At 38.0% G+C, this 72,089-nt stretch overlaps 1 protein-coding gene across 1 annotated transcript; it reads right to left on the bottom strand.

Annotated features, from left to right (window-relative positions):
* Window positions 1-35,815: 35,815 nt before the first annotated feature.
* On the bottom strand, window positions 35,816-63,614 carry LOC149077897 (cationic amino acid transporter 2-like). Its single transcript, XM_089241499.1, has 6 exons — window positions 63,415-63,614; window positions 52,395-52,514; window positions 51,067-51,377; window positions 49,102-49,239; window positions 40,448-41,564; window positions 35,816-36,127 (listed from the first exon to the last, which is right to left on the bottom strand). The coding sequence occupies exons 1-6, from the start codon at window positions 63,524-63,526 to the stop codon at window positions 35,997-35,999; spliced, it is 1,929 nt and encodes a 642-aa protein (XP_089097625.1). The 5' UTR covers window positions 63,527-63,614; the 3' UTR covers window positions 35,816-35,996.
* Between the last annotated feature and the right edge of the window lie 8,475 nt (window positions 63,615-72,089).

Raw genomic sequence — 72,089 nt, 5'->3', positions numbered from 1 at the left:
TGTACCAAAGCCGGGAATCTCTCGTTTAGATATAATGGTTTTTTTTTAGACAGCTATTCTGGATTATATTGTAGTAATGACGAAGAGAAAGTCCCATACATTCTGAAACTTAGATTAGCTCCCAATAGTTATGGCCATATCATCGAAGAGAATACAATAGACTATTCTCTGGAATAGTTACAATGTTGAACACCCCCCAAAAAGACTCCGCCAATTGAGCATCTAAACACTATCATACAGGGGTTAGACAAAATAATATTAAAACTTGTGAAATGAGACAAAATCTTTATTAATAGGCTGTTGTCCCTCCTTTTGCATTAATTACAGTTTGTATCCGTCGTGCGAAGGACAAATACAAGTCATGCACCACAGTCACGGGGATACGTAGCCACTCCTCCTGCAAAAAGGTCACTAATTCAGAATGTGTCTTTGGAGGTGGAAACCTACTGCGCAGTTTGACCTCCAAAATACCCCACAAAGGTTCAATTATATTAAGATTAGGGGGCTGAGCGAGCCACATGAAGTATTGCAGTTCATCACAGTGTTCATCAAACCAGTCTCCGACAATTCCAGCAGTGTGAAAGGGCGAATTACATCTTGGAACACAGGCCGAGAATCCGGGAACAAATATTGCACCATTGGATGAAGATGGTCGGCCAGAATACTGACATAAACCGATGCATTAACCCGCCCATCCAGGACAGCAAGTGGGCCGAGACCACGGTGAGATATCGCGCCCCATAGCATCACTGATCCCGCCCTTGCTTAACAATAGGAAGGAGACAGTCAACATCACAGGCTTGTGCTGGCGTTCGAAACGTAAACACGTCCGTTAATCTAGAATAATGTGAACGAGGATTCGTCTGACCAGATGACATTCTCCCATTGTTGTTGTGTCCAATTCTTATGTTCGTCGTTTAAAGGCATTGCATTATGTCACCAATGATTTTGGAATAGCCGCTCTACCGTGTCTGCTTGCTTCACGCAGTTCACGGCGGATAGTTTTTGTCGATACACCTTTCTGTAGATGTGTGTTCATCTCAGATGTTATCTGGGATGCTGTTGTCTTGTGCTTTCTGGCCACAATCCGCTTCAAAACCCTTCTGTCTCTATCAGTCATCTTCGACTTTCGGCCACTGTTATGCTTGGCAGATGATGTCTTCCTCTGTTTGCTATAGACTGTCATTACCATCGACACGGTACTTCTCCCGACACCAACAAGGGTGGCCGTTTTCATCACTGTGGCCCCGGCGAGACGAGCTCCAACAATCATGCCTCTTTCGAAATCTGTAAGGTCAGCCATAACGAAGTTTTAACGCCCAATATACATCGCACCCGAACGCTATCACTGCTACGACTAGACTGATGTGTGCACATTCTCGCCTGCTAGGTGGCACTCTTCCACACTAGAGGGCGGGAGTATACGACAAGTTCCTTCGAGTGTTGTTTTTTTTTTCACAGGTGTTCACATTATTTTGTCCAACCCCTGCCTGTATGTTTCTGAATAAGTTTCAGAAATAAACTTTATTAAATAATTGATCAAATCAGTAAAATACGGATACATTTTCCCATGTTTTTCTACAAGTAAAAGTAACTGTATAAAAAAAATCGATAAAGTTGAAAATATTCATTCTCAGAAGACACATAACTGTTCTCAATTGTTAACACTATATTTCAAATTATAAAGAAAATTTGTATTTTTTTCATATTTTTCAAGAAATAAGAATGTCCTCAGGATATTCTGTTATTACACATTATTAAATTTTATCTATATTCTGAGATGTCCCCTTAACTTTCAATCAGAAATACGTCAGAAAACATTGTAATTACTAAAAACTCGTAATAACGGCATCGAAGAGTCGTTTTGTTGGGCTAAAGGGCAGACGAGGCTAGAGCATTCAAATTGAAACTTGGAGGACAACAGGAAGTTGGAGGACGGTAGAACATTTGTGAAAGGTTTAATCTTGCAATCACTGTATTTACACGGACTCTGGTAAAAGAAATGACATGTTAAATGGTCACGTTTTTATGTATACTTCTAATTGAAAGTATATTTCTGTCACCAACTGTTCAAAAGACGAAGGGTGTCTAAAGTTAGGACATCGCACCCTGTATGTATATTTAGGCATAATAATACGTGTATGATCGTCCAATCAATACTCAAACGTTATTTTTAGCCACATGTGCATCAATGCTCTTCCAATGCAGAATTAAATAATTTTTGACCCCGAAAACGTCTTCAAAATCGATGCCGAGTGTGGAGGAGGAGGGAAATGGCGACCAAATGAGGATAGTTTTTGTCGAACTTATTTCAAACTACAATAAATAATTCCATCAAAAATAGGCACACAGCGCTGCCATCTTGGTGTTATATTAAGGTGGAAAGATACTTGTTGCAGCCTGACGCCAGGAACTGAGTACGACTAAATTAAACCAATGATTTTTGAGTTTTCGGATTCAACAAGTGTCTGTAAACGGGATTATATCTCGGAAACTACTTATCTAATCCCAGTGACCCAAGTGTTGTTTTGAAGGAAGGCATATGTGCTATATCTCATTCTAAGCTTTGAGTTTGAATCTTAAACACTTCAAAAGACACGATGCTTCAAATTTAAAGTGTAAAAGTGCGTGAGAAGTGTCTCAATTTAAAAATTGTGAACATTCCCGAACCACGCTGTCTATCGGTGGTCGCAAGTTCGTTAGGGGAAATATATTACCGATATCCTCCCTCGGGTTTGAACCTAGGACTGTGGTAGACGAGCATCTTACGCGATATATGAATGCAACGTACAATCAAAATAAGAAAAATCAATAGCGAAAGCGTAGAACGCAAAATGGTAAAAAAAATGTACAGTAAAACTTCGATTAACTGTCACCGTCCGGACCAGGGCTGTGACGGATAACAGAAATCTATGAATATACATGTACATTAACGTGATTTCACTGCGGTCTTCGGACGGAAATCATAATGAAATTATTTAAAAGTGAATAATAGATACATATTGTATTTAATTTCACAGATTATCTCAATACAAACTTCAATATAAGGTGAGCCCAGGCAGTGGCGACATTGAAGATAACGTCCATTATGTTGTATCTCTTCCAAAATTCTTTGACAGTCATGACATCATGAGATGAGAGCAAGCCTTCGATAAAAGCTTTTCTGCAACGTCGCTTCATATTTTCAATTATGCCCTGCTTCCATTGGCTGCATAAGTGGAGTTGTATTCACTAGGAGAAAGATTCGTGTTATTTTGAGGCATCATCAGTTTTGAGTGCACAAGAGGGTTGTATCGCGGCGTTGTCCATTAACAGCAGTGCTTCTTGCGGCAAGTGCTTTTCGGCTATATGAGCTCCAACTTGAGGCACGAAAACGTCGTGGAACCATTCTGAGAAATTATTTAGTAGCACACTTTTGGGCGTAATAGTTGACAGGCAATGCGTTCATATTTAAATTTTTGAAATCACATGGTTTTTTTAGGATCTACCAGGGCAATTTGCACAGACCATAGCAGTGACCCAATGTTTTTGGACCTTGAAACATGAGGGTATTTTTTCCGTCTTTTTTTTTAGACGATGACGTATAACAGAAACTGACGGGCAATTGAAGTTTTACTGTAGCTCCAAAAAATGTTGGAGGCCCGAACCCAAAATCAACACGCAGTACTACAGCGAATATAGGCAACGCAAGCATGCTCAGGCAACTCTGACGGCATCTGATATGGCTGGATCAAGTATGGCTGGGGATTTCGTGGCTGATGAAATGAGTAGTGCGACTGCGAAGTCGACCCAGACCCATTGAACCCACTTAGCATTCCAAATGGCCATCAAGTCTAGTTTTATATGGTATTCAACTGCATATATCTTTCAAAGTTTACATATTTAGGCTATACGTGTGAAATGATGCAAGAAATCACATTCCCATTTTTTGCCATCTAAAACTTGGGGAATGGCAACACTGATTTTAACTCTAATTGCAACCGGAGAGAGATTTTCCATTTTTTTTAATTGAAAGAGAAACACAGGCTCTATGTTTATGTACAACCAACCCTTTAGTCAAACAATGGGCTACAGACTTTAGTTCTATTTTTTGTCTAAAGGGCATTAAATAGGAAACGCAAATAAACTACTTGTATCAGCTGCTTTAATCAATTTCCGATAACTTAGATGTTTTTTGAAGGTTAATGAATAAAATTTATCAAGAAGAAAGTCGTTGGGAGAGAACCCCTCCCTATAAAACGTTCGTGACCCCTCTTAAGTCGATCCTACGTACACCCTAGGGGCCGATGGAAAACATTATAAACACTGTGATCGAATACGGCACCCTTTTTGTTTTTCTTCGAACCTGAAAGAAACATTTTTCGAAATTAATTAAGTTAGCAAAACTAAAAGAAGTGGACTATTTGTAGGTCCCCTCAAATAAGAAAACCATCGTGTTATTTTTGTTTTCACATAGAACTCGCTGCATGACAATTATTCACATCTGCAATGAAGTGAGTTTTAAGGGAACCACAAAGAAACAATTGCCAACAGCTTATTGGAGACCTGCTCATTTCGTACAAAAATCTTGTATATTGAATATGACGCCAGAAATCCATTTCGATATTTTTCTAGAGACCCTGGGAACAGTGAGTGAAGAGCAATCAGACATTCGAACTAATAGAGGAGGCAGGTGGGACTCTTCAGTGATGAGTGATTACTGTTGGTTTTCGCAGAAAGAAGACAACACAACACTTTGAGAGAAAAAAAACGAATTATTTTTCATGAAATACTGGAAAAATTCGTATAAATTTCGTTTTTTATATATACATGTGTACTCTATGGATATTATATGTATGGGTATGAAAAGAAAAACTATTTCATACATAACGATATATGGATGTGATAGAATGTAAATGTCATAATAAATATGTTACAATTCGCTATTAAGAGTATGCCAATTACCTCCATTTTTAAGATGTGTAATTTTTTCATAGTGTATGTATTTAAAAAATTACCATCATGCATATAGAAAACACTGTATGTGATGGATATTTTTTTCAACATTCATATTTGAATTCAGCGAAACAAAATTAGTCTGAGAAAAACTTGTTTCACTAAAGTTATAGAAAAAAAAGTTAAAATATGATGAACAGTGTTAAAATGCAGCATAATTTTTTAAAAAAACAATTAAAAATTACAATCGAAATTTACTATGAACGATTGCCGATTTCATGGAAATAACTGCGGCGGTTTCTGATAACATCTAACCTTTTTTCTCTCAGCATTTGTATCCTGACTCAAAGCTGGGAAAAGTTACTTTTTCTTTGGTTTACTCAGGCTTTTTCTGATTTTTGTCCAAGCACCAAAAAGATTATATCTCCGTCGATGCTTTGCACATCATTTTGGGTGGTCTTAAACCAATTCCTGTAAATATCGATCTCAATTGAAAATTCATTTCCCACGACGAATCCGTTTTCTTACTGGATTTACGCGTTATCACATTCGACCATTCATTCTATGACAAGCAATGCTCCATCACGTGCGCTTATGTGTCTAAGTTAGAGGACACGAGAACCATGAAAAATATTACGTTTTGTGTATCTCAGTACATATACGGACCCTAGTAAAAGAAATGTCATATCTTAAATGGCCACGTTATTCGCATACCTCTTATTGAAACTATATTTTTATCACCACGATTCAGAGGATAAATTCAGATGATTTTAATTCCAGACTATCATATCCCTAGTCAGGATAATAAGTATATGATAGATCCAGAATTAGCTCAAACGTTATTTTTAGCTATACTTGCATCGATAATTTTTCACGAAAGTGTTGAATGATTCTTTCTGATTTCTGTGTAAAAAAGATTTAAAGGAATTCACTCCACCCATGCTGCGATATTTTGCGTTATTTCTGGCGATTTTAAGTCATTTTTGTACATGCCTACCTTTATTACAGATCCGTTTCCCTCTTAGAATCAGTTCCATTATTGAACGCACGTGATATGACATTCGACCACTCATTCTATGACAAGCAATGCTCGATTATAGGTGTGATTTTGCCCCATCTTTTTCAAAACACTCTGCGTGCAACTGAAACTCTCGAATTCATAATTATCAAATTTTATGCTGGAAATGTGTTTTGTGGGAACCCACAAATATAGAGAGAAATAATACAGTATTGTGCATTTGCAATATATCTGCCTGCCATCTATTTATCATAAATTCCGTATTCTCGGCCTTTTGAAAAATAGGTAACGTATTTTGATTTCATTGTATCTACAGATTTGAAGACATGTTGTATCGTGAAGTTTCATCAATATTCAAAATTTTATTGACGAAACTATTTTATGTTCTAAAATAGAATTTTTTCATCTTTTGATGATTAAATAAGGTGCATATTCATAATAAAAAAGCATAAATTATAATTATGTAAACTCCCCTCTGGCATAGAAACTTTTATTGCATGTTTAAAGACTCTTTCCTATGAAGGAGTCTTGGAATCCTCGTGACATCTAATGATCATACTACTGCAGTTGCCTTGAACTAACAAAATGCCCCGTATCTTAACCATTTAGAGACCTTTCACACGGAGCGGATGCGGGGCCGGAAGAAGTTTTAACAATTGGAATATACTGAGCCTTTCAGACGAGCCGAAATATCTCCGCACTTAGGAAATGTTCATGCGGGTCCGGACATCGCCCGCATGTGTCAAAACCTAAGTGCGGGCTCCGCATCCGCACATAGAAATTTTGACAATAGGTTTATTCGGGGCTATTCACACGATGCGGAGCGAATTCGTCCGCATCTTTGGCTACTATTTAACGGAATTTTGCACGGAATTTTTTTAATTATTTGTCATAAATACCCTTAAAAACACCATATGAGGGTCCCTGTTCATCACAATACGATGTACCCACATACGTCTATCCCTTTGTTTCCTTCTGAGATTGAGATATAGCAACTTTAACTGCCTTTTGTCCATACTTTACAATTTCATACAATAAAACTTGTCAACAACGGCCACTGAAGGGACCAAAATTATAAGCCGTTCTGAAATTCATTACGAATATTTAATTGACTACATACTCTTTAATAACTTTCAAATTTAATTTAAAAAAATTAATGTTTTTTCTTTTTAAATATTTAAAATTATTTTAAATATCTTTTAATTTTTTTTAACTTAAAAATATATACTTTTATTAAACAATGTTATTACTCAGTTATTGTTCACTCAGGGCCGGATTAAGACGTTTGAAGACCCTAGCGCTTGAATATTTTTGGTAGTTCCTCCGAAACCTACAAGTTTATTTTACTCGGTATTCAGTCTATAAACTAGAAAAAATGAAATTTTATATTTCAGAAGTGACTAATCTAAGGATGGGATTTCACTCTAAAAGGTTAATGAAAGTTATTTTATAAAACCTGAAAAAAGCAACCAATAAATTTATCGATTGCATTCGAGCAAATGCAACCGATTAGCTTATTGGTTGCATTTTTAAAAGAATTATAATAAAATGTTTATAGTTTAAAATGGGCTTAAGGCCGGAATCACACTATAAAGTTTTATAAAAGATCTTTTAAAAAAGTTTAAAAACTCAACCAATAGGCGCATCGGTTGCATTCAAGCAAATGCAACCGGTGATCTTACGGGTTGAATTTTTCACGTTTTATCAAAGAGCTTTTACAAAACTTTTATAGTGTAATCCCGGCCGAAGGCTGGTATTACCCTATAAAACTTGAAAAATTTAACCAATAAACACATCTGTTACATTCGAGCGAACGTAACTGATCCGCCTATAGGTTGCATTTTTCAAGTTTTATAAATGAACTTTTATCAAACTTCTATAGTGTAATCCCGGCCTAAGACAGAATTGTGATGTGTATATTTCTAAGCACAGACATTTTGAAAGTCTCCACCCCTCCCCTTTTTTTCTACTTGCAAATTCTTTGATATCTCCTGAATTTTTTTTTTTTGGAACATCGAATGTTTTGGATAGGATTTTTCGAACATTGGATGTTTTTGGAATTTTTCTTTCATTTTTTTCAAAAGACAGATTTTTTTTCAAAATGTTTTGAAAATATTTTAAGACATTTTCTCCCATCGACTACTTGTGAGGATCAGAATGAAGACATCTTTATACCCATATTCTATGGGGTAGATTAACATACCGAAGAATGCCTCTAGGCTGCCTATGGGCACTAAATCAGGGGTAAAGGAGAAAAATAATTACAAAACTTGCGAAAAATTGTTTTTATTCATGAATTTCAAATTAAAGATGCTGCCGAAACACCCGCATCTTTAGTGCTCGTGTGAAAGGGTATGCGGACCCGCGTCCGCATCCGCTCCGTGTGAAAGGGGCCTTATTCGACCGCGTTGTGCTTTCAAGTAATACGAGTTTCTTATTATTTTTCAGGTAATCAAATAAAGAGATGCTTTGTGTTTGGTTTCGGCATTAATGTTCCAACCACTTCCTAACCATTCGATTTTTACTTGTGAGCTGTTCATTAAGTTCCAATAATTACGAGCAGAACGGTTCAAAAGTACACGTCTCCCATTTCTTGACGAGCAGATCAAGAGCGATTTTTAACCCCTGCATTTTGGAGGAGACATATTGTTGCGCATTCTTCATCAATTGGTTAAGTTGGCAAACAATAAATTACATTCCTTTTAGTATTCAAATCTGTGCGAATCATACAAACAAAATCTGTTTCTTGAAGTGCAGTATCCCTTTTTTTTTTAAATATCGGCAATATATTATTTTTAAAACATGTTTCGTCATGAAATGTAATTCAGGGTACCTCTTATGCTTAATATAACCCCTGAAAAATTTTCACTTCCGCATATTTTAATGCTTGCAAATTAAAGGGTTGATTTTGCTCATTCCGATAGCTTCCAGAATTGTCCGGTTTTGAAGAGAATTTTTATTTTGCTGTCGTCTATTAGAAATCTCCTACACAAAACAAAGCGCTCCTACAGTGGATATACGCATTTTGCTTGGATCTTCAAATAATATTTGAACACTGTATAGTTGAATGTCATCACGCTATACGATGAAATTATAAAAATGACATGTTAATCAGTAAAAAAAATAACTTTTGTTACTTCAAAAAGGTAAAAATAGTGTTTGAAAGAAAATAATCGCATAAAATGCGGATACATTTTGCGTTAGACTCAACCATAATATACCAACTAATATTGATGAAATTGAGTACAAGAACCATGGAAAACCTACATAAGCATTGCTCGTCGAATGTGTGATGTGATCTGAACAGAGGAGGTGGGTAGAGAAGGCTTTTTGACGCGCGTTTGAGGATCTTGTCTTAATATTTGCACTATTTCTCACCAAATTTGCCGCAGACCATGTCATTACTACAATAACAGGACACGTGTGGTTCTATAAATTTGAACAATGGCATTTGGAATTAAGGAATTACATTTCTGTGCCGAAGAGTAGAAGCGCCAACAGGGCTATCACGTTTGCCTCTAATGTGCTTCGCTTGAGATTAACATCCAAAGTCTTCAAATCATAGGAGAACATTTGTCCTCACCATATTCTTCTGCATATTGTCAAACATTGCTGGACATATAACATGACGCATTGTCGCGCTGGAAAATGCCATACGAAACATCGAAGACAATCAGCATGTGTCAATGAACGCAATGAAGAATTCATGTCCATATTAGTAATTTTCATTATTAGAGGAACAAAAAATAGATATTGCAGATCGATTCTAAATGATGGGGGGAAAAACAACATGAACATGCTTTGGAACATTCGTATGACACCGACTTCAAAATTGTTCTCCTTTCACGTCGACATTGAAAATGATCGAATTGACTTGAACTCAAGTCAGAGCAGGTCACGTCTCGAAAAACGTAGTGAATATGTCCGAGGACTCTTCATTTTTTTTTCTAAGAAAATACTTTTTGTTGGGACGAACTTTTCACAACTCCCATTTTCTTGAAGAAACCAGAAAAAAGAAACGTACTAAGACTTATATAAAACACGAAAAAAAAGGAAAGAATTTTTCGTTCTGTCAGCGAAAATCACGAATTCTTTTCTCAAAGTCTATCGCAAATTCTTATTTCTTCGAAACCATATGCTCCGCACACAATCTATTTCTTGAAGATTTCTTTCACAAAAGGAGGAAATGTCCAGGATGTCCGACTTGAATGTGTTCTGCTCGAATGTTATCGGGGATAGGATAGTGCGGGTTCAATCATTTTTCTATAGCGTCATTCATAGTGACATGGAAATTATTGGTTTCTGAATTAAAAACGAAAACAAACGAATGAAATTCAGAAGCAAATTAAAACTACAAAAACGCCTTTATTCTGTTAAAACAAATGTTTTAAGGATTTAAATAAAAAACCCTGAATACGATTGAGTAATCAAACGTGTGCACATTTTTTACAGTTGCAACCCTTTATAACGAATACCGTTATAGCGAAAATCTCGTTTTAACGAACACTTTTCTAATCTCCCTAATACGTTTACACAGGTACAATGCTAGGGAACTAGAATTCCTTTATAACAAAATTTCGTTTTAACGAAGTGATTTCTCCGGTCTCTTGGCGTTCGTTATTACGGGATTCGACTGTAAATTATTGTTTATGCTTTATTTAGGAAGGTGATAAACTTGCTGATGTCGAGATACCAAACTGGTAGCTTCGGTCAATAAAAGTTCTGATGATTAGTGGGATCTGTTGTTTCAATGCTCTCAAGTCTGCAGAATATTTGAATTAATTGAAACTAAGTATTCTCGAAAATCTTCCATAGCGAGGAGATGAAATCGTTTTCGGGCGGTAGCGAATCGTAAAATCTCATGCACGGAATTTTCAAAATACTGAAAACTAAAAAACCCCTGTTGCTTTGTTAACGCAATATCCGCCATTTACGGCTTCATTACTCGCGTATTTTTACTGGGAAACAAAATCCGTGGTACTCATAATTGTAATACGTCTAGTCCACATCAGATGAAAAATACTGCAACTTTTTAGCAATAAACAAAAAATTGCCCGAATGGCATGTTGCTAAGGTGTTTTTCTACCGCAATAAAGCATGCCGTCAAGGTCCAGGTTAGACCCGGAGAAAGAATACAGAACAAAAGATTTTCACCAATGAGTCTGAGGGCGATAACCAATAGATAGCGCCTCCATTTCTTACCCACAAATGTCAGTAATTTGCGGTATATCGATTGAGCTGAAGTTGGGGGGATTGTATTCACCGACTTGGCTTATATTTAGCTTAACTATACTTTTTAAACTATAGCTATACTTCAATAGGAGATCGACATTAATTGGTTAAATTCAAGATTTTAGCCAATCCGTGTCAATGTCCCATTTCAAAAATTGTGATTATAGTTTGAACCATGTCAATGAATAACACCCTGTGTGTGTGGCGATGAAGTAGTAGTCTACAATAAATCGGATAATTCGGGTCCTTCTATGTATACTTTGATTAGTTATAAAAAATACAAATATAGTTTCCAATGCGAAAAACAAGAAGCAGTCCGTTAATCAGTACAAATCCTGCCAAACCAGCCTTGAACATAATCCCTATATCATAATGATAGATTATAATTCCATGCGTGAATCACGTGTTTGATGTAAGATAAAAGATATTGGTCGGATGGTAAATATTTTCGATATACTAAAAAAAAAAATAATCCGTGAATAAATTATTTTTTAATGCAATTTTTCTTCTTCTTGGAGAAAAAACGTCTTTTTTATGAAAATTAATGATGAAGGAATCGATTAACGCGGGAAAATCTCTAGACGTCACTGATGACACTGTCTCTAATTGCATAACGCTCCAATGACACCGACAGCTGCTGCTGCTCGTCTTGAACGTAAGATAAGAGCCCTGGTATTCAATTAACGTATCCTATTATCTCTCTTCGAAAGACAGTAAGTACAAAAATTACTCCTTACCTGTTTTTGAAGAAAAGTCAAGAAACGATTTTTAAATTTGTCCAAAAAAATAATTTGATATAAAATTGGTTGTTAGGTGTCTTGTACGAGCCCTCCAACATTCACTGAGTGGAATAAATGGATTCTGTTTTGAGTATAAAAACGTTATTGAATAATAATATAAGGTAATATATGAGGTATATTTTTATAATACTAGGGGCTCTGCCCCACTACCGCCTATGGCGGGCGGCCACCCCCTCTTTTCTCTTCACAACATATCTTGTTTATTTCGTCCCACTTCATTAGCGTGCTATGGAAAGGGACGCGAAAGCACCAGCTTACTGAAGACGTGAATTTTACAATGATAAAGCAACAAAAAACAAATGTGATTCATCAAGTACTCACAGAAAACTCTCCCATGGGGGTCCCCAGACTGCAATTTGCTGAATTTTAGTGTGGCCCCTGACAGGATTTATCTCGGGCTACGGATGTGTTGCAAATTTTACAATATTAAACAACAAAAATCAACGATATTCATCCAGGGACAGCCTAAATGAAATCTGCCAACATTTCCATGGGGCCCCGACCTGGAGGCTTGTCGGACATCCTCCTCTCCCCCCCCCCCCCGGTGAGGGACCACGAAAATTTTCAATTTTTATAAATTTTACAACGAATAAAATCCAGGGCCTACATCCAGTAGCGGGGACCCAATACGCTGATTTTTAGTGGGGGACCCAGACTGATTAATATATATACCTCAATATATTGTAATATAATTATATAATATAAGATACTTTTGGTTGTTTCAAATTGTTATTTCGTATATTTTTCTGCGATTATTTTGCTTACGCAGTATAATTTAACGTTGATTTTTTTAGTTTCGGAAACTTCCATAATTCCCCGAATTCCTAAAAAATGGTCATTTTGACTAAATTAATTTTTTGACTATAATTTTTAGGATAATAAAACTGTCAATAATCGAATGGCATTATAGTATAGTATCAAATTCTCACTTCAAGTACAGAGGTAAAAATTGGATTTCCTCTCATATTCATGATTGACTAGAACTAAAAATCGAAAGAATTATATAATTTTACTAAATACATTAAAATTAATTCTGTACATTTGAGTCAATTCTCAATTATTGCATCATCATCTGGGGAGGCGATTACGAGACAAATCTACAACCTATTTGTTCTATTCAAAACAGATGTTTCAAAACTATTTACAGTGCTCGCTCTCAAATCTCAATTCATAGAAATGTAAATCTACTCCCCATAAGACACAACGCCATCTACCGAATCATACTCTACATAATCATATCGTAATAAATCAATATGCACTCAAAGAGAGTCCGTATCACTGAGAAGTCCAAACGAAATTTACTGCATACCCTCATATAGAAAAGAAATATTTCGCAAACATTTTTGCTACCTTGCTCCTAAACTATTTAATGCTTTACCGTTGGTAATACAGAATTTATCTAAGTTTGCATCATTTAAAAAACCACCTTTTGAATTTCTAATAGCAATAGACGTTATTAACGTATATTTTAAATTATAGAAACGAATTGTATTATTATCAATATGCCTGTGGTTGCCTCATACCGTTTTTTATTGTATCAATTGCTACAGTTTTGTGAACAAGTATTTCTAATATTAATTGCTACAAAAATTTATCCAAAATCATTTTATTATTCAACTTTATTTTCTTTATTACAACTTCTGTGTTTTTTTTTCTTTGTTTCTCTCGTCTTTAGTTTTTGATTAGTTGCTCTGTACAGGCTTAGGCCTCTGGACGACAAACATCGAGATTTTACTGTATTTAACTTTGGAAACAAGTAAATAAATTTGAAATTTGAAAAAAAAAAAGATTGCTATCGCAGGCAGTCCCACATGAAGGGGTTACACAACTACCTCTCGATGAGTAGAAAAAAAAGCTGCCGTTCGGAATCGGCAGTAAATTGTACGTTCCGGTCTAATCACCCCTTGCGTGCAGAAAATGACCGTAGTGCGACAGAAATGATGAAATTATTGTATGATCCATTGCTCGCGAAACACTCGTTGTGTTTGTGTGAAATTTTCCATTAAGAGCGTAGAATTTTCCTTTCTGCGTTAAACAGGCTCCGTTTTGTCCGGGTTTTCTAATACGTATTTTGACATTGAAATCAAGGGACCAAGATCTTTTTTCTGTTAAAGACAGGTTTTACTGTATGAGATTTCAAAAATAACAAAAATAGTAAAAATTTGAAATCGTTCGATTACTCAACATTTCTGAAGATGTTATCGATATCCTTTCAAATCGGTATCTAAACAATCAAGACGCCAACTAGCTTGAATGTCTTTCTAAATTGCATTCATGTCTTTTAAATTTTTGTTCTCTTTTATTTGGGAAACAATCATTTCCATGTTACGATGGATGACACAGTAAAAAAACGGTCGCCGGGATCGAAGCCATACGTTCCCTCGCAATGATAAGATCGGCATACAATAGATGCAAGACGGACATTCTCTGGACATTGCTGTTTCGTGAATAAAATCTTGAAAAATAATACATTTTTGTATTAGTGAGGTTCGGAGACGTAAGAAAAAAATTTTGTGATAGACGTTGAAGAAAGAATTCTCGTGACATTCTGTGACTGAACAAGAATTCCATTCTGTCTTGTAGAAAATGGAAGTTATGAAAAGTTCGATCGAACAAAAAAAGAGTTTCCCTAGAACTAACAAAAATCCTCGGAAGTATTCACGAGTTGTTTCGAGACGTGACCTGCTCTGTCTTGAATTCACGCCAATTCAATCATTTCAAATATCCACTTGGAAAAAACCATGTATGAAATCGTCGTCATATAAATGCACGAGATGACATGTTCCTGTTGTGGATCAGAAGTATCATTTTTTACAATGAAATTGATTGACTATATTTATTGCGTGCATAATGTAAATTATGCCATAATATTAAGTCATATATACTTCGCCAAAACATTACTCTGTGCAATAGAGTTGATCAGTAAAATCAATAGTAAGAAAAGAAATATTGTGCGTGGGATAAATGCGAGTATATCGACCAGATTAGAAACACCTAACGTTTTATCTCCTACACACAAGACGGAGTTGGTGCCAACTTTCGTGTTCCTCTTATCGTTTTCATCTTATTATTACTCTTGGGAAAAATGTGTGGGTGTGTATATTGACAATGCTCTGGTTGTCTTAAATATCAAAAGAGGGTTGCCTTAAATTTTCCCCTGCGTTTTTTTTTCACGCATAAGTAATAGAAATATCCCTTTTTATTGAACGGAATGTTGAGTTTTTACAGTGAAGTGTTTGGTCATGGTACCGACCGTGAGTTGTTCCGTCGAGCTGGATCCTATTAAACTTATGGATAGTTGACTAGGGAATCAGCTAAACTCTCTCTCAGTTTTGCATCGTGAGGTCCCGGACTCGAACCGTACTGGGGCAAAAGCGGTGGTCGGCTGGAGTCAGTTCTCTGTGGTTCCGAACTTCGAGGAGCGATTGTGAGCCGATCTCCTCGTTGAAAAGTGTCACCACCGAGAGCAACAGGCCTACAAGTGAAACAAATATTCAATTTACATTTCACTTCTGACATGAAGATGGCAGCACTTAAAAATTAGACACAAAACTAGTTACGCAATCGGGCCGTTAGATACACACACTTACACTCCGGCACAATCCACCAAGTAGTGAATTGCCCATGACTATAGACCTGAGGTTTGAAAGTAAAAGAAAAGCTAAACTTGACCAACTCATATACTGGACTGCAGAAGAACTAGAACACAACGTTTCATACTCCTACCGAGAGATGTCACCACGAACACAATTTTCATTAAATGATGACAATACTACTGCTGCAGTCCACCAACGTTACTTTCGCGCGTGAATTCAATTAAAACATTTCTTTTAAATAATTATATATAATTTCAACTTTTTTGGCATTGTTATTTATTTTTATGTTTCTATGATCTGGCCAGGGACTTCTAGTAAGGAGGGTTTGAACCTCCCGATCGGGAACTGCTTTTATATACTGTTTAAATAATCAAACGCCCTCGAAGGATAATTCAACTTATTGGTCGGCATGGAAGCCATACCAAAAAGCAATCGGAAAACAGATAGAAATGGTCATGTTCACTTTTCCCCATAAAAAGATTTTGAAAATTATTATCTTTTCTACGAATTACATAAAAAAATGTTAAGCTAGTTTTCAGCGTGTATCAAATAAATTTTTCGAACAAAATGTTCAACCTTTTGATCCCGTGAATACAGGAAAGAAGTTGTAGAACGTTTTATTTTCATTTCCGTGCTATTATTTCAACAAATTATATGGCGCTACTTAGAACATGGGACTTACGTGCTACCGTCAACTGGGGTGACTGCCCAGTTTTAATAATGAAATTAAAATTTTTCATTCAACCCGTTGGTTAGGTGTGGAAAATAAAATTTTTATGTTTGGTTCTTGGTAGGATTTATGTAGTTTTTCTTTAAGTGGTTCACCCTTTCTTTCTATGAAAAAGCAAAGTCATCCGGCACGAAGGGGCGACTGCTCACTCTCATTTAAGTAAATAGCAACGATGTGAGTGGATTTGGGGCAATGCGACCAAAAAGGGGTGTCAAGAAATTTCATAAATTTCAAAACATATGGCATTATAACTCTTTAAGGTCTCGACAACTGGTTGATGCGAAGAGATAAATCCGGGGAGGAGAATTCTACAGGTCTTCTGGGATATCGGACACACGCCCTTTCACTCGCCAGGTGAGCGCACTACACCACAAAGCTAACGAATCGTCTTTCCTTAGAGCTCGCGTGCACTGAACGGAGCCGTACATGGACAGTAAGAGCCTATCCAGTTCAGCGCACACGAGCTCTTAGAAAAGAGGATTCGTTGGTTTTCTAGTCTCGTGGTCTAGGGTGATTTTGGAGTGTCCGGCAAGTGAGAAGACGAGGGTTCGATTCCCCGCAAGGTCAGTTGAATTATCTTTCCTGGATTTATCTTCGCATCTACCAGCTGTTGAAACCTTCGTAGTAATAGCTGAGAGTAACAGCATGAATGCAAAGGCCACAACAGATAAAGTGCTCTACCCCTTTGGGCTGTTCGTGAAAATTCTGTTGTGAAATTTTGTCTGTTGTGAAAAAAAAAAGAATTGTGTCCCCATAAAAATGTCTCCGGGTTATAACTGTTACTTAAAGTGAGTCAACGAAAGATTGCGATAAATTATAAAAGTACACGTTATAGTTGAAATTACGTAAATTATATGGATTAAAAACTAATTTGTTATTATAAGCACGTAACGTTTCTAGTAAAAAATGAATTTCGAACTCCAGTTTCGAAGAGAATGAAGAGAAAAATCAACCTACCCACAAGATGGTTTTACTGTAATATAAGTTCATTTACACAAAAAACAACTTAACATAGTTCAAAGCTCCAATCACGTATTATCTTTAGAAAAAAAACGTTAGATCTAATCGTGAAAGGGTTGAAAAAGAAATCAAATCAAAAGTAAAACATAGGAGTTAAGGCAATAAAAGTTAAGGGTTCAATGGTTCCCATAGAAATTCCACGAGTCCACCGTGGAACAAATCTTGAATAATGTCAAGATCTTTTATACTTATTCTTGTAAGAGTGAATCACCTGTTTAAAACAAACTTCGGTTTTTTAAAGCTGTTCAGCGCTTTCAATTCATATTTACGTTATGCGTCCATTTATAACTTTTAAGTTGGTACTCTGAAACAAAATGACAAATATAGAAAGTGGGCAAAAAGTGACCCCAAATTCCCTATGGGAACTGGGGTAGTATAGATTGTCCACTAAATTTATAATCTTCCGGTAAGGCGCAAAACCAACACTCCAATTGCTTTACAAATCTTTATTACATGTACTAATAATAACAATAAATTATAGGACTCACCTGGTTATCAAAAAAGCTGTACAAATGAAAGTTTGAGGTCTTTAGATTTTTATTGGATCTCGTTGAAAAACTTTCTTATTGGGGATATCCCTTATCGGGAAACACCTCCAAACTTCAGGTCGTCTCATTCAGATGCAAAGCAACTTAACATAGTTCAAAGCTCCAATCACGTATTATCTTTAGAAAAAAGATAAAGTCGCCTTGACGACTGCAGCGCACGAAATGAAGTAAGTTTATAACCTAGCCAGATAACATTTCTTTTTCAAAACTGGCCAAAGTCATTCCAGTTGACGGTAAGGCGAATACCGAGCTTAGCTACTGTATGTCAATTCATACATCAAAAGCTATAAAATGGTATCGACCATCGTTGAAATACCACCGGGTTTCACTACACCAGAAGCTGCGAAAGCACGATACAAACCACTGAAATTTTATAACGAAGCCTAATTTTTTGAGATAGAATTCTGACCTGGGAAAAAGGATTGATTTCCATTGTCATCTATCGCTAAAACCTGACCCGTATGAAAAACCACCACCCATTCCCGGAATATACGAAAAGATGGAAATAGTTTAGGGGAAATAATAAATAAAAATGAAGAATAGGAAATTCTACAGTAAAGATATTATGACATTAGTTTTCTGGCTTACAACATATCAAAGAGAAAGTGATTTTCTGGGCATTTGTGCCGCGATGAACTTAGGAAGAAAAGGTATTTGTCTCCACCCGAAACCGAACCCGGGTGTTCGTTTCCATATCGGGCAAGGGCGCTACCTATACATCAGATACATATTTCTAATTTTTGACTAAATGCATTTAGTAGCGCGATGCGCCAAGTATAAATGTTGCAGCCTCCCTTTAATTCAAAACAACACTCACCTAACATGAGAAATTCAAGCATTCGCCAATAGTTTTGAAGGTTAGTTAGTGAAAATCCTCTTGAAGAGATTTGTTGTCCCCTCCCCCCCCCCTCAACCTGTTGTGCTCCCTCTAAAGGTCGATCCTGTGTGCACGCCCCTGGTTTTAATATGCATACTTGGCCGAAATGACATTATTGGACATCAGAGTGATAAACATCTTCCGGTTCATTATTTCTGACGTAGAATTTCACTCATTAATTTCTGTTCCGTTGACGACACAGACTTTACTATATTCCGAACTACGAGGAAAACTAATTGGAAGGCTTCGAATGAATCAATCGAGACAAATTTGGGAGCCAATTCGTTAAAAGAGCCAAAGCCCATTCAATGGTGCAGACTAACTCTTTCTGAGTTTTTATATTCGTTATTCAAATTAGGACACGCTCGTGAATTATGTCGCAGAATACAATGGAGGGTTCATTATTTCGAGGGAGCCACATGTTCAACTTCCTCCACTTAACGATGTTATAGTTTCTCAAATGAAATTTCTTTGTTACAATCGAATCATTGCGCACATGTAGAAAATTTTCAAAAAATTCTTATTTTTATTATTAATTGTTATGGACGACAAATATGAATAGCGTTTGAACATTTCAAATGACATTCCTTTAGGATTCACAGTCTGGATTTTCAGACATGTTTCCATTATTTATCCGGAAAGTTGTTTGTTTATTCTGGGAGTGTTGGTACTCGTCATCAGTTGTGATGTAGGTGCTAAGGGAAGTGTGTGCTCAGTATACAGGGCACATAGCAAACAGGGTGTATGACATTTCACCAGCGAACCATAGATCTTGGACGTATATTTTCTAATTAGAACAAAGTTTCCAAATAACGTGTATTATCAGATATGCCATTCATGTTTTAAAGGGTTGTATAGTTATTGAATTTTTTTAAAAAAAACCCCTATACTGTCCCCGCGTGCCCTAAAACCTAATCAGAAAGTTGTTTCCCCGTATTTCCTAATGCCAACAAAAAATATTCCGTATTTTTAAGTGTAATATTCACTAAGATATTTCAATTCGGAAAGTAGAGTTGGAAAATCAGCTCTAAATGCAGAAAAAAAAAGTTTTACCAACATTTTACGCGATGTTTTTTTCCCCAACTTTCCTCATTTTCCAAATTCGAATATTGCACTTAGAAACATAGATTTTTATTTCAATAACTATACAACCCTTTAAAACATGAATGGCATATCTGAGCAATGCACGTTATTTGAAAACTTTTACTAATTAGAAGTATACCTTTAAGATCAACGGCTCACCAGTAAAATGTCATAACCCCCTGTTAGCTATACACCCTGTATAGGCATCCCGTAGCGGAGGAACCGTGGAAACGAACTACGAGTTTTGGTTAATATCAGCGAAGTCGTAGCCGGTTAACTGTGGATATTCGTCTCTAGCAGTGGCATCAGAGAGGGGAGTTGTGGATGCTCATCATCAGCAGTTGCGTTGGGGTCTGGAAGCTGTAGTTGCTCCTCCCCAGCAGTGACGTGAAGCCAAGGAAGCTGTTAGTGCTCGTCGTCAGCAGGTCAGTGACATAAAATCTGGGGATTCGCAAGAGGTTTGAGGAGGACTGAGGTTTGAGCCTGACACACACCAAATGGCAACCATTAGTATCACTATTTGAATTTGGAACGAAGGAAACACATTTTTCATCCTAAACATTTTGACTTTTCTTAATACATTTTGCTTTTTTGTGTACTTGTTTTACTAATTACTGGCAATTTACCATCTTTTTCAAAGCGGAAGCTTTTTTTGAAACCACTAGCCAGTTTATGTATACATTGAACATTGAAGGACCGGACACACCCCGCTTCCCATCTCAAGGAGATATCAAAGCGTTCCCGAAAGATGGGTGCATCCGGAATTTTATTAAATATGTATATGTATATATATCTATATAAATTTGTATAACAGAATAACAAGTCCAATTACAGGAGTATAAATCAACAAAATAATTGTGATAAATCATGATCTAAGAATCGAAATCTAAATTGATATTATAGCGTCCTTGGGGCACGTCCAGACTCGATAATCAAATTCCGTTGGTGGCGGTCCGTCCGCGTTCGTTGGATGTCACTAGTCATGTAGGCCGTACAACGACGAATCGATGTCATGTTTGCGTCACATGTCCTGGTCCAAGTGTCCAAGTCAGCCAATGTTCGCACACCCAGATGTTTTAGCTCATTCTAGGAACACATTCCTGTTCCATAAGCATCCTACGTCTTAATTCTCCTGGGCAATTAGGAGATTTCATCATTCCCGAAGCTACATCGGCTGGCTAGCTGGATTATGGGGTGCATTGATTCACAACGTTAACATGTTAAGTGTTTATAGTTTCTCCAATAAAGTTCACCGTTCAACGACGTATCAGTTTCGTGAATTTCCGGTACCCCTACGTGGCCGCAAGTTGTAGACTCTCCCTGGTATCAGCTTTACTGGTCTGGAAGGCTGAAATTCATCCTGCTTCTTCCGTAGTCCACCCATCTTGTCGTGCAGCAAATATAGGTTACGGTCCAAAAATTGAATCAAATTTTGAATGCGTGAGAAGTTCATCGGACTTTTTAGTATTCTTCTTTTGAATGCCGTCATCTGACTTTGTGACATCTGACCAAAATGAAACGCTGATGTGTGTGGACATTGGCAGACGTAATGCCATAGCGAGCCCGTAGCACCACACTTACAAGCATTGTGAGATGATCGTCCAAAGCGCTCCAAGTATGTCGGAAATGGACCATGCTCAGTTAAAAGGATTGTTTTTGTTCGCGGCCATACACACTTGCGCAAAGCCACTCGACGTTGTATCTTGTAGACGTCTTTCGTTGAGTTCTTGTTCCATTCAACTTGCCAAAGATGAAGCATTCTGTCTTTCAAGATATTACGGGCATGACTCCTCGGCCAAGGTAGAACAACCAAGTCTTTCAATGTTGTCGCTTCCTTGGCAAGTTGATCCGCTTTTTCATTTCCAGCAATACCAACGTGCGCTTTGACCCAGACTAACTTTATGTTGTCGTGAGCGCGTAGGATAAGACGAATACTTCGTACGTCAGGGATAGGTGAACGAGGATCTTGTATGGCTAGGAGGCCAGATGCGCTATCTGTCAAGATTGTTACTGGACAAAGCATCTCTCCCGCACGTTTAACAGCATTGAGTATCGCAAAAATCTCGGCTTGGAATACGCTATTCTCTTTAGCTAACCTTCGACTCCATTGCTCCTCTATTGAACCATCTTCCGCTAGTACCACATACGCGCAGCCAGTAGCCGTTTCTGTTTTAGAGCCATCAGTGAATATTTTCTTAGAGCCCAAGGAATCTATATTATCAATACCAAATGCCATTATTTGAGACTTGGTGAGATGTCTGCTTGGGTGAAACAGCCATTGCTTATGCCGCTGCTCAAATTGGTTTGACGATATTCTCTGCTCGTCCAATATTATGTCCTTTTCAAGATGTAGCAGTCTGGTCTTAAGAGCCTCGTACTCCATGTAAATACTCAAAGCTGGGTTGCCTGTAGCCACATACAGAACTTCGTTCGCGGTTGTAACGTAGGCTCCAGTAACATATAAAAGAAAGGGACGCTGTGCGATATCCAGAGCTCTCTTTTGTTTTTGAGTTGGGTGCTGATACCAAGTGGCGCATCCATATGAAAGTTGCCTTTGTACAACAATCTTAAAGAAGAGGTTGCGAAAGGCTCGTTGCATTCCCCATTTCGATCCGGCCAATCTGCGCAGTAATTGCAGTGTGCCATTTACTTTGTCGACCTGTTTTTGGATGTGCGCCATAAAGTTCAATTTACTATCAAAGTACACACCAAGGTATCGTATTATCTGAGACGGTCGAATTCGTATACCTTCAATGTAGATCTTAGGTTTCATCTTTTTCTTTGGGTGCGGCCACAAGAAGCGGGTTTTTTCTACTTCCAATTGAAGTTTATTATTAGCCAGCCAATTGCTCAATTTTCCGAACACTGTCTGTGCTTCATCCGTTATTGCTATATGGTCTTCGCCGGATATAACATATACCAGATCGTCGGCAAATGCCTGTATATATACCCGCGGGCCCCAGTTAATCTGTAAAAGCGTGTTGAGGACAAGTGACCACATCAAGGGGCCGCTGCATGAGCCCTGTGGACACCCTTTCATCTGCTTTTTCATGGCTATTCCTCCGTCTGTGGACATCATTATATATCTGTCTGAAAGCATATTCTCAATAACTCGCGTCAGGTTTCCAGGAAGTGGCAGTTGGCGAAGTTGATTGATAATTATTTCATGGCGCAGCGAATCGAAGGCTCCACGAATATCTATCGTGACTATCGCCGTCTGATAGCCTTGTTGATGCATACTGACAATTACTTGCAACAGTGAATCTATAGCTTTCTCAGCTGACCCTCCAGCACGAAATCCAAATTGTAGAGGACTTAGCCAGTTCATGCACTCCAATTGATACATAAGTCTTTGAACTATAACTTTCTCGTAGACCTTACCTAGAGTGGGTAGTAGGCAAATCGGACGATATGACCGTAGCAATTGTGGGTCTTTATCTTTCTTAAGGAATAGCAGGAGCTTCCCCTTTTTAAAATGTTTAGGAAAGAGAGATAATTCCAGGAACCTGTTGAGAATTTCAGTAAACGATTCGGCATTGGCTTCGAATAATGTCTTCAGTATGGGAACACTAATATTATCAAAGCCAGGTGCTTTTCTATTCTTCAATCTTGTGACAATACTCCTGATCTCTTCCACTGTAATTTGCTCGTCATCTGGGATACCAGTTCTAATTGGTTTTACCAAGGATATTGTGTCCGTAGGATCTGGGTAAATCGTATCGAGTTGCTGCTCCGCCGCTTCCAAGATTGTGGAATTGTGACTACCGCTTTGCATCATCAAAACTTGAGGCGGTACTCTCTTGCTTTTGAAAACAGAACGGTATGCGATCCCATAAGGATTATTTTCAGCAGCGCAAAAATTTGTCCAGCAGTCGTTCCTAGTTTTCTTAACCTTCTTTAGATATTCTGCTCTAGCCTTTTTGTAAATCGTATGGGTCTCACCCTTGAACTTACCTTTAGCCTTGAGAAATTTTCTCTCCAAGGCTCGAACCCTCTTTCTATGAATGGCTAAGTCCTGTGTCCACCAGTTGGGAAGTTTTTCGTTATGTTTTTGAGCACGTCCCAGTATATTTACGCAAGCAGACTGCAACACTTCCATAAAGGTGTCTACAGTTGCATTGAGGTCTTCTTTCCGTGTGTGTCATACGCAGCTGATGTGCAAAATCGGTTAACATTGGCCTGGTGTGTGTCTTGAGCCTGATTAATCTCCGTGTGGTCGTCCTATAACGCCATTGCAGTTGAGATTGACATTCTATATGCAGGTCCAAATGAATATACCGATGCGAGCTGTGCGAATCCTCGTTTCCTACTGACCAGGCTGCGTGAGCAAATAATTCTTCAGACGAGGTAAACGTGAGATCCGGCCATCCTTTTGTACCAAAAAGTTCGTAAGTAGGTTTTGTTTGGCCAGCGTTAAATAGGTACATGCCGTGACCGCTGAGAAATTCTTGTAATTTCCAGCCTCTGGCGTCTGTAGTTTTGTAGCCCCACAATGACGAATGACAGTTAATATCGGTAGCAAACATCTTCTCTTTAGCAGTAGATGATAGATGTATTTCTTCTAGTTCTTGTAGTACCCCGTCTAAACCCTCGTAGGGAGAAGCATAGGCACTCACCAAGATTATTTCTCTCTGTCGAAGGCTAAGCTGTATGGCAACAAGTTGTTTACCTATACGATAAGTTGCTGGATGCACCCGCGAAGAAGAAGCTATAATTGTACTTTTAGAATCTTGTGAACTCCATATAGTCCATTGTTGTGGCCAGCCACGGAGAGCACCGCGATTAACCCACGGCTCCTGCACCAACAGTAGATCAATCTTGTGTTCTATTGCATAGGTCACCAAATGAAAAGTACAGTTCCTAGATCTGTCCATGTTAATCTGAATTAGACGCAAGGGCACCTCCCCTTCTAATAGGTTTACGTCAATTTGAGCACTCATCTCTTCTTGGTCTAGTGTATCAAGCTGCGACCCCGTACAAGTAAATGGCTTGTACATTCTTTGCCGGCTGTTCTATGATCTGTTCTCAGTTGTGAACCGTGGGCCAAGTTCATCAGAGTGCAGTCTATGCACCTATTTTTTGCTTTGTTTATTTCTCTCGATGACTGGGTATGTGTTCTTCCAAATCTTGAATAACAGCATGACGTCTTTCTTGCATTATCGCGTCTGTCTTCGCCATCATCACACCTAGCCGTCCCCAGTATGTGATTCCTGTTGATATCTATACTTCCCTTGCATGTGGGATAATCCCCCCTTGCTATTTCCTTGGGAACAGTCCATTTCGCATGTGTATGACGACTCTGTGATGACCATCTTCCTCTCTCTGAGAGTTCGTAGCCTGATCTAATCCCAGCTCTTCCGTCACTATGCCTCTGGAAGCGATTGTCTTGCACTGATGGTATGTTACACCACCATTGTTTATTTGATCCATTGAAGGATGACATTTCTCTGTTGTTTCTTCTACCGCCAAATGGTCTTTTTGCCTGAACCCTGACATGCTTGTAGTTTTTCCCTCCATCATATTGATGCTGACGTTCACTTTTCTGCTTGTAATCGTCTTGCCAATCAATGTTCGTCCGTGTTGGCTGTAGTGACCATTTATCTGCGATGTGGTTGTCTACCGCTCCTATCCTCCGATTTTTCTCTATTCGAGAGTACCATACATCCTTTCGAGTGATGTTTGTAGATTCATTTATGGAATTTTGTGGTCTGTTAGAACCACTCATCACTTTATAACCATATCTCTTCTTTTTTAAGGGCTTATCACCTACCACCTGTGACCACGATTGCTGAGTACCTTGCAGTTCTTGGTCATTACGATTGTAATTTGCCTTGTCATTTTCTACCTTATGTTTTAGCTTTATTGAGGTGTCACTGGACTTTGTTAACGGAGGCCACGTGTCGAGAGTTGTAAAATCCGTCAGCTTTATTGAGATATAACCATTGTCTTTTTTACTACTGCTGTCTTCCGATGTTGATGGATGCCGTTTATTTTTTCTGCATACCTTCTTCCAGTTTTCACCTTCCAGGTTACTATGAGCTGACTGCAAAACGTCTTGTTGCTTTTGCTGATCTTCGTTCCAACTGTCCTCCTCATAGAATGATAGATTTGAAATTTGTGATGATCTTATTGCAGAAATGTTTAAATTAGCATGGCCATCCGGCAATATCACAGAGTGGGCGTTTTCATCCTCACATAGGTTATAACTAGTGATTTCAGAGGACTGTCCATCTTTAGGGTTGTCCATATTGTTTTCATTCTGGAGATTATTCTCAGTTAACGTTTGTCCATCGACTTCGCATGCTTGCCCCATCGTGGAACGTTCATACCAATCCAGCCGCTCATTTTCATCATTTCCGGTTGTGAGGGTGCACTTGTGATTTCCAAGTTGAGTAGCTGTTTTCTGTAGGTTTGGCGATCGATCTTCCACTCGAGATTCCACTTCAGCTGAAACGTCACTTCCTTCGTCAGTGGGTAGATCAGAAAAGTCTAATAGAGATTTACGACCCGATGAAACTATTGGGTTGAAACATATCTTCCGATTCTTTTTGCTCATGTTGACATTTACCGAATTTTGTCTATCCACTGGAGCCTGGAATTTCTTCCTAGATGTCTGAACCTTTGCTATATCCGTTTTTTCCGTTTGTGATCCCCTGTTGACGTAGGTTCTCTTTGTTTCGTTCCGCACCTCTGTTACCTCTCGGTCGGTTGTAGTTTGTGTATCCATGGTAGAAGTTGTAATTAGCGAAGCTTCTCGTGAGCTGTGCTTGTGGCAGTCTATAGATGACAGTCCTTCATCACATTTTGTCAAGCCTTTACCAATCAACGCTTGGCAAGAAGGTAGTTGTTTAACAGCTAATGGCTTCGCTATTTCTTCAAGAAGCAGCTGGAGTTGTTGTAGAACTATTTCTTGTTCATCAAGAGGAACTCTGTAGCGATTCCTCCCTCGTACACTCTTATATTGCCGGATTCGTGATTATATTGCCGGATTCGTGATGCGAGGATCCGGGTTCGAACCCCACAGTGGCGGTCGGTTGAAGTTGGTTTTCTGTGGTTCCCAACTTCAAGGCGCAAATGCGAGCCGATCTCCCCGTTAAAAAGTCTCGCCACAGAGAGCAACAGTCCTACAACGGTAAATCATTCAACCATAACACTTCACTCATAGTTAGAAAAACTGGGGGCAGATGACAGCACTACACATAACAAGCATTACACCGAAACAAACTTTACGTCAGGTTGCACTACACGTACACGCACATTCCCGGATGTACCGATTCGTTGGGGGTTCGTTGGGGGGTTCCGCGGGGGCGGGGTATGCATGTGTGGTGTAGCAGTAGTAGGTAGGGAGTCCAAAAAATGGGTCGGGGATCCATGATGTTCTTAAGTCAACCACCTCGTTGGGCAATTTGCCTGTTGTGGCGTTGTATTTGTATTTGTGTGTCACGCTAATTAACGCCCATAAGTCTCTTATGTCATCGATTGTTCTTGTTAGAAGACCTTGTAGTTTCTTTCTTTCACTCATCGGGATTCGACTACGTGATTTGGCGTTACCGTTTTTCTTCGTATCTGTCAGCATTGTCCATATAGTCTTAGCAGCCTCATACGCGTAGGGTCCACCTTGTTGTTCACTACCGGTTTCCCCTTGTTCTGCGCCTGACACAGAAGATGGTTGCTTCATTACTTCATTCCCTGCTTCAGTACCATCTAAAATCAGATATCCCTTTGATCTTGAATCTGTAGATCTTAATACGGAAAGGAATTCCTCTTTCTCTGCACTGGGCTGGGCTAAATCCATGGTTCGGAGAAAGTTCCTCTTCAGTATGGTCTTGTACAGTGACGCTGAATTTTTGATGTCCTTCTTTGAAAGCGATGTCTGTTGGGGGGAAAAATTTAATTGAGATTGCAGTGATAAATCCAGAGCCTCCATCAAGATCGCTCTAGCCCTGAACCCATCATCTCTTTTTTCGTTCGTTGAGTCAACATTCCTTTTTATTTGACCATCACTCAGCACACGACGCAACCGGCTGAATTTCATTGTAGAGTTGCGTTATCACTCCGGCTTAACCAAGGATTGCTCTGTTTCTTAAACAATTGTCTCTTCATACAAAAGATAAGATTTTAAAATAATATTATTAAATCTGGAATCAAATCGAAATCACAAAATTTATCTATTCTCCCGAAAATTACAATCGGTGGACCAGACAGCATGCTAGAGTTGCTTGGTGCGAGAATCGTGATTATCAACATACGGTCACCGCCATCTTGCCACGCATTCGAACGATTCAGCTGCTGGGCGAAGTCTTCTTAACTTCGGTTCTACTCGCCCGATTTAGACGAAATAAAGACTGGGGCAATCTTTATGACATACTGGACCCTCGGTGATATCAATAAAGTTAAAACAACTCTATATTCGCATAGAAAGAACGCATTGAATCAGAGCGACTCCGGTCAGAGATGTTTACCGATACATGCCTAGTTTATGTATACAGTCAAAACCATCCAAATTATTAAAAAGTCTGACAGCTTCAATTACTAATTTACGGCATATTTCCCCATTCGATGGCTCTACCAGATACTAAACACACACTGAAACTACATCCAATAACTTCACAGTCCTCAACAAAACCATCATTGCCTGCATGATATTGAGCTCCGATCCAGGGAAAGAAATTTCGAGATCTCTCCCTTGGTCATCGTGAGCATTTTCGACAAGCCTGCGAAGTCTTGGCCCTGTCAGTGGGATTGGAATAGATACACAGCAGAGTGGCATGATGCAGTTTAAAAAGTCGAGAACTTACCCCTGACGAGCGACATCTATGGTCAGTGTCAGGGTTTTTACTCTGGGCAAGACCCTGCGATCAAAACAAACCCCGGGCAAATATTTAAGAACAGATCCCGGATAATACAGATTAAGGAATTGATCGGATGATCTGGTGGTTCAAGTTATGCATAAGATACAGTGAAACCTCGATATGCATGTGTGTGTGTGTGTGTGTGTGTGTGTGTGTGTGTATATATATATATATATATATATACTTATATATATATATATATTGATACAAAGCGGTGGTAAAGGTCTGATTAGGAGGAGGTCTAGGAAGAGTGACTAGGCTTTAGATCATCGTTGCTAAAAAAAATCTCGTTTATCGTGCTGCTTGCAAAAAAATGCTTTAACACAAAATATGGCTCCACACCTGTTTTGAAACTATCTCAAGAAACAGTGTTAACAGATAGAACCTCTAACTGTGTGAAATATGCGACGTCATATCACAGATGATGTTTCACACATATGGCACGCTGAAACGCTCTATAATGTGCACGTTCAGTCTCGGATATAAATATGCATTGTGGCCGATGATGGTCTTGCAAGCATATTAAAATTTGTATTTCACATTTTTGATGTTTCGTCACATGACGTCACATATTTCACACAGTTAGAGGTTCTATCTGTTAACACTGCTTTTTTGGATAGCTTCAAAATAGACGTGGAGCCATATTTTGTGCCAAAATATTTTATTGTAAGCAACACGACAAAAGAGATTTTTTTAGCAACGATGATCTCTATAATGTTACAGGATCGCGATCCCAAGAGAGAGGTGCTGTCATTAGCAAATGTTATCATTTTCATATCACCAAGATTGAGATTATAGTATAACACTGTGTCGGCTCAACAAAAATAATTTCCTTTGAACAAAAGACCCCTCAAGTCAAATAATCATTTGCTTTGAATTTTGAACGTTAAATTATAATTTCGAGTCCAAAGTTTGTAACAGTGACTCTATTTTCTGTGTATAGCCAATACCCACTTCAGCTGAAATTTGGTTCCGAATTTCCCTTCATTTTTACTGACTTTTTCGTTTCTAAGTTTTTGAATAAATCGTTCCTTCGCTCGATTCCGACGTCAAATTTATTATTTTAAACAGCGATCACCAAGATCAAACTCGTCCTCCATCGACACTGTATGTCACAGAAAACGTTAGTCATGACGAAAAGATTTAGATAATTAAATTTATATTGAACAAGTTACATAAACTATGCAAGATCAAGTTTGTCTCCTTCTATACCAAAAATATCCAAAAAATGTATTTTGAATTCGAGGAACACTTGCAAAAAATGAGGGAGATAAACTATATACTTGCGAGAATGAAGATAAAACATATACTCGTAAAAATGAAGGAAGAACATGTTACTGATAAAGAGAAAAGAATTCGTGACATTATTTAGGTATAGAAAATAAATTTCATTTTCTCTTTTCTTTCGATAAAATATGCTTTTATTTTTCTCTTCTTATATCTCATCTGATTTCTTCCAGGCGATGGAATTCACGAGCACCTGCGACATAACACAAAGCGTTTTCCAGTAGAAAAAGGGAGCAATTTTCGGAAATATTCACACTTTTCTCTGATGTGTGACCCGGTCTTTGAATTCAGATCGATTCAACCATTTTCGAGTTACTGATAAAGATAGCCATTTTTTAAATCTTTGTCACGTAAATGCTGCTTATTGATCTTTGTTTCGCCGTGAAATTGACTGAACATATTTTTTCGATAGAGCACGAAACGGAAATCACTGATATTTGGTCATGAATCTATCTGTGATATGTGTGTCAATTTTAAATGTTGATCGTCTTTTTGTCTGCTTAATTTCTGCACATCCGCTTTATACCACTAATGTATAGGCGCGATAAACGTGGCACTTCATATGACTTGAGGTATCCGTGAATAGTTATGAGAGGGGCCATGATTGTACCCATTGTATTCTGTTTATTGTGTGGACTGTTTCTCTCTAGCCTTCACCAGTAGTTATTCTTGGGAATTTCTGTCGGTCAATTGCTTTCCCCGGCCGGCAAGTTTTAAATGCAATGACTGCTCCAGAAGACGGAGAGCCTCGACTTATTAGGAATCAAATGACATAAAAAATTTCACGTTTATTATTTCTCATAATGTCACATAAAAATTAAAATTGCGTTCAATTCAAAAGATAGCAGAATTACAAAAAATAGTCACAAAAATGTATCGTTTTATTTTTCATAAAACGTACATAATTTGGGACACTTTGATGTATCTGAGGATTTCACTGTGACATTGTTTATAGTTCAGTAACGCACCATCAGATGACGCTGTGTGTCCTTCTATATAAATTTTTCTTTTATTTTTCTCGTGCGGACTGATTAATTAACACTATTTCACTGACATTAATTTTGGTCCTCGGCGTTGGGTGTGTCCGAGTGGTGTTGTTGTTGTTACCGCCGTTTCAGAAGCATGCCAGCTTTCTCTTTTTTTGATCAATTCCGAGTTCAATAAAGTTTTTGTTTCGTTTTTATACCCGGGGTTCTTTATTTTCGCAGACACGAACAGAACATTTCTTGGGGACTCGGCCGGGATCTCAATCTGAATCAGATTACCTTGCCTGAAAATGCCGACTCGGATGGAAATCTTCAAGCTACGACGACGAGAAGAGGCCGCTCTGACTGGCATTGCTAGTTTCGCTGCGTCGCTGGAGGACTCTACTTCACCGGAAGCAATCCTGGTGAGATTAGAATGGATTGAAGATGCTTTGAAAAGGTTCATGGAGTATTGGCCAAGCCCTTCCAGACGAGTTATCGGAGATAGGAGAAGTCGAAGACCAGTATTTCGACGTCAAATCGAAGATCAACCGATTCATCAATGCCAAGGAGATGGCAGAGGCGTCAGACTCTAACTACCCATTTCAATTAGTAGGCAAATCAGCGTATTCCTCGTTCGTGTAGTCCAGCCATTACGATACACATTGAAATAGACAACTAATTGCTACATGTGCTTACTACCGCAGTAGCGCTGATTTGCGTCGTCCGCAGCGCGTGATCCTACTCCAGCGCATGCTTTTCGCGACGCTGCTTACGTCAGATATGGTGAACGAACCCACGAACGAATTCGGTGATCAACTGACATCCACCTTTCGTCTCCTTTGGACTCAGAGCCTGAATACGTTTTTCGAGATTTTCACCCACTCAACGGGGTTTGCGGTATCATGTTCCAGTGCAGTTTTTGTTCCTTTTGATGCCTACTAACAACCCTCTGAGTCTGTCGGTCTGACCACCCTGTAGAAAAATCTTCTGGTATAAAATTTTTATTACGCGACGGAGAACCGCACGTTTTTATGAATTGAAGAAGAGTCCAGAACCCTGTAGTTGGGACAAGTGGGTTCAAGCTCCCGAAGCTGAACATTCCCGCGTTCAGTGGAGAATACATGGAATGACTCAGCTTCAAGGACGTGTATCTGGGAGTTGTGCATAATAACGGAAGTCGCAGCCCGATACAGAAGTTCCATTATTTGAAAGGATTCCTCCAGAAAAGCTCCAGCCGGTATCATCCGCCACATTCCGATCTCGGAGGCTGGCTATCAAGCAGCTTGGGGAAGGCTGATGGAGCGCTACGACAAGAAGAATCAAAAATAGCCAGCGCTCGCTAGTTTCTACTTTTTTCTCGATTTTAAAATGTTGCATTTTAAAACAGGTTGATTTCAATTCATAAAATCGTGCGGTTCTCCGTCGCGTAATAAAAATTTTATACCAGAAGATTTTTTCTACAGTGTGGTCGGATCGACAGACTCAGAGGGTTGTTAGTAGGCATCAAAAGGAACAAAAACTGCACTGGAACATGATGTCGCAAACCCCGTTGAGTGGGTGAAAATCTCGAAAAACGTATTCAGGCTCTGAGTCCAAAGGAGACGAAAGGTGGATGTCAGTTGATCGCTGAATTCGTTCGTGGGTTCGCTCACCATATCTGACGTAAGCAGCGTCGCGAAACGCATGCGCTGGAGTAGGATCACGCGCTGCGGACGACGTAAATGAGCGCTTTTACGGTAGTCAGCGCGTGTAGCAATTAGTTGTCCGCTTCAATGAGTAACGTGATGGCTGGACTACACGAACGAGGAATACGCTGATATGCATCTGATTTGCGGCCGAGCAGATGGGCGCTTAGCACAGCGGATGTACCGAAGGACCTCATAGCGCGGATTGTCGTCGCTGCGACAGACATTAAAAGCATACCTGGTATCTTCGAGCGCGTTCGGAAATGGTTTTTACGTCGTGGTGGACTGTTCAATAGCGTCAGCGGCCGCCACTTTTCCATCAACTCTTGTAATAATTAATAAAATAAATCTTTTGTAGTTATCACTGTTCTTTTTGTCGTTCCAGCGTGACGTCGAAGCGTTTTTCGCGTTTTTCACCCTCTCAAAGTGGTTCGCGACACCATGTTCCGTTGCAATTTTTGTTCCTCTTGATGCCTACTAATAACCCCCGAATTTGTCGGTTCATTAAAAGAACACCCTGTATAGAAGGTAAGTCAACTGTGATAGGTTTCAATGGCCTGTTTTCCAAATGCTCAATAAATTCAAGTCTCACGTAGTATTCGTTTCTCATGAGAAAAACCAATGATTTTTGACGGTAGCACTTCAACTTGTAGAAAAACAGTTTTAAATGTAATTAAGATTGTTTTTCGTTGTGTGTATGTGTAACAAATTCTATATTTTAAGACATATATAGATGGAGTGTTACATCTGCACTTCTTTTAAAAATTGCGAGAATTATCACAGCACATAATTGAAGTAATTAATCTCGGGGAGGTTGATATACATATATATATATATATATATATATATATATATATATATATATATTCTACAAAATCTTTCAGCGGTCTGTCCAGACTTTTTTTGCAGGGCCCAGTGTTTGTTAAAAGTTTCCTTGTTTTTGTGAAAAGGGTCATTAAATTTGTGAAAAATAACTAATTTTATGGGACGCAAAATGATCTAGTTAATAAATCTCAAAAGAAATGAAATACTAAATTTTTGATTGCATTAATTTGCATTTTGTGGAGAAATTCGCCCGTTTTTCAGATCTGGTATTTTGTGAAGGGTCCGGAAAACGGACCCAAATTTCGGCTGGATAGACCCCTGTGGACTTTGCAAATAAATTTACTGAAAATGATAGAAATTAAGCTCTAGCACCTATATCAGTAGATTCATCCACATGAATTGTTTACGTGTTTTATATCCATTTAGGCGCAATATTACTTGGGATTTTAAATTTTCAGATGGATATTTCATGCTCCGCAAAATTATCTCAGTTTTATCTGCATTGTTGCAGACTTCTTTAGAAAATAATTTAGTTAATTTTTCTTTGGAAAAAAATTTCGCGGCACACCTAAGACTCTCTCACGGTACACCAGTGTGTCGCGGCATATCGGTTAAAAAACTGTTGCTTAGAGCAGTGGTTCTCAACCTGGGGCCATATGGCCCCCTTGCGGTCCTGGGATATTCTAAGGGGGCCACGGGAGAAAATCAGAAGTAAAGCTTTAAAAAATGAAACGTGGTTGAAAAATATTACTACTTTCAGAATCCATCAGATCCGTCCCAGGGGCATCTTAACCCTTGGGTCTGTGTGGGCATGACCCGGGTCTTCATGTCGATAATGGGGGAAGTGGGGAACTCTGCACTATATGGGATTTGGTACTATGATTTTCGTACGTAAGCTGTTATTTCCAGCTAAGTATGGAGAGCCGCCAGAGCAACGGTTGATGTGTTTAGAGGGTCGAGTTATCGTGCAGGTTCGTTAAATCGTCCCGTATTTTACACAGACCGTTTTTTACCATATAATTTGACTCCTGGAACTCACTCTTGGATGAGGGGGGGGGGGCCTGGATAGGACAGGGGGGGCCACGAGAAAAAAATGTGATCCATAGGGGGCCATGAGCTGAAAAAGGTTAAGAAACACTGGCTCTTAGAGTATAGGGTCATGTTTCTCATTTAGCTTTGCAGATCGTTCATGTCATCCTTATACGCTGGAACGGCCGTTCTTCAAAGCGAAAGACAAAATTCATTTTCTTAAGTAATGTTTTTGACACACAAAAGAGCACAAAGACGTTCTTTCATACTTTACGACCGTTTTTTCTGTACCTTCAAGTTTTACTCGTGAATATAATGCATACATATAACGGAACTTATTTTCTCGCCCATGAAACTTGAATCTCTTTGAATAGCATGGAAAAAGTGTCTACAATCTTCGGTTTTCCAGAGCATTTGGGGAGCGATAACCATAAATTTCACGGAGTTCTGAATAAATGGGATATTATTTTGAAGGAGTTTTTTCAGTGGGCATCGAAAAATCGTTCTTTTATACTGATATTTAGACAAAAAAAAAATTATCACTCTCATGATAGATTTTTCATTTGCAGAAAGTATTGTGAATATATCGTGTCCCCAAACGTAATAAAAGAGAATTCTTTATATAAAAAGATTCTTCAATGATCCCCCTTCTCAACTCCTTGTATTTGACACGCTCACTAAAGCTTTTTCATTTAAGATGTTAGCAAAGAACATTTCTATCCGAGCACAGAAGGTATTTTTCTCTCTGGTATTACGTCCGAAACACAATGTTATCTGTCTTATGTCCCAGATTCTTTAAGACTCAGAATTCCCCGGACTATTAACGGCTCTCGTCCTAGTTTTTCCCCTTTAATTTTTTTGTAGCCATTCATCAAGACGTCCACAGACACTGAACTGGACACGATAAATAACACTTTCACTCACAAACTCCGACACGATGGCGTCGGTTGTCTCTCTCGAACAAAAGAACAGCGATGGAACATAAATATCCTTCTTTTTCGATCCGTAAAACCAACCACTAAATAACATCAAGGACATGGCTCTAAATTGGATTTTCACTCCTGACTCCCTATCCTCCTGCCTTCTTTTTATTCAACGATTTCCGAGACATCACTTGGGTCGTCATTCAAATGTGAACGAGGAGTCCACTTTACAGGTGCCTTAAATCACTCTGGTATATTTAAGTGGCTCTACATCATGCTAAGTTGCAAATAAATAAGTGCATAAGTATGTCATGCAATGGAAAATAATAACGAGAATCTCTATCGTTCAAGGCTTAAGCATATAATTGATAAACACAAAAGCTGAAGATTGGTAACACGAGAGGTTTACAAGTTTTATAAAATTTATTTGATGTCAACAATTTCACTTCAATAAATCACAGACAACATCGTTTGAAATTTTCAATTACATCTGAAATATCGAACATCACATTGATTTCCCCAATTATCCATAATCTGGGTTTCATAAACGTCATCGATGCATGATGTAGTTCATGAGAATTTTGTTTTCTATATGCTGTCTGCCAACCCGTCGTCCTCGTCTTGATAATCGTCGTTCAACGAAAGCAGACCGACGTCTGGTTCGCCTTGCTTACGTAGCGTACTGTTCCACAAACCGTACGCCAAATACAGAAGGGAACCTGAAAGAAACACGAAACTGTCTATACCACCGTATTTCTTCGAGAACAACAAACCAAAAATCCACGTGGTGCACTAAAATTAAATGTCAGCACCGTCATAAATTACATTTAATTCGTATGTCAATAAATAAATATTAAGTTCACTTGTCTGAGCTGTATATAAATATTTTATGGAAACTAATGACAATTTTTGATATCTAATAAAGAAGTAGAGGAGAAATCCAGAGGAAAAACTGATCACTTTCAACAGTAGTCGCAAGAGGACGTAGTTACCTAATATCAGAAAACGTGCTAATCAAGTGGATTAGAATAAAAACAATTAAATTATCAAGTTTAAAAATATGACATATAACGGAATTATTAACCCAATAAATTTAATTCAATTACTAACCGAAATTCTTCGTTGGATAATGCTACGGTCAGAAGATTCGACTGGTGAAATTCTTCAAGAAACACGGTGATTCGCATCTTCTATTAAGGCTTGACAAATCAAGAAATGATTCAGGGGCGTGCCAAAAAAAAAACTTTATAAGTACCAAACGTAAATCCTCCTCCTGCAAAAATCGGTCAAAATGGTCTATTCTTTGCTCTTTCTGGGATTTGATGACCCCCTTTCCACGTTAGCAAACACGCTGCCATAATTTCCGACAATTTTGTCCAGTTCTCAGACTTCAATTCATTGATCAGACATGAAAAATCATTTGACACCAATGTCAACTACTTATTCGTCACGAAGACTTGGTGCGCCTGGGACTTTTCAAGATCTGCCTAATACAGGGTGTCCCGTAAATCCTAATGCTGCCTTTATCTCATAAACTGTTCAGCGTAGAGGTATGTTCCTAAATTTAAAAAAATTATCTAAACGTGTTCAAAAAACACTCTGTACCAGTTTAGAAAGTGCTATATTAAAAAAAAAGAATAAATTTCTATACGGTCCCCCCGTCTTCCATATTTTAATTGAAAAGTTGTCGTCCCGTCTCTCTTGAGGCCAACAGCAAAACATTTCGCGTTTCTAACTGTTACAATCGCTGGGACATTTCAATTCCGCACATTATACTTGGAAACGTGAAATTTTTTTCACGTCTAAAACGTCTAATTTGGAAGTTAGAAGACAGGGGACCGTTTGAAAATTTAATTTAATTTTATAACACACTAGGTTTACCCCGTCCCAAAACTGGCACAGTGTTTTTTTTTTTACATATTTTGAGCGCATTTAAAATCCGAATCATAAATTCATGACAAACATTTAACAAACAAACTAACTACGTTAGGATTTACCGGACACCCTGTATATAAGCTTTACTTTGATGTCTCGAAATGCTCCAAATGTCTAAGGTGTTTAGACGTTCCAGGAGTGTTAACGAGTAGACACGGCTATAAAAAGCTCAAAATGTGAACTACACAGTTACTCAGTTCGTAAATAGCGTACAGTTACTTTCATAAATTCGGTATCTGGTATTTCAAGTTCAAGTTACTTTCATGGCCAGGATTTAAATGTGTGCACTGATAGCAATGATCAGCCATTGTGATTGAAATGTTTTGGCGGTTTATAATTGGCTCATTCAGTTACGTTCCTGTTGCGTAACGTTCCGTGTGTAAAGAATTTTTTGATGTGGCGTCAACTCCTTACAATATTATAATGAAGGTGTAACAGTTATCCGATTCCATATTTATCATTTTGCTGTCATTCTGGCATTTACATTTCGTACTATCAACGAAATTTACTGGAAAGTGTTAAAAAAACACATTCATGAGATCGTCCAACTCAATTTACTCAAACACATAAAATCTCTCGTGAAGTTTCGAAATCGTAGGAGAAATTCGAGGATTTCGGAGCATAATTTTGAGAGACATTCGCTGGCAATAATCCAAAATGTTCTTTATTTTGAGCAATAAGAAAAGAGATTCGTTCACGAGAAGGCGGAGGATTGATGAATCTCGACAGAATCGCTTTTAAAGGCGTGGTGGCGGCGGATCTTGTCTTAAAAGACTTCCAGAAAGTTCCGCTTTTACTTTATTATTTCCTCCCGAGAACCTGGAAAAATTGGCAAATTTCCGGAATTTCTTTCTTGTCATTAACGAGTATGGATAGAAAGAGTGAGTACAGAAAAACGTTATATATTATCCGACCAACCGTTAAATTCATAACACGACAATACATAACAAGATAATTGCCGATATTATGGCATTTTTTATCATTATTTTATGGCGCTTACGTTGCTGTCGTGACTACAGTGCATTAATATGCATTAAATGCACTTTTTAATATGCACATTAAAACTATTGCATTCCTCACATGATACGATCAATTTACAGCAATTGAATTAACTCAATTATTATTAACTCAGACAATGGAGAATTATTACCTCTTATGAGAAACGGGAAACCATTTAATTCATTGGAATCCATCACGCATTCGTAAATCTAATTAGTGTTTAATTATACGCAACGTTGATTAATTAATTAATTGTGTGATGGGTGATTACGCATAAGCATATTTGATTCTCTATCATTCGATATGTACGTGCGACTACGCTTCTAGAGGCTTTCTTCCTTGTACGTGGACTATGTCGAATGCTGCGAACAAATATGACTCATTATTTATATAGTATATATATGTATATATAAAAGTGTAATTTTCTACAATCACTAGTTAGCCTTTGAATTTCGGCTAGGCATGAAATAGTCAGTGCATCCCATCACCATGGTAGCGACCAAATCTGATTACCAAAATACGGCATCTCCAGTGCAATACGATTTATTTTCCCGCACCCTATGGATAAGGCGTTATTTTTTGTTTTGAAATAAGTTGCTGTAATTCATTACATTAATTATCCCTTAACTACTTTGTGAATTGTTTTATACATTACTATACGTACATTTTAGTTAATTTTTTGCCCTCGGTTAACAGTTTTATTTCTGACTCTTTTTGAAAACAAATTCAAGAAACTGAAGGGAAATTCATTTCACTTTTTTACATTTTTCGAAAATTTCAGAAAAAATATTCAAAGTTCTTCACTTATTCATTCCTGCCGGAACATTAATATTTTATAGGCTTTTGTAGTGCTCGATGAATATTTTGACGTTTTCCCCGAGTCATATTCAGGAAAGAACAGTATCAAAAATTTAAACGCAGAAATGCTAATTAATAACACGAGGTACGAATGTAAGCAAGCTTCAAACTAAATTGGGCGAAAAGAAAATGTTTTCAACGGGAATTTCGTGTCACACACTTTTTGCGAGGGAAAGCTAAAAAATGCGGTGTCTAAACGTCTGTATGTGGGTTCATTATTCTTTAAAGAGAATTCAAAAAGTATATTCAATTCCTCTCATCGTTTCAAGTTTCCTGAAAAATCGGTCAATATCTTGCAATATTTTTTTCATCTCGCTGCCCCAAAATTCTTTGCCTCCAGGGGTGCGGGCACCCCTGTTAAGAATCATCGGAGCATAACATATATAGAACAAAATATAGACATGCATATTTAGATTGAGCTCTACACAAAGCACACCGGACCTTTTCGCAATATAAATTCACATTCCCACAAATTTCACTGCCAATTGGTAAGATAGGTAACAGTACTTCCAACTCATATAAATGCACCAGGCAATCATTGATTTTTTTAGAACTCACATGCGGCATGCATCGTTCGTTCCCATGGGAAATGTCTACGCGGTATAGGAAGGCATATCAGAGTGCAATGAGATATGAAGGACGCACTAGAACGGTGGTTTTCTATCAGCATTTACTATAGGACCCATTAATCCAACACTATAGAGCCTAAGTACCCTCTTGTATTATTTTATGTAAAATCACTATTCATATATTATTGCCCTAATCTTTCTTTGTTCTAAAGAGAATCCGGTAAACCCCTTGGCTCTATCTCACGGACCCCTGTTTGGAAACAACTACGTGAGATGGAAAGGATCGTCAGAACGTGCTTTTCCTGTCCGGGCCATGAAGGAACACCCGAATCAAGCAGGTTTTTGCATTTAAGCTCTTCCCAAGAGATGGTCAAGATAGACGATAATCATCATTCAAACATATATCTATGTTTATATTAATTTCAGTAATATTAAGGTTTTCTACACATCTTGAACATGTAGTAGTGAGGTTAATTATATTATGTGGGAAAACATCAAAATTCGAGTGCACATGAGTAAAAAGTGTTACGAAATCTCATAATGAGACATTTTTTTACGTAATTGACTGATTTTTAGGTAATTGATAGTATTTGGGACTGAACAAGGAAAGATAATATCCGGAGAAAATGATATATAATTAGATATGAAAGTGGGAACAATCGTTTTACCATCACTTACCAAAGAGTGACCACACCAGAAACAACAGCCACGCAGAGTAAGGAAGACCAACAATCAAATGCGCATCCATCAGAATAGCGCAGAGAGGAAGCAGCGGGACACAAGGCACGTGGTTCCGGTGCCTGGGTCTGTGCGTCGGCTGCCTGCAGACCGTCGCGACGCACACCAACACTATCACGAACAGGCCGCAGGCTAAGGCTTCGGTCCAGAACGTGTTTCTCGGAAGCAGTTTCGAGATGTGGAGCGTAACCACACCCATCATGAGCATGATGATCACTGAAGCTACTACGAGTCCTGCTGCCGTGGCGGCCGATTTTCTATTCGGAGTCCTGCCGATCCAGTGTGGGGAGAAATCAGACAGGCATGTGACGAAGGAGTCGTTCACGTAGTCGACCGAGAGTGATCTACAATGAATGCTCCCGTAGTTATTCACATTTTGGCTATCAAATCCGGTAAACGAATTTTTGCAACCATCTTGATCTTCCATCGAACTCGTATAACTATTTGTTGAGATTTGTTCGTTGGAACATTCCTGGATCGAGTACGTGTCGTCGGTCAATGGGGAGTTTTCTTCTACACCGTACCGTATGCACAGTACAGAAATCGCTACCGCCATCGACGACAATAGGGTTCCCATCCCCAAGCAGTGAACCAGCACGTCTTTGTCAAGTGTCAGTGCAAGAATCGATGATGCTGTGCAGCTAGTGATCATGGCAGTGCAGCTCCTGCCGGTTAGCCCGGGTTTCTTGGTCATCAGGAACTTGAATAGGAGACCGTCGGAGGCGAGGCTCTGTAGCAGTCTGGCGAGGGCGAACAACGACACCACGGCTGCCGACATGAATCCAGCTACTGCCCCAACGACTGCGAAGTACTGGATCCCTATCACGCCACGTAGTACCAATGCCTCGAGTAGCGATCCACGACTCTGCAAGAGAGCAGACGGGATGAACAGAGTCACTGCAGCTGAAGTACCGAAAAGAGTCAGCAATCCTATCAGGAAGACCAAGGTTGTGGCCATGGGAAGGACCTTGGGAGAATGTTTTGCTTGAGCGCATGCCACTGACATGATGTCGTAGCCGATGAATGAGAAGTACGTGATCGAAGCTCCTGCGAATACCTGAAAAGCACACGTGAACGAGTCTTCGGTGAGTAAAGCATCAAACACCTCAAGAGAATTGACAATCATGCTACACGATTACAAATATTTCACTATACCATGTACATAGAGGAAAATTTATCTGATCCAGGGTTTCTCAAATTGTTCGCTGCCAATTACTATCATGGGTGCCGCTGTGAGTTGTCTTTACTGATATGTGTCTTTTCAATATATCATGAGTTTCTTTTTGTTAGACTATTCTGTGGAGTCGCGGATACGTATACACTATGTCGAGGGAGTCACGGAAAACAAATGTTTGAAAACCTGTGAGTTACTAGTGAAAGAAATGAGCAACAGCTATCCAAATATTGGATAATAATGCAGCAAAATGTGTTTAATCAAGTGCAAGAAACAGCAGCGACCTTTTATTAGTAAACTATCTGTTAAATTCGGCTTCAGTCACGTGGATTTGGTAATCACAATACTGACTAAATTGCATATTTATAGCTTCGGTGGTTTTGGGTCTGCCATGATTGCCCCATATAACCTTTGAAACGACTTATGACTCTCTCAGAAGTTGAAATTTGAAAGCCACCTTCTTAGTGAGCTCTTAAATTAAACTACTGAGTAAATAGCTTCAGCGATTTAGGCTCAGTGATTATTGCTCCATATAACGTTTGTAACTGCAGTCACGGCAGCAGATTCCGCTGAAGGTACAAATACGAAATTCGGTTACCATCGAATTTCATTTTGTACCTTCAGCGGAATCTGCTGCCGTGACTGCAGTTTATAACGTTTGAACCCTCTTATGACCCCCTTAGGGGGTTGAATTTCGAAAAACCCGTTCTTAGTGAGTTTTTTCGTCATGAAATGGAACTACTGACCAAACTTGATTTTCACAGCTTCAGCGGTTTCGGCTCGGCGATGATGAATCAATGAATCAGTCAGTCAGGACATGCCATTTTATATACAGGGCGATTACAATTAAAGTTCCCATACTCTGAGTGGAAAAACTACTTGTTTTTCTTAAAAACTGCTTGTCCCAATGCGGTCAATTTTTTTTAGGATATTTTAATCAAACCATGGTAAGAGATTTATGAAATAAAAAGAAAATTGCATTTTCCACCACCAGGTGAAAAAATGACACTTTTTTATTGCATCATGTTCCACATAGCGTAGGCTATATATACCAAGTTCCAATGGAATACGTTTACCAGAACGGGCGCTACACAAGTCTGAGTAGTTTCAGAATACTGACACTGCTCGAACCAATGTAGCACTCCGTCAGTGTACTAACACTACTCTGATCTATGTAGCGCCCGTTCTGGAGGACTTGAACCAACTGGGCATATACGCTATATGATCCATGGAAAAAAAGAAAATTCCACAAAAAGTAACACTTTTTACCTGGTGGTAAAAAATTACACTATATATATATATATATATATATCTTATATATAAATGTGAAAGTATGTATGTTCTTTATACAAATCTACAGTTTTAGACCGATCGTCGCCAGATTTTACATATATACCAAATAGGTCCGGGATTGAACCGTAGGCTACTTTAAAAGTTCGTCAGAGCTGGGCAAATACCCGAAATGGGCAAAAAAACTGTCGGGCAACAATGGTTTTGGGGCCTCAACAATCACTTTCGGAACGTTTACTTTGGTTACCGTGGTTTCCAACAATGCGTTTCAGACGTGAATATATGCCTTTACAATGGTTTGTCACACCTTTAATTCTGTTATTATAACAGTTTGTTCCTTTATAACGGTTTGTCACTTTTCCAATCCTCCCAGTAATTGAAGAAAACCCGGGAAGCGCCGGGTATTTCTGCTAGCCTATATACAGGGTGTCCTCTAAGTGCTAATGCGGCCTTTATCTCATCTTCCGCCCATCGTAGAGGTATAGTTTCATTTAAAAAATGCTTAAAAAGGCGTTTGAATAATATTCGCTGCACAAGCTGGACGTATGACGTCACTAACAACAGAGAACAATAACTACGACAACAAAACTGGGAATAAAAATGTTCAGCGCCAGCTGATTGGCACGCTCAACACTCTGGCACGAAGTTAAAAAATTATCATTATCCACCAACATGCGAGTTTAACTGCAAAATGACTCAGCACTGCTATCATTTTCACATCAGTTGATCAAACTTGGCGATGGATGAATTCCCGTAGACCCAGGCACTGGACTGATTACGTTCCCAAATGGATTTTGCCAGTTCTTATATATATAAACTCAGTTCAAAAACTTGCAAAAAAAGTCTTCCCAAACATTCAACAAAATCACCAAAACCATGAGTGGCTTTGTAAGAAAGCGATTCTGTCATCGAAAAATGACAGTGTGAACAAGATCAACGAAAAAAATCCTAAAACTTATTCCGGGAGACTCCACATCTCATAAATCGGTTGACACTGTAACAGACACACATCGCAGACAGTTCTGTAGAATTTCTGAACTCTTTGGATATTCCGGGTGTGCCACCACACAACTTGACCCTCAAAGTCGGAGCACCTATAATGCTTTTAAGAAATTTGGAGACACCGAAACTTTGCAATGGCAACAGACTCAGCTTGAAGATATTGCACAATTACATCATTGAAGCAACGATTCTAATTTGGATGTGCCAAAGGAGAAGCGGTCTTCATTACACGTACCCCAGTTATCACTAAAGAAATGCCATTCACATTCAAGCGATCACAGTTCCCGATTCGTTTAACTTTTGCCATGACAATCAACAAAGCGCAAGGCCAGTCGTTAGCAGTGGCAGGTATCAACCTACTTGAGACCTGTTTTTCACACGGACAGCTTTTTGTCGCCTGTTCGCGTGTTGGTAATCCTAAGCATTTGTACGTCTACACACCTGATGAAAAAACAAAAATATTGTGCATCCACAAGCGATTGCCTGAAGTTTTTAATTAAACTATTTAAAAATGAAAGTAATTTTTCTTTCTTAAAGCAGAAATATTTTGATTAAGAAATAATTAATATAAGCTATATATATGTAAATTTTCTACAGGGCGGGCTACGTCGCCGGGTATCAGCTAGTGTATATATATATATTTCCCCCATTTTATCATAATTAGATATCCTGAAGAAATTAATGTTTTTCTACAGGCAGTTTTTGAGAAAAACTACCCAGAGTACACGAGGATTTTATTCATAATCAGCCTATATTATAGATTTCAAAAGTTTGCCGTTAGCATTCGAAAACAAATTAATAAAACAAAACTTCCGATTATATACACTGCTGGCCACCCAAATTGCAACACCAAGAAAGACAAGAGATATCGCAACAATATTTATTTTGTAGATAACATGTTGACCAAGCATCAAATGATTAAATTTATAGACTTCTGTGAAGTGTGGTTCCTGCCAAAATCAGTAGCCAGAGTAGCCGCCATTGTTGGAGATCACCGCTGCCACACGCCTCGGCATTGATTCAAAGAGACTCTGGATGTGTTCTTGGGGTACAGCAGACCAAGCAGCTTCCACGCATTGCCAAAGTTGATCTGGTGTGGCAGCTGGGGATGTAATCTGGGTCAATCGTTGAGCAACCATGGACCACATGTTTTCTATCGGCGAAAGATCCGGAGAGCGAGCTGGCCAGGGAAGCAATTCAATCTGGCGATTGACGAAGAACCTTTGGACAATGCGTGCCACGTGTGGTCGCGCATTATCCTTTTGAAATATGGCTGTGGGCAAGCCCTGAAGGTAAGGAAGGACAACTGGCTCCAACACCTCGGAGATGTAGCGCTGGCTTTTTAAATTACCGGCAATGCGCACTAGAGGAGTGCGAGAGTGATATCCAATACCGCCCCATACCATAATACCCGGTGCAGGGCCAGTGTGGCGGTGCATAACGCAGCTGTTCAGCATCCTTTCTCCACGGTGTCTCCAGACTCGAATCCGACCATCGTGGTGTTGCAGACAGAAGCGTGACTCGTCAGTAAAGACAATTTCATTCCATTGTGCCGTCCACATCCTTCTTTCATCGCACCATTGGCGGCGGAGACGTCTGTGGTTCTGCGTCGAGGGTAGACGAAGCAATGGACGTCTTGCGGACAGACCACTCTGCTGTAAACTGCGTCGAATGGTACGCGCAGACACTGGATGATGCGGTACAGACTGAATATGCTGTGCTATGGTTCGTGATGTGGCTGAGCGATCCGTCACTGCCATACGCACAATACGCCTGTCATCACATGAAGTGGTGCACTGAGGTGGATGTGATCGAACACGTCGGTCCCTCCTGCATCCAACGATCACATATCCGCATTACAGTTGTTTGGTTTCGTCCAACACGACTACCGATTTCCCTGAAAGATAATCCACAATCTCGGTAGGCCACTATCCTTGCTCTGTCGAACTCGGATACTTGATCAAAAGATGATCGCTGTTTTCTACGAGGCATAATTGATAGTTTTTTTTGAAAAAAACCACAATAAAAACACAATTGCCGTACTTCAAATCGTCGAAATCTCCAAGCCTTAAATAGCGTTTTGAAGTGGCGCCACAGGCGCGCGTGATGTGCGTCTGCGCTGAAATTCTAATCATTTGCATATCTCACCTCCGCTAATGCATGTTGTAAATTTCATATTATTTGCATGCTTCCTTCAGGGTGTTGCATTTACGGTGGCCAGCAGTGTATATTATATGGAATTATACAGGGTGTCCTGTAAGTGCTAGCATGGATTCGCTTTATCTCATCAACCGTCCTTCGTAGAAGAATGATTACAGTTTAAGAGATACTAACTCTCGGCCCGGCAAACATAGTTCGCCATACGGGATTCCCCGAAGGAAGCATTTATTTTCTTCACAAAAAAAAAACAACTTTACCCCAGGGAGCAACCATTAACAACTCGCGTGCAGCAATTCAGTGCCCCTGGGGTTTATAATAATTAATTCACTTAAGTAATTATTATAATTAAGTAATTATGATTCCAGTTTAACAAAATGCTGAACAGGCGTTCAAGTACCAGTTTCGAGAGTGAAAATACAGTGTGTAACAAAATCAAAATCTGAATTTTTATACGGCTTCCCGCTGTACTGTAACTTCCAATCAGAAAGTTGTTTTCCTCGTCTCTCCTGATGCCAGCAAAAAAAAAAAAGAAAAATACATGATTCTATGAGCAATAATCACGGGGATGTTCGAATTCGAAAACGCAGGAAATTTAGGAAAAAACAGCATTACATGTGGAAAAACCGTTTGTTCCGGTGTTCATTCGCAAATCATCTCCGTTTTTCGAATTCGAATACCTTAACAAATATTACACTCACTTAGAAACATGGGATTTGTTTTGTTGGCATCAGGAGAGACGGGGCAAACAACTTTGTAATTGGAAGTTCGAGCACAGAGGGAAGCTGTATAAAAATTCAGATTTTTACTTTGTTACACACTGTATTTTCACTCTCGAAACTGGTACAGGGTAATTTTCGAACGCATGTTGAGCATTGTTTTAAATTGAAACTGTACCTCTATGACGGTTGGTGAGTTGATGGTCTGTGCTAACACTTACAGGACACCCTGTACATTGCATGAACATTGAATTCCTCATTCTGTTTTTCTGAACATCACATACTAGACAACAAACCCCCCCCCCCCCACAGACTTACTGCTTTCTATAGAAATTTTTATCTTCTCTGCTCATTTCTGGATGTCGCTTCATTCTTTCCCACTTTTTGGATTTCTGTCCGTACTTTCACGCTCTTTTCGTGCTCGAAGCCGCGTACGGAACAGTAAAATAAACCGTAATATAGTATATTACGGTTAATAAACAGTAAAAATAGTATAACAAACAACCATTATAAAAACTGATAGGAGAGTTTCATTGAGTACCGGTCACGAGATGAATGATCACGCTTTTTTATGGAAACGTTCCCGTGAAAAATGATCAGAAAATTCCGGTATATTAATGCTATATCGAGTTAAATGCAATGTATTCTTTTGAATTCAGCCTTTACGAAAGTTATTTATACACACAGAGAGAGAGAGAGAGTCACGATTTTTCCAAAAGGATCGATGAATTTTGTGTCGTTCAAATAGCGAGGAAATTTGTTTTATGGACCCACTCCATCTATTCGGTGGCATTGAAACGACATCAATAAATAACACCGTCTAGAATGGCTTCCATGAAACGAAACGTCGTCCTCAAGTCTGAAAATACATCGCATACATTTCTCGCATCTCTCTCTCTCACACTAAACAAGGAGTCGATATCAATAATAATATCTTTATTATTATCAGAGAGAAGCTCTTAAATTAGGTTTCGATCGAGGGATGCGACAAAGAGGGGAAAAAATGAGATTTTTCCCTTTCCTGGGTACATGGGGAAAATGAGTTTGAAGCATTAAAAAACTAATGGATCGGTTAAAATTATCTTCATGTTTAACTTGATACTTTTTATGTGTTTTCTATTTTTTTTTTCAAATGGTGATTATCACGTATTATCAAGAGATCTTTATGAGCTGTCCAGGGAATTTGTTAGTGTTAGTAGACATCTATGCCCGAGCCGGGATTACATTTTGTTCGATAGATGGCAAAAATTGTTTATGGGTCTCTCATTAAGCGAATATTCTTATTATAACCTAGCACAGTTAAAATAATGTAAATTTTTTAATGGTTTCTCCATAATGAATTTTATTGACATTCATTTCTTCACCAAACATCAACTCCGACCATATCGCTATTATGCAATTTACTGCTGATAACGAGTTGGGGGTGGGAATGAAGGCGCCATCTATCGGTGCTCGTCTCAACCACGCGGGGAGGGAGAAACATCATGATTATATCCTTACCCTGGTTCAAACCACGGATCTGACCGCAATTCTCACGATAATAAACGATCATTTTACCAAAAAAAGTAAGTAGTTCAAAGTGCATAAGGAAACCCCCCCCCCCCTTCTGCCAAAAATTGGGTCCCGAAACTAGGTGGAGTTTCTTAAAAAATGACTTCATCTCTTCTCTGTGTGGTTTACCCCTAGGTCAGGGGGGGTTCTTAACCTGCGGGTCGCGACCCGAACTTGGGTCACAGGGGCTTTCTAGATGGGTCGCATAAACCCCAACGAATCGGTACATGCGGGAGTGTACGTGTAATGAAACCTGACGTGAAGTTTCTTGTTTCTCTGTAATGCTTGTTATGTGTAGTGCTGCCATCTGCCACCAGTTTTTCTAACTATGAGTGAAGTGTTATGATTGAATGATTTATCGTTGTAGGACTGTTGCTCTCTGTGGCGAGACTTTTTAACGGGGAGATCGGCTCGCATTTGCGCCTTGAAGTTGGGAACCACAGAAAACCAACTTCAGCCGATCACCGCTGTGGGGTTCGAACCCGGATCTTCGCATCGCGAGTCCGTCACTATAACCACTCGACCACCACAGCGGCTGTTATATATAATCAATAATATTAAACATTACTGATAATTATTTTCGTGTCAAAATAGCATTATAGATTATTTTATATCGTGAGAGGAATTTATGATTCCGTACGAAACATAGAATTATGAAGCTATAATAGTTGAGAAAAAATATCAATAATTATTATAATTACCCCCGAAGCTCCACGTGGAAAAAACCCCGCACCTGCCGTCCAGTTCTCAACGTCCATGTTGAATGTTGCGATGAATATTATTCCGGAAAGTACAAGGAGGTTCAATATGACCAGGAAATTGTTTACAGTGCAAAGAAACTGTGATAAAAAGATCGAAACATTCGTACGTAAGTCATCACAATTTTCAAAAACTCAGTATTCTGTGACTTCAAAATGTTCAGTTGCAATAATAATATAAGTTTAAAAAATGGATTATATCCCGCCTGGCAGTAGAGTGTTAGACGGTTCGGGTATGGGTTTGAATCCCTGTTCGGGTAGAGATATCTGTTAACACTGAGAAAATTCCCTGGATAGATCATATGGATCTCTTCGAAATACGTTAAACGCATACTATTAAATTAAAATAATTATCTATCATTAGCTACTTGCAGAATTCAGATTTAGCTTGATGGTTTCGAGAAGAATCGCCCATAAAGCATGTACATAAAAACAGTGTCTATAAATGATTGAGTAGTTGTTTTTTCTCTCGCTGGCATCATTACAATATGACCACAAGCAATTTCCATAGAATTACTGAATCACACACATGAACTCAATTTTTTAGCATGATATAGGTAAGTTTTTCTCTATCAACGGCCCGTCAAAATCACCATTATCAACACCAGTGATCCGCCATTTTCAAAGCAAGTAGTAAGTAGAATATTCCCCTGGAGCACTTGCATTTATGCTTCGAATTTTATTACATGAATTTATTATCTGATGACACGCTTCGCTATCCATGCGAAGATATATGTTTTGGAAAGAGAGGGAATTCAACTGTCCCTGTGCGGGGAATCGAACCCACGTCCTTTTATTTTCCGGGTGAATGCTCCAGACCACTAGACTACAAAGGCAACGAACATCTCAAGCTTTCCTTGGAGCTCGTGTGCACTGAACGGGACCGTACATAGACGGTTGGACAAAACTCCGGCTAAAGCTCATTTGAGGACAATACCGCCAGATGGCTATTTATCCGAAGATGATGTCTCCGCTATCATGCATAGCGGAGAGTGACATCCCTGAGGACATCCCAGGGACTTTTTGAAAGAACAAGTTAACTTCATTTTCATTCCGTTCGGGCAAGAAGGAATCAGCCTCTTTATTTTACCTTTCGCTTGCCTGATGCTACGAAGATATTAGCCCTAACTGTTGAGAAACACTAACTAATCACTGGAGCCAGTCTAACACCGAACGAAGGATATTGTTGCGACTTGTTGCTCAACTTTTCTAAGTTGCAGAACACGTCCCCACACTCATATACAAAGTTTGTTTCTCAACTTGTTGCTGAGTGCGAACATACCTTTACGATCGATAAGTAGGCACATGAGCCTTGTGTAGTAAGCTCACCGAAGTTTCGATTCAAAAAATCAGGGTGTCTATTAGAAGATCATTTGTTTCGCGAGCTGGCAAAAGTAATTTTAGGAGCGTGCAACAACTTATTTGAAGGGATGGAGACGCGCCGGAAGAGAAAAATTAAAAATTCAGTCAAAATAATTCCAAAAATTATTACTAGCTAGCATATCCATCAAGTGTGTAATTTTAAATGTCCACCGAACAGGCTTTCGGCTTCCATATACATACCGATGTGTTGTCACGTAGGTATAGCAGATTAATATGTTTCACATGCGGTGAAAAATGCAATAGTATTTCGATAGATAATGTTTTTAAGATAGTCCTGAGGGAGGGGGCGGGGGCTAAAAATCATATGGATAGTGGGAATTGAGCAGGCGAACGTAAATGACAGTTATTTTTAGCAGTTGATGCCTTGTCAATCTGTTCGTTATGTTTAATAATAGGTACCCCGTATTTTACGAATGGGCACTGGAAGGATCCACTGACTTATTCTAACAACAATCTTGTCTGTTTTTGCAGGACATTTCACCTATGCGAAGATAATTCAAAACAAATACATTGCCGTTTCCTCACCTTCATAGACAACAGCATGAGCGAACTAGCGAAGACGACCGTAAAAACCGAAGGAACATCGAAGTATCTGTCCAGACTCGGCGTATCGAGTTTACCTATCAGCTGCTGAAAGGCCGTCGACAAGGTCCCGTTCAGAGTCACGTCGATGTATTGTGTGCATGCTTTAGAGGCCAGAGCGGTCCCGAGAGAATATTCCAGAACCATTCCCCAGCCGATAAGAAACGCGAAGAACTCCCCAGTCGTTGCGTAGGCGTAGACGTACGCTGAGCCACCCGACGGAAATCTCGTGGACACCTCAGAATAACATAGACCTGAGAAAATGAAAAACTTCGGTTATCGATAGAGTAGACATATGCCCTATATTTTGTTAATAAACTCACTGATCCCCAAAATGCTTTAGCTGTTTGTCCCGATTATGAGTTTTCATTACCAGTGGTTAATGGAAATAAAACTTAACTAGGTTTTTATAGGGTTTTTCGGTTGGCAGTATTCATTTCAGGTTCATCAGGCTGTTCAAAACTCAACCAGCAGAATGGTTTATCACGTTATTTCAAACTGTATACAGATTTTAGCTTCGAATCCAGTGGAGTCTCCCGATAACACGACCGAATGTTCTGGTGGAACGCGCATCGTGACGGTACAGAACGGTCAACTTCGTACCCAAATTCAGGACAGCCCTCAATAATTTCTTAGAGTATTTACATATATTATTCGTAAAGTTTTCATTGCTGTGCTGCAGCCACCTTGTTTTGCCATACAGAATCATCTTCAATTGATATTCTCTGTTATAATGAGTTCGGGCCCTCGCATAGCCGCAGCTGTCGCTCCACCTTACAGGTGGCTCTGCTCAAACTTTAATTTACGCTCACGGAAAGTAGTAGTTGCAATAGTATTTTTATTAGATTGTATGCTTGCAACAAACTGCGTATGTGTGTGTGTGTGTGCAATGCATACCGACATTACTCCCCGATTCTCAGTTGCATGATCTGGCCAGACTAATTATGAATTTTTAATTGTGAAAACGGAATAGCGAAATATCTAATATTGTTCAGGATACAAGTATTCCATGATCGAAAATAATAAAATTCATGTGAAAATTCCTTTTGTATTCTGTGTAATATACACACATACATGTCACTATAATCCTTACTCTAGGCATACCTGGCCACAGTGTCGAAAGGATGTTCGAATGGATGAATATCGGAATACTGATATGAAATATTCATGGAAAATCCTCCGACACAAAGCGGTGAGAAATATGTATATACCCATACACATTGCGAATATGTATAAATATTTATGCAATGGACATCCATGTATTTACTTACTTCCGAGGCACGACGTCACTGAAGCCACAATGATCGATATCACAACTGATGGTCCGGCGTACTCTTTGGCCGCTTCAGGCATCAGCACGTAAGCTCCTGTTCCGAGCGTCGTAGCCAAACCTGAAATTATGACATAGCATGTAGCAGAAGGTAATTATGAACATTGAATTATATACATAAGGGGCTTATACGTAAATTATGTAATGTCTTACTTTATATATTACTAGCTCAACCGTCGCGCGTTGCTGCGATCTCAGAAGAAAGTAAATTCAAGGAAATTCGTTATGATAACATTCAATTTCCATTGCGTCATTTTTATTTAAACTTATTCATTTTCATATGGAAAAAACTTCAAAGCATCGTTTTAATTCCATTTATTTATTAGAGTGCTTTTGGATACACGATATTTTTTGTTTTTCTGTCTGGTGCGTACACGAATAAATCAGAAGGTTCTCTGACGCGTGAGCTGGCCACATACAGTTGTCGATGTGAGAAACACGGATTCTCCAAATCTAGCCCACACACTTGCAGCGATTGCCTTTGTGGTTTGTTGATGGTCATTGCAAAAGCGAGTCACACCGGAAACTGTAAACGTTTGAATTCCAATGGCATATCTGTTGGGATCATTGGAATACTTGGCAACAAAAAAAATACATCTTCCCCTTGAATTTCCCATTCAAAATTGTAGCTTCGATGACATTGTTCATCATCTTTTTCACCGAAAGTCTTGTACCGTTGCAAAGTCGTGAAGGATTGATGTTTCGGAGAAGAATGATAGGCACGACAATTTTCAATGTTAAAATGTGCGGGGGCATACCTGGCAAATCGAGTGAATTCAAGAATTCCGTTGGGTAATTGACAACTTTGTCTTGATTCATCACATTATCGATGGACTTGTACGTTGTCGCTTCGCCTGGTATGCCGTTTTGAATGCTGAAATTGATGGCATTGGCATCGTTGTTTGTAGCTGCTAATATAGCACGTGCACTGAGCCACTGATGATTTTTGTAATTTCGCGCCATATTTGGGAAAACCTTTTGAATCAATTCGTCTTTGGTTGATTTCATCTTACAAAAGTCTGTTGGCAATGTGATACATTGTGTAGATCTGTCGATTGCCATCTTCCCATTCCCAATATCCAGCAATTGTTTTGCGAAACGTTCGACGGATGCGCCATTTTGTAGTTAAACACGCATATTGGTTTTCAAAGTGAATTTCTTTACATGTCGCCATAGAACTGATGATTTGAGACATGCATGAGGCAACATCAGCGGATATTGAACGTGGTATGACTTGCAGAGTTTGTCGAAAATCACCAGACAATAAAATGAGTGCTCCACCGAAGGGCTGTCCATTTCCCCTGCAGTGTACGATAAAGCGCTTCCAATGCTTTTTTGTGAGCCATTGTGCATTCGTCTCATATGATAAGTTCACATGTTTGGAATATTTGCCCACTCTGGAATTTTTGGTGACATTGCATGTTGGCGTCTCAGTGATTTGAAAATCAAATTCAACGGCAATTTCAGTGCTGAATGCGCTGTTCGACCACCATCCAAAAGTGTTGCCGCAATTCCAGATGATGCAATTGCCAGTGCAGTTTTATTCCGTGTTCGTATGGTTGCCAAAATGATTGAAATGAGAAAATTTTTGCTTGTACCTCCGGGCGCATCTATGAAGTACAATCCGCCGCTTTGATTCGTAATTGCTTGCATGATTGTGTCATATACAATGCGATGTTCTGGAACCAATTTCGGAAGATTCTTTTCAACAAATGTATCCAAATCATCGACATCGAAGTGTGTTTCATGTTGCAAATCACGATCATAAGCGTCATTTGCAGATCGACTTGGTGCACACATTCCCAACTGCACCAATCCTTTGTTAGCGATTGACAAACATATATCCTCGATCGAAACCAACGCCTCATTATACACGTTTGGTGTGAATTGTACGTCCGGTTCGTTGCTCGCAAACGACGTAGGATGTCTTCACTCATGTAATCTTTGTATTTTTCCCAAAGATCTTTCGGATTGGATGGGAAACACGTTGTCAATATTATCGCTGCTTATTTGCTGTGGTTGAGCAGTATTCGATGCATCAGCGAGTGCTGTGTCCCAATGGGCATCGTTTTCAAGAAGATTTAATTCTTGGCAAGCTTCTCGATAGGTCACACATACTTCATCATTTACTGTTCTCAGTTCTTGGAAGGATTTCGGTCCACGTACGTTAACTAACAGTAACCGCAAGTAAAAACATTCTTGATTGTTTGGATGAACTGTATACAGACGGCCTAACGCGTCGGACGAATATAAATTCGGATGTCCTTCAACTGGTTTGCCCTGTTTATGACGTTGAAATTTTTTCTCTGATGCATTCCATGAGTAGTATTTTGGCACTTCTGAGTAAAGTAGCATTCTCTTGCGAACAAATCATCCGGGCACAATGAGAAGAACGCAGTTACCGTTGTTTGCGGTGGCGAATATGCCTTTGCATGTACATTTTCCGTTGTAAAATGCACTGCTGTGCATGAATAACTGTTGGGTGACGTTCATGAATTGGAAATGAGAAAAGACGCCAAACAGCTTCATTGCTACTAATGTAGCGTCCCAATTGATATCGTTCGATTTCATCAATTGGTGCAGATGCATTGCCCTCTCCAAAAACTCTATATCGCTTCCTTTGTTGACATATTTGCAAATGTATTTGATAGATTTCACTGAATTGCAATACTCGACATTGATGTGTGCGACATTGAGCAGTGCGTACTCGATCGGCTTTCAATATTGATTCTCGTTGCTCGTTCGCTTGAGAAGAACGGGCTTGAGAAGTTTGTATTCGAACAGCTTCTAATCTTGCTTCCCGTTGTTCATCTGTTTCTGAAGCTCGTAATGCCTTTTTCTTTCGTGCTTCAGATGTAGGTCGACCAATCGATTTCCGTTTGGGGGCATAACTGTCAACTATGTTCGCAAATTCGCTGAAAATAAATAATCGCTAAAAAATCGAATAAATAAATTCGCTGAATAAATAAATGGAAAAATTCATGGATATGCCACACAGTTCGTTATAATGATAACGAACATAATGATAGTAACATGATGAATGGATCCTCGGCCCCCAATAATCTTTTTCGGAATGTTTATTTTGGTTACTGTGGTTCTCAAAAAATGCGTTTCAGACATGCATATGCCTTTACGATTGTTTGCCTCTTCTTTAATGCAGCCAGTATAACAGTTTATTCCTTTGTAATGGTTTGTCGCTTTTCCAATCCTTCCAGTAACTGAAGAAAACTTGAGTAGCACGGGGTATTATTGCTAGATGAACATGATAGTCATAATTAATTATTACTACTTTTATGTTTATAAACAAAATATTTATTGACACCTCAACTTGATTTCTTCGGAAGTTATTTTTTTCGTACTGATTATCTTATTGTTGTATCACCAAGCTGGATGATTTTTATTATATTTTAAATATTTCTTTTTTTTTAATAAATCAATATGTATATAATACATAATAATCAATTATAATATATAAATCAATAAAAAAATCATTTAAAACTTAATGAAAACTAAACTTAACTAAATAAAACTTAAATGAAATAAAACATAAATCGCCGTTGTCTAGCACCCGCTACACAACTATGCCAATGAACCTTCGACACGCGCGCCACCTATCGTAGGATAGATATACTATGCCAGAAACCTTCCCGGGAGTGTACTCAACAACTTCCCAAAGTTTCATGGCTTTCGGATGAATAGTGTAGTAATGCATAAAGGACAGACAGACAGACATACATTCGTTTTTATATATATAGATGACACGAGCGTCCATTTCCGTTATTTTTCCGAGGTTTACTTCTGAAATAATCCCATCCATGGGCTTGATCTAATACACAAATTCTTCATCAACACTTCATAAAATTGATACTTATTAGTGTTGTACACCATATTGTTCAACAATAGAGACGTTGATATTACGACATTCTTTGAAAAGATATAGCCTAAACCATATATTTTTTAAAAATATATTCAAGTCCTATCCGGCCTTGGTTATTTGGAAATTGATTAAGTACTTTTTGAAAAAATTAATTTCTTTTCAACATTTTCTAACATGATAATTATCTACAGCATTGTTTGAATAATTTATAAAATGATTAAATGCATGTATCTGCAGAATTGCTTGAACAATTCCTAAAATGATAACTACCTACAGCAAAGTTTGAAAAATTTGCAAAATGACTCAAACGTATAACAGTGTTTGAAAATCAATTGTTATCCATAACATTGTTTGAAAATCTATTGTTATTCATAGCATTTTTTGAAAATTCATTGTTACCTTTAGCATTGTATGAACATTTTCTGTAATGGTTGTTGCCTTTCGACCTGTTTGAACATTTTATCAAATGATTGTTGCCTTCAGCACCGTTCGAATATTTAATCAAATTATTTTTATCAAGAGCATTGTTTAAAAATTTTGTGAAACAATTGTTACCTCTAGCATTCATTGCATATCTGTTGCTAATAATAGCATTGTTTCAGCATTTACTGTTACCCGTAGCATTGTCTGAACATGAGAATTGCTGATTGTATGATTTTTCGAACAGCCAATGTTAAGTATATCATTGTTTGATCATTCATTGTTGAGTACATCATTGTTTGATCATTCATTGTTGAGTATATCATTGTTTGATCATTCATTGTTGAGTACATCATTGTTTGATCATTCATTGTTGAGTATATCATTGTTTGATCATTCATTGTTGAGTATATCTTTGTGTGATCATTCATTGTTGAGTACATCATTGTTTGATCATTCATTGTTGAGTATATCATTGTTTGATCATTCATTGTTGAGTATATCTTTGTGTGATCATTCATTGTTGAGCATATCATTGTTTGATCATTCATTGTTGAGTATATCATTGTTTGATCATTCATCGCATTTATAGCATTGTCTGAACATGAGAATTGCTGATTATGATTTTTCGAACAGCCATTATTGAGTATATCATTGTTTGATCATTCATTGTTGAGTATATCATTGTTTGATCATTCATTGTTGAGTATATCATTGTTGAGTATATCATTGTTTGATCATTCATTGTTGAGTATATCATTGTTTGATCATTCATTGTTGAGTATATCATTGTTTGATCATTCATTGTTGAGTATATCATTGTTTGATCATTCATTGTTGAGTATATCATTGTTAATTAGAGCATAGTTTTTGAATAACATTTGATAGTTATATTATTGTTTGACCATCCTTTGTTACCCATAGTGGTGTTTGAACATCCTTTGTTACCCATAGTGGTGTTTGAACATCCATTGCTTAATTGTAGCATTGTTTCAATAGTCATTGTTAATTTTGTTGAGCATCCATTGTTGACTTGGTGGCAATAATGTAGAAAAATGTAACACGTGAACTGATGAAGAATTTTGTAGTAGCCTTTTTTCTGTAAACAAAATCGTTTGAATGAAAAAACACAGCCATTGTCTTTTTACTTTCCGTTTGAACAACCCTCGTATATCCACTAACCCAGTAATGATTCCCAAAGTATGGGTCGCGCGCGTGTTGGGGGGCAGGGAAGTCGCGAAAGATTCTCCAAATTGAAAACGTCCGAGCAAAAAACAATTATTTTTATTTTTCGCAACGTAAACACAAATATTCTGAAACTAAACTTGCCTCATCTCAGCTGAAAAGCTACTTACCATGCATGTACGAGTGTCGTATCATGTAATTTTTATCGAATTCTACAATAGACCAAGTTAACTGGGGTAGTGGGGGCCATTTTGACTGCACGCAATTTTCTTGTTGCCAACCCTTGAGAAAGAAATGCATCTGGACCATCTTGTTTTTCATATACCATTCAAGCTAGTTTTTTACACGTGGTTGACAAATTTCTGATGTTTACCTACTTTTCCTTCCCTCTATATCATTGATCAAAGTTTCAGTAGGGTAAAATGGCCCCACCATGCCACTTAAGTAAGTCATTTTTTGTCTGACGGCCGGAGTGATCAGATCGAAATGGCGTATCGGAAGAGCGCCAGTTTTCTCGATACCGGTTTCAAATTAATGGTGAAACATCGGATAATCCGAGGTGATCATGAGCGCAGTGTTGTTAGTGAATTGTACGCAAGATCTGTACGATCAGAATGTCAGTGTTGTTTACAAGTACTGTGTTACCGACTTATGCTTGTGAAAATATAGTAAATGTTATTTTAATTTCTACATTTCCTGAGTATATTTCAACCATATCTGTTGTATTCAAAAATTTAATGAATAATTTGAAAATTTTTTCAAAACGTGACGTATCCGTCCATTAGTTTCAAATGTATGTCTTAATAAAAGACAATTTTTCGGGAAATAATTAAATAAATTTAAAAAATCATTAATTCAATTAATTGACAGATGAATTTAAGGCACCCATTGCTTATATGAAGAGTATTTTTGTTGATTTTTAAAATGAATTGATACTTGTCGGGATCAAAATGACTCCATGACCGCACAGAATTTTCACACAACGCCTGTTAAGGGTTAATATTTATACGGGACGGGACAAGGGGTCAGGATGAATCAACTGAATCTAAAATATTTTTTATATATTTTTTAACAATTAAAAACAAAGAACGACGTGTGGTATGCCAATGTATAAGGGAAAATGTTTACATTATGAGCAAATGATAGCGCTGTGTGTTGTTTATGAATTTTTGATGAAATAAAAATATGAAGAGGGCTTAAAACTATCGGGAAAAAGGCGATTAAGGATATTGTGGGGAGTAACAACACGCACTAGCTATAATAGAAAATACTTTTGTAGTTGGAAAATAATTTTGTATAATAAAGCAAGGGTGTCTGCGCCACAAAAAACGTTATGAATATTCACACATTGAAGAAAAAAAAGTATTTCTTCTGTCGTGCCATAATTTCTGTCGTCTTCATTGATCCGTCATCGTCATACATTACGGTTGCGACTCTTATATCCGTGTATAACGCAAAGGCGAAGGAGTATTGATGGCATAAACACGTTCAAGACATCTCAGACGCGCACTTCCCCCTTTAACTACTTATCATTCATTTAATTGGATCATTTATCAGTCGTTTCGAGCGAAATTCTCATTTTAAAGGACAGTATTTCTCAGCCGTAGAGTTTTCCTGCCATAAATTCCATTTTCTCCGCGTCAATTACGTATTTACGCGATTTTACAGCACTTTGTGATTTTGGCGAGAGCAATTTCGGGAACGGATAAAAAAGTTGAAGAAGCGTCACCTCGAAGCTCTCTTAAAAGCTCATAAATAATCCATTGATAAAGAAAAATAATGCCAGAGAAATGGTTCTCTTCAGTATTTCTCGAGGGACGAACTTACTTAAGGATGGATATTATCGTTATAGAAAATATCCTTTCGTAGGATGATTCAAATTTGTATTTTGAATAAGTCGGTAAGGCTGTTATTACGATCAACAGGTATCAGGGCGATTGAAAACAATACTGTATCATTTCTCTTCAGCTTTGTTCGTTTCTACAAAAGAGAAATTTCCAGCATAAAATGTCGCAATTATGAATTCAAAAGCGTCAGTTGCATTCAGAGTGTTTCGTGTTTCGCAAAAGATGGGCGGAACTTAAAATGTACTCGAAAGGAAAAATGATTTTTCCTTTTTTAAAATTACAATTTCCTTCCTTAAAATTTATATATTTCTTATTTTATAACATACACTGTATTTTGTCTCTTTAAACTAGTATGGAGTGTATTTACCATATTTTGGGCATATATAAAATTAGGACCACAACTCTACGACGAATTGTTTATGACATAAATGTCGCATTAGGACTCACAGGACAGACACCCTGTGTATAAGTTTTGCTTTGATGTCTCGAAGTTCCCCAAATCTCTCAGACGTTCGGACGTTCCAGAAGTCCTAGCGTTTCGAGGAATGGCTGTAGAAAGCTCGAAACAAGGAACACGTGGTAAAGATTCTCAGTTCATAAATAGCGTACACTTACTTCCATAGCCAGGATTTAAATGCGAGCGCTGATATCAACTGTGGACCAACGTAGTTGACATTTTTTTAGCAATTGATATATCAGCTCATTCGGTAAAGTGTGTGTGTGTAGATATTTGAGTTAAGGATTCTGATGTGGCGTCAACTTCTAAAAATATTGTATATAAAGAAATGATAGTTATCCAATTCCATATGTATAATTCACAGAAGTTAATACGCACGTGAATTCATATATTAATAATTCAATTTATATAATTTCAACTTTATAATCACATTACACAGTTGTACAATTCCATATCACTTTATCGCTTTTCTGGCATTTATATATTTTCCATTATTAACGGAACTTCCTGGAAAGAGTTAGAAAACACATGCTTGAAGAAATATTCCTGAAAACGTTCAACTCCATTTGCTGAAATACATAAAATCTCATGTGAAGTTTCTAAATCGCGAGAGAAATTCGACGACTTAGTACACAATTTTGAAAGACATTCGCTGGAAATGCGCCAAATTTTTCTTTTTTCGAGCAATAAAAGAACAGATTCATCCATGAGAACAAGAACTGATGAGTCTCGACAGAATCGCTTTTAAAAGCGCGGCAGTTGCTGCGAATTTTCTCCTAAAAGACTTCCAGAAAGTTCCGCCTTAACTTTAAGATTTCCCCACAAGGACTAGGAAACGTTGGCGAATTCCCGGAATTTTTCCTCTGTTACTAATGAGTATGGATAAAAAAAAGCGATACAGAACGTTATGTGTTATCCGACCAACCGTTAAATATATAATATGAGAGTATCTAACAAGAAAAGTGTCGGCATTATGATAATTTTTTTTCATAATTTTATGGCGCTCACGTTGCTGCCGTGACTACATTAAAAACGATTGCATTCCTCACATGTTATCATCAATTCACAGCAATTGAATTAACTCAATTATCATTAAATCAGACAATGGAGTATTATGAACTCTTATGAAAAACGGTAAGCCATTTAATTGCTTTAAATGGAATCCCTCATGCATTCGTAAATCTAATGAATGTCTCATTATATGCAACGTTGATTAATTAATGATGTAGTAGCTGATTATGGATAAGCATATTTAATTCCCCATTTGATGATTTTGTCGTTCGATATGCACCGGCAACTACGCTTCTAAAAGCTCTCTTCCTTGTATGTAGACAGCGTTGAAGGCTGCGAATAAATGTGACTCATTTTGTAAACCCTCTACAGAGAGAGAGATGCATATTTTAATAATCATTCGATTAGTTCAGTGCATGGAAATGGGCTCTTTTGGTTTAAAATACGTTAAAATCACTAAATACATTTTATGTGCGCATTTATAAGATATTTTTTTAGTAGCCCCTTACGAACCCGCCGTGAAGTTAGTGTCCAAATTACTCATAAAACGAATGGAATTTTCCATAGTCGCTCGTTAGCATTTGAATTTCTGCTACGCATTACTAGTCAGTGCATACTAGAACCATGGATGGTAACGATGGAAAAATCAAATGATCCTGATGATCAAAATACGCATCGACCATATGTTTATAACGGTAATTATAAACATTTCCACCACATGACAACCCCAGTGCAATACTATTTACTTTCCCGCACATTTTGAATAAGGCGTTTTCTCTAAGTTATGAAATAAGTTTCTGTAATCGATTACATCAATTATCCATCACCGCTATAACTATAAATACCTTTAATATATTATTCCATATATATATTAGTACCGTTTGTTTTGCATGAGGTTAATGGATATTTCTGGCTGTTTTTGGAAACTAATTCAAAAAACCGAAATAAAATTTATTTACACTTGCCGCTTGAGCTCCGATGTGGAGGCAGACGAAGACCAACAGTTAAAATTGAAGTGAGGGGACTTATTTTGGATTGATTTTAATTTGTCTATGTTGGTTTGGGTATGGGGGTCCCAGGCTCCACTGCATAGAAGAAAGCAAGGAGGATACATGTCTGGTAGCACTGGTGACGGACATGACGGGTGGAGTTTTTCAGGTTACGATGAAGCAAAAAGGGTTTTTGGAGACATTTATTAAAAAAATAACATGAAGATTCCAGTGGAGATCGGAAGATGACAGAGAAATTTTCTCTTCCATTTTTCTCGAGGGACGAACTTACTTTTCTTAATTCTTAAAGATGGATATTATCGTTATCGAAAATATCCTTTCGTAGGATGATTCAAATTTGTATTTTGAATAAGTCGGTAAGGCTGTTATTACGATCAACAGGTACGTAATACTGTATCATTTCTCCTCAGCTTTGATCGTTTCGACAAAAGAAATTTCCGGCATAAATTTTGTCGCAATTATGAATTCAATAGCGCCAGTTGCATTCAGAATGTGCACAAAGCCCGTTCTAGCACTTACAGGGCACCCTGTATACTTTAATGTTAATGTCACAAACATGACGTCATTCATCAATGTTTAGTACTTGCGGAGGAAATATAAATTATTTTATTTTCAAATTAGTTACATTATTTTCAATGGATTTATTTCTATTTTACTTCATTTACATACGAGATAATTACATAATTTTGCGCATTATATGAATTAAACTCGTATTAAGCGGTTCGAAGGTGTTTATGAAAAATCTGATTAAACATTATTTTCGTATTCCTCGAGGGAATTTCATCTTTCCTCTCCCTCTTTCGTGAACTCTCAAGGTAAAGCCTCGCGATGATGAGGAAAGAAAACAGAGAGAACTTGTTTAAATTTATTCCTTGGACGTGATATTACGTCGTTGAACGTAAAGTGGGTAAAAAAACACTGTCGAGCAAAAGAGGGATGAGAAGCTAGACTAGTGTCTTTCTTGCCTGTCCCCGAGACCGTTTTTGACCAATCGCTGACGAGAAAGAAAAACGCATTTAATTAGTGAAGATAAATAAAAAGCAGAAAAAAAGCCGAAAAATCACTGAATCACAGACGTACATTGGAAATTAGTTAATTGCTCCAATCTTATCGATTAGTGATTTTTTTTTAAAAAATAATAAAACGTTTCTCACCGAGACAGACAATGTCCACCACCGTAAGACATCTCGGTAAGCTTCTGTCATCATTGGAGTTCGAAGACGATTTCTTTTTCCATATGATGCTCCAAATGCGGCGCAGCGCCATTTTCGATGTCGAGCTTACCCCTCGTGACGCAATATTGTTATCATGCCGCTGGAATCTCACCGTCACATTAGCGATGGAAATCAATCAGACACTGGCATGAATCGTCTGTTGTGCAACAGAACAGAGTGTGTTTCTTATTTCTGTTGTTCGCTCGCATCATGAAAACTCACTGCAAGCGAAGGGGAAAAAAATATCCCGATGAATACATGGTTATTTAAAAAATCTCTCGTTTGATAAATATAATAATTCAGTAAGAATTTATGTTTCTGTAACATAATATTTGTATGTCCAGGAGAATGAATATAATCAGATGGACAATGTCTCTCTCAAACGATGGTATGCAGAATCCCAATCCTTGAGACACTGCTGGGAGTTCTAGCTCCAAAATTATAGAAAACAAGGGTACTATTTGAAGGGTCTTCTTAGAACGTGGACAATGCTTCAAAGCTTCCCTGGAACATCAATAACACCCTGGTTTTTCTAGGTTCCGCGCGAGGGCACAAAACAGTATTTATTCAATATTGCAATAGACCTCCCAATTCTCTCTTCCTCCGAACACAGCCGGAGAATATTTTCTCAACAACGACATCAATCCTCTGCGACATCAATAGTATTCATCTCAACCAGACCACGAAAATCCATAAAACAAATGACACAGCCTCTGAATTCTTCTCCACTTTCTATCATTGGAGTCAGAGAGCGTTTTCTTCGATTTGACAGTCGGGGTTCTTAAGATGTCATTTCCGATCACATCGATGGCATCGCACGGGAACTAGAAGAAGAAGAGCCCTTTGTCAAATGTCTCATTTGCGAGACATTCATCCACCGTTGCTGATGTAGCTGAAGAGGACATCTCGAACGCTGTGTAAATAACACGCTCCCAAACGAATAATGGAGAGAAAATACTTCTCGGGGAAATCATTTTCCTCCAATCTCAGTTGCGTCTCGTGTCTTCATTCGAACGGATTAGATAGATAGTGAACCAATAAGATGTCAGAAATGTTTGCTTATCTCCTTTGTCGATTTACATGCAAAGGGGTTCCTTTTCTCTTTTATTCAGATAAAAGAACTAACAGTCGTCACGGAATTCCTAAAAATATATGATTTTTCGCCCTCACGAATGCTTATCCGTACTTCACACGCAAAATGGATTCTCTTCTGTTTTCTTAGAAATTGCATTTCGATTCTCTGCATATAGCGAGGAATCAATATAAAGTCCAGGGAAAATAAAATTATTTCCTGTTTCTCTTCCATAAATTCGACGAAAGCTTATCACAGGTCCTGATATTTCATTTCTCGTCCAAAATCTTTTATTATAAAATGGGGAGAAAAGCAAAGTATGAATGAAAATAATATTCCAGCTCCAAGAATAATGTAATCGGATTATTTTCGGTGTAAAAACGTTTTGAAATTTTTTAGATTCCAAATCTAGATTTTTTAAGTATCGAAGAAATTTCCGTAAATTGTATGACAGCTCGGTATAGCATGATTGCATGAATGGCACAGGAATGGAACTTTTCAGGGTTTCAGATCGTGCTACAAACACGCTATTCATAAGTTACTTAATGATGAATTCAGAAAACATATAAGTTACAAAGGTTTTTAACACAGCTGGCTACGAAGATATTTTTTGGAAAGAGAGAAAAATGCAACTTCCCTTGCGAGAAACCGAACCCACGTCCTTTCACTTTCCGGATGAACGGACTAGACTACAGAGGCAACGAACATCTCAATCTTTCCTTGAAGCTCCTTTGTACTGAACGGGACCGTACGTGGACGGTCGGATCTAACTCAGACCACTCACAATTGCTCTCTTTCTCTCTTTAAAAAATATATCTTCGCATTAGAAAGCTGTTAAAAACCTTTCTATGGATAGCGAAGAGTGACATCATCCTCGAATGTATAAGTGCGTCTAAACACAGAAGTGTGTAGGTTTCCAACTCACAAAATTCGGGCACATTACATCTATGATTCTTTATAATTTCTTGAGAAAACATCTCTCCCAGGCTCATCGTAATTAATTAAGGACTATGGAAACTAGCTACTTGGCACCAAGCAGCGTGCTGAATTAAGTCAAAATAATTTCTTGGTACTTGTGATTGCTTTCATAGTCTTCGCAAGCGGTACGCATCGCGTTTCGACGAGCAAATGGAGTTTTTGCTTTTTGTGCCTACTGATATATTTCCACCCGTTTACGAGAGAACGACCCTTTCGGAAGGCTTTCTCCTGGGTTACCATTCATAAATATTATGGAAAATTCACTCGGTACTCGTCGTGGGTTCTCGAACGAATCACTGGCATATCACGTAGTTATAGTGTACCTGCCATTACTACAGAGATCAACACGATTACCAACAACAAATTCGGCATCTTCTTCTTTTACTTCAGACTACAAGACAGATGGCAACACCTCATCATATTTCTGTTCGTATCACAAATACATATTTACCAATTAGAGATGTTGGTATGCTGTTTTTTCAAACACAGACACTTTACTAGTGACAGCATTTGCAAAGTACGTATCGTCCGTAGCAAATATATGCTTGATTTTGTTATCCGAAAAAATAAAATGCCGTGAAAGTGTTGGGCATGACTAGGTGGCATTCTTCTAGGTTTATCGTTATTTACGTATACACACGTCTGAAGAATCACTGTTATGTACGGTATGCAACAAATTCAGAAAATCGATCGACAGAAAACTCATCGAAATGCTAGTTTATGAAGAGAGAAGTTTCTGTTCCTGCTGATTAGGTAGAAGGTCATAAAGTGGTGATACATCCGCAAATGTGGTGATGGGCGTCTACAAATGAATTCCCACTCGATAAATTAATTGCATGAAGATTAAGTTTTCCTTCTGATGACATCTGACTTCCTTCTGATTATTTTTCCGGGTGATTTGCATGACGGCGATTTGTTTTCTGTTAATTTTCTGCCGCCATCAATTGCTAACGTTAAAATTACCACTAACATGAGTGAGATCAACTCCTAAAAGATTATTTCTGACTATAAAATATAATATTTAAATTCAGTATAATTCAACACAATGACATTGCAACAGTAAACACATATCCCTGATACAAGACTAAATTCTTACAAAAACAATCAACCGTTATCGTATTGATTCACTTTACATTCAAACTAATTTCTTCGCAATGAGCTCTGTTTATAACGACATTTCTTTTGCACTTTTGTTATATACGAAGTCAACTTGGTTTTGATATCCTTATATGCCATACATAAAATTTATCAAATTCCTCCATTATGTGTAAAAATTTCATCTTATTGTCTACACCCGTGGATTTCACTCCCCCGTTCAGTAATTCAGTGCGTGAAATCTGTAAAAATGTATATTTCGATACTTTGATAAAAAATATCATCGTATACATCCCAGCGTCGTATAACCCACGCATGCAAATTTCGTTCGCTAATAATACGCGAATACTCAGGGATAGAAGAGGTTGTTGGTCGCGGTCAGTAAATGTCAATTCTTCTATGCTATCAATGAATGTGTGAGAAATTATTTTGTACAAATCAATATTCAATGTATTCATTTCTATTCAAACCTGTCAGAGAAAAAAAGAAAAAAGACGCTGTGCTCTGAATATACCCAGCGTATATCAGGGCAGGGACAAGAGGGGGGCCGGGGAGGGGCAACTGCCCCGGAAGGCAAAATTTAGTGACCGGCAGCTTTGAGTGGTAACGAAGAATACCGTTATAAAATTATCGCATTTTCAATTTTTGGAGGTTGTAAAATCATGTAGAAAAATGCAAAATCCATCATGCAAAAATCCTATAGAGAGAAACGATGTCACTCTCTGCTGTTCATACAAAGTGCGAAAGCCTGGATAACCAAGCGGAGATGTTGTTCGGAAAGAAAATTCACATTCCTAAGTGTGGAATCGAACCACCAATCTCTCACTGTCCTGGCGAGTGTTCACTTTGGTTAAAATCTTAGTTTCGGCCCTGGCGTATATAATTTACAGTAAGGAAATTAAATGCTTTTTAACGTGTAATCAGCAGATCATATGCAGAGAAATATGGTACGAAACTATTCCTTTCACGAAATTTTAAAACTTCAACCTGCTTTTAACGCCATATTTGAAATGTCCTTGGATTAAATGTATTTGTTTCTCATTAAATTTAACACTTTTTTGATCTTCATCTGTTTCTTCTAGACTAGTTCCATCGAACTTATAACGAGCTTCCGAAATGCTACGGTTACGTAAATTTTTCTTCTTTCACATTGAAATTGCCTTCAATTATAGTTACTGTTGCTTGAAACAATGATTATCATTCATTAAAATACTAAACCAGTCATGCACCTCGTTCACATTCCTCTGCGGAACTTCTAACGAATTGGCACATGTTGGAATGTGTGCGTGTGTGTGTGTGTAAGTATAGTGAACCTTTCATGAAGTTTGTTTCTGTGTAATGCTTGTTATGTGCAGTGCTGCCATCTGCAATCAGTTTTTTAAACTATACGTTTTTCTCAACCCATAGTGAGTGAAGTGTAATGAATGAATGATCGTAACGTTGTAGGCCTTTTGTCCTCTGCGGACCCGGATCCTCGCGATGCGAGTCCATCACTATGACCACTCGACCGCCACAGCGACTCATTCTTTATACTGTCTATCACGCTATTTAAGTTTCGTTACTTATATTCGACGAGTTAAAGATTATGCAAACTTGTTACAGTTGATCCCGCTTATAACGTTCCCAATTAGAAAGTTTTTCCGCTTATTACGGCTTTTTTTTTTTTCGTGGTCGGAACTCAACAATGATCATCCAGATTTCCCATTGAAAGTGTTTATCCACTTACAACAGTTTTCATGGACGTTTTTTGGAAACCCGTCATGAGTGGGATCCACTGTATAATTGAACTCGTAATATATTTTATATCAAAAAAGAAAATCGAAATTTATATGAACATTCTAAATACTGTTGAACATAAAATTTGTTGATAGAAGATGCAGAATAAAGTATAATAATTTGCATAAAAACTTTGATTTTTTTCGAAGAATATTTCCCAATTCAGATGAGGTAGAATCGGTAATTAGAAGTAAATGAGTTTCACTGTAAACTTAATGCACGTGCTACGGTAAATTTGATAAATTGGTTATTGTCCATAACGACCAATCATTATGCATGATCATCAATTGCCTCGGTAAGTTAAATGAATTTGTCCCTTTTACCGGTGATCGTGGACAACACCCGAGTATCGTTGGTATAAATTTTTAATAAATATTTAAAAAAAACTATTACTTTCACCGGCGATATCCAAGCGTCATTGGTGAATCCGATAAAGAAACACTTACTTTTACTGGCGATTATACATAATATTTCTATACGTCGTTGGTAAATTTGATGAATTATAAAAAATATCACTTCTACTGGTGATTATACGTAATACCCAAGTGTTCCTGGTAAAGGTTTGGGAAATACTTCAATTTTTTTTCTTACCTTTCAATATGCACTAGTGTAAAAGGTAAATTTCATAAATAGATGAAAAAATTCAGAATATTTGTAACAGTTTGATAAATAGTCAAAGTACGATGTAACGAACACTCATTCGATAAATTTCACGATTCAACCGTTAAAATTGTGATTTTACGGTTAAAAGTTCATTAAATTAAAGAATTTGTTAAATTAAGGATCGTTATATAGGGATGCCATTGTAAAATAAAAGTTACCAGGGTATGAGTATAATCATCGACGAAAGTCATATATATTGCATTTATCAAATTTACCAATGATATTTGGTAATTATGCATACCTACCGGAAAAAGAAAAAAAAATAAAGAAATTTATCAAATCAAAATAGAGTCGGCGATTATGCATAAGAAGTGGATTTATCACATTTACCGTAACATACAAAGATTAATATTACTTATCCTTCAAGATACCGAACGAATAAATTAAGAAAAACGTATTTCTTACTATATTCATAATTCCAACCATGTAACAATTCCATCTCTCCCAGAAGATCATGCGGATAATGTAAGAAAGAAAAGAAGTATCTCTACTTCGTTTCAAGTAAACGCCGGGAGTAACAGCTGTCCACACTAAGTAAACGATGCCAAAAATCCCTCGGGAGAAAGAAGTGACGCGGACGAGAAAATTGATTACATTCGCTTTAGCGAATCAAGGGATCGCACACACAAACTCAACACCAAACTCTCTCTCTCTCTCTCTTACTCCACGCACGCCAACATTCCGATCCTTGAAAACTCTGGGAGACCTTTTCCACTCGCTATAACGCTGTCAATAAGACGTGATGGTGGAAGTAAACGGCTGTGAGTGGTTCACGGCGATGCCAACGCCATCTCCGAACGGATCCTTAAGGCGGATGGAACTCCAGATAGCAATCAAAATCCTCTATCTCTCTCTCTCTGTCTTTCTTTCAGCAATTTGAGCACATAACCTTTCAATATTCCATTAGACCATCGCCCTTGCCTTCTCCTACACGACTGATCCCACTGGGAATCCGATTCTCTCTCTCTTAAATGATCCAAACCATCATTTTCTAAACGATGGCATCTCTCCATAAACCAGAAACAACGCTAAATAATTCACTCTCGCGCCGTGATTTTCGAGTGTGTGTGTGGGGAGAAAAGTTTTGGCGAAAACATTTACGGTAAGTTTTGCAAAGTTTAGAGCGAATGAAATATGTACTGATATTTGCTGAATGACCTTTACTTTGTTTGCTGCTATCTAATAGCATGGATTAAGCAGCAGAAATTATAGATGTCTTCTCGTATTTGAATCCCTGTAAAACATAATAATTGCGCAAAAAACTAATAATAATAGTTTATGAAGTATATAACTTCGTATAGCTCCCTCACTTTCTATGAAGCCCCCTCTATTGAAATCAGTGACCGATAGATATTGATAACTATGATGTTATGTTTTTTTAATGCATACTTAGTTTCATATTGAAATTACAAATATCATGCGCACATTAATTAAAAGATGTTTTTAAAGATATCGCCAAGAAGCGCGAGAAGTCATGAGTAGCCAACTTTGATAATTTCATTCCGCCGCTAATTTTTTGTTTTCATATTTCTGGGCGAGACGAATGTACTTTGATTTTTTTCCTAATTTTTTTAGGATGACACCTGTGAACCCTTTCCTTGTGAAATGACAAGTTGTTGTGTATCTTGCAGCATTGAAGCTCTTTTCATGATTTTGTAATGTAGCAGAATAAGCGTAGGAGTATGAGTATGAACTCCGTTACTTATTCTGCATTTAGAATAAGCAACGGAATCACAAATGTAGTAGTAATATTCGTTATAAATAACTACGTAAAATAGAACAATAATATTCATAATTATATAATAATATTTAAAATTTATAATTACATTGTTTTACGATTAATGTAAAATGCCAACGATGAGGGATTGATGGATGCTAAAGAACACTGTCGGACCACCCTCTCTCTGTCTTTCTTTCCCCCTGAGGAATCGCAACTGGATAAATAAGGAATTCTTTATCTATTTCCGCCACTAACCAAAATCAACAGGGCGACGAACTACCAACTCATTACAAGACCCACAAGTGTTTTTCCTCAATCCATTCGTATACTCATGAATGCGATATGCAGACATTGAAGAAATTAGTGTATTCAGGTCAGGACCATTACTCGGTATTTTGCTGCTCCTTCGTGAGTTATTACGCCTTTGTAATTTGACGTTATCTAAGCTCAGTATCAAGTTGTAGGTGTGCATGCTCTCTGCGCAGTGGAGGGTGGGGTGAGTGAATTTTTAGAATTTGAATTTATTAACACAAACCATACAAAACGGGGGGGGGGAAGACAAAACATATTACAGTGGGATGGGGGGGGGGAATCAAAAGCAAATATCCATAATAGACACAAGAGATCTATATATGATCTGTCCAGGGTCAAACCACAAATTATTTTATCGATTGGCAAACACATACTATTGAAACACAATACACAGCATCATACATATACATAAATGATACAAGTTGATCAAACAGTAGACCGCAGTACGAGGTGTGGTTATTATTTTCACCAGTAATGTTTCATTTCACAAAATAAAATACAGTTTAACACATGGCAGATATTGGTGTTTCTTTAGGTCGAGTTAACAGGAGTTGGTGTAATCTACCAGCAATTTTTTGAAGCGGTTTATGTTTCTTTCGAATTTTATATCATTACTTAATGTGTTATAAGATCTTGGTGCTAAATACAAAAATTCCTTCTGACTAAGTGTCTTTTTTGGTTTTATGACCTCATATAGATATCCATATTGTGTTGTTTGTATAGGAGTGCGTCGCAATGTGAACCATGTTTGATTTTTTTTGTAGAAACAGTAAAATTCGGTATAAATAAAGTTTATGTATATCAAATCTATAATCAGATCTGTAATGAATATTTGATGAATAAGAAAATCAACAATTTCAAAAAAAAAAAAAAAAAATTAACACAAGAGAACGAAATAAATTACAAAAAGAACAAGTTCCTCCTTTTCATTTCAGGAGAAAAAAAACAAACTAGAATTTTTCCTTTGCTTTGCTTTATTACTATTGAATAACACGTCTT

Source organism: Pholcus phalangioides, unplaced genomic scaffold (assembly GCF_987345545.1).
Source record: "Pholcus phalangioides strain wild (caught in Gottingen) unplaced genomic scaffold, Ppha-v1.0 ptg000014l_1, whole genome shotgun sequence".
NCBI lineage: Eukaryota > Metazoa > Arthropoda > Arachnida > Araneae > Pholcidae > Pholcus > Pholcus phalangioides.
This window is presented reverse-complemented; position numbering and strand designations above follow the sequence as displayed.

What these genes read in the sequence shown, in the direction of transcription:
- LOC149077897 (XM_089241499.1), bottom strand. Translation starts at nt 63,526, where the DNA reads ATGGCGCTGCGCCGCATTTGGAGCATCATATGGAAAAAGAAATCGTCT. An exon ending in AGTGACGTCGTGCCTCGGAA is followed by an intron (nt 51,378 to 52,394) that starts GTAAGTAAATAC and finishes TCATTTTCTCAG; the next exon opens with GTCTATGTTATTCTGAGGTG. An exon ending in TCATGCTGTTGTCTATGAAG is followed by an intron (nt 49,240 to 51,066) that starts GTGAGGAAACGG and finishes TTTTTATCACAG; the next exon opens with TTTCTTTGCACTGTAAACAA.